The sequence below is a fragment of the Carassius auratus genome, chromosome 48 (genome assembly GCF_003368295.1).
Source record: "Carassius auratus strain Wakin chromosome 48, ASM336829v1, whole genome shotgun sequence".
Classification (NCBI taxonomy): Eukaryota; Metazoa; Chordata; class Actinopteri; order Cypriniformes; family Cyprinidae; genus Carassius; species Carassius auratus.
The window spans coordinates 6,381,608-6,453,696 of record NC_039290.1 but is presented as its reverse complement, the minus strand read 5'-3'; the positions used below and the strand labels follow the sequence as shown (position 1 = coordinate 6,453,696).

Below are 72,089 nucleotides of genomic sequence, written 5' to 3'. Positions count from 1 at the left end.
CAATTGCGAGTTATAAAATCCAAATCTGAGGCGGGGGGGAAGACTTATATTTGTGGATTTATTTCTCCCAATTCTGAGCTAACTCCCAATTGTGTTATTAAGTCAGAATTCTAAGATAAAAAGTCAATTATTTTTTATTCAGTGGTGGAAACAGCCTTCAATATTATCTGGTTCAAGCAGTCTTCAAAAAAAGAAAAAAACAACAACAACATAACACATAAAACATAACATTACATTACACATAAAATAAATAATAAAATAAAGCTGAATTACGGTCACAGTATTGAACAAATGTAGTGGCACTGCTATGCTTAGTCTGACATTACAGGCTACTTACAAAAAGCTGTAAACTAATGTAGATTGAAGCAACATTCACTGGATCTCCCCTTCACCTACACACACACACACACACACATAATGGTAGTCTACATGTCCATCTGTTTTTTCCTCATGTTCTCCTCTCAGCTGTTTGCTTCTTTGTCCATCTGTTTCTCTCTCTCCCTCTCTCTTTCTTTCTGTTTGTCCATCTGGGTAACCCTCATCTAACACCCCTCTGTCATGTTTATCCATCCATCTTCCAGTCTTATGTAGCCCGCACGTTTTCGACAGCTCATATTCCGTCTTTGTCTGCATCTGTAAGTGTGTGAGAGGAGAGTTTAACAGGAATTAAGTTATTATTTCTAAGCTGGGTCAGTGTGCGAGAGAGAAAGTGAGCTGATTATTCATCCTTCAGTCTGGTCTTCTTATCTTTGTCTTGTTCTCACAGTTTTTGGAGTAGTACTTTAGTACAGAAGGAGTGTGTGTGTGGTCAGAAGAAGACTTTGCAGTGGTTTCCCATCCTGTGATCAGACTAACGCTCGGCATGCTGGGAAACTGAAGTGGGTTGAGGGAGCCTGCGATTAAAGGAGCTCTTAGGTTCTTTCCTCCTGCGTCTAAAACCTCTTACCCCTGCTTTTAGTCTTAAACAGTGACACCTTTCAGTCTTGTTCCTTTCTTTTTCAATTCTTTGACTCTCTCCAACCCACTTCTCTGTACTTATTAGACTCTAAACTACCATGGCGTCAAACACATTCCCACATCCTCAATCCGGCACAAATATACAGCAAGTACAGACATACAGCCAGCCCTGTGGTGCACATATACTAGGAAATGATCAACTGTAATAAAAAAAAACAAAAAAAAAACAATGCTATTAAAAACAATAAAACTATAAAACAATAAATTAATTGTGCTTAAAGTGCTTTTTTGGCTTAACTATTCTAATCTGTTTGCTATTTTCTATTATTTTCTATTCTATTCTTATTATTCATTATTATTTAAGTTTTTATTAACTATTCTAATCTGTTTGCTATTTTCTATTATTTTCTATTCTATTCTTATTATTCATTATTATTTAAGTTTTTATTAGCCATTTTTTTCTTGCAGAAACACACACACATAAATATATACTGTAGAAATACATGCATTGCTGGACCCGTCTGGATTTAGCGATCTGTGCATTGATCATCCCTCATTATCATGTGCATTTTCTCTCATCACCTCATAAACACCAGCACTGTACTGCTGTGCATCTGACAGCATGTATATTTAAATCTACAAATTAGCTCTGAAAATACCATAATACACACAAACACACAGACACACACAGACAGATGCATTTGCATACGTCAGACCGGAGCTGTATATTCAGAGATGGCAGCGCTCAGCCATAGCAGAGTACGAGTGCACAAGCTGTCAGAATGTTTTAAATAAGTGAGGTAAGAACATGGATTCATAATCCCATATTAACACTCATTCTCCAGTGGAACACATAGTCGCTGAAGGAACAGCCCTGCATTAATTCACACAGGTGCTATGTTTGCAATGCTATTAAAAAATATATATATATATATATGTGTGTGTTTGTAAAAGTATAGTTCTGAATGAGCAAAGACAAAAAATTTAAACCTATATTTTAGCTCAAATTACACAATAAAATGGCTTGTTTATAATGGCTTGCAGCATAGTCTATGGAAAAGTAATTAGTTGATGTTAAAAAAAATATGACAATAACTTTTTAAATGCTATTGAGAAGACTTTTTAAATGTCCTTGAAGGATGTGTCTGATGCTCATCAAGGCTGCATTTATTTGAACAAAAAATACAGAAAATATTGTAAAATAATATTACAACTTAAAATAACTATTTTCTATCTGAACAGATTTGAAAAAGTAATTTATTCCATTGCTGTAAAGCTGAATTTTCAGCATCATTACTCCAGTCTTGCATGATTCTTCAGAAATCATTCTAATATGCTGATTTGATGCTCAAGAATCATCTTTAATTATCAATGTTGAAAACAGTTGTGCTTATGCGTATTTTTGTGAAAACTGTGATAAATTTTTTCCAAGATCCAGGTTAAAAAAAGTTTAAAAGAACAGCATTAATTCAAATTATTATAATGTAATATTATAAATGTCTTTACTGTCACTTTAGATCAATTTAATGTGTCCGTGTAGAATAAAAGTACAATTTCTTCTTATTAACCCTACAGTTTAAAATGGTATAGTGTACATTACTAACAAATCAATTAAAAAACAACAAAAAAAGTTTTTTAATGTTTAATGTGCACATGCACGCACACAGAACTCAAGTAATTCATTGCATACTGTAGGTTGACATTTAAGGGGGGGGGGGGGGGGGGGTGAAATGCTATTTCATGCATACTGAGTTTTTTACACTGTTAAAGAGTTGGATTCCCATGCTAAACATGGACAAAGTTTCAAAAATTAAGTTGTACGTTTGAAACAAAAATACTCCTTCCAGTTTGTCACAAGTTTGGGAAAGTTTTTTTTCGAGTATGGCTCTGTGTGACGTTAGATGGAGCGGAATTTCCTTATATGGCACTTCTCCCGGAAGAGCGTGCGCTCCCGTATAGCAGAGTGGAGACATTCACTGATCAGAGCGAGAGCGTCGCGAAATGTCACAAAAGAAGTGTGTTTTTGGTTGCGAGGGCAAGACAACCCTGCACAGATTACAAAAAAAAAAAAAAAAAACATTAAGGGACCAGTGGACGGAGTTTATTTTTACAGAGCATCAACGGAGTTGTGCAAGTGTTTGTATTTGTTCCCTGCATTTCGAAGATGCTTGTTTTACAAACAAGGTCCAGTTTGACGACGGATTTGCTTATCGTTTATTTCTTAAGGATAATGCAGTCCCAACGAAAAAGGGTCACGATCGTGTGTTGGAACCTCAGGCGGTGAGTAAAACTGCTTAAAATATCTCTGTATTGTTAACTTAGCTATCAGCGCGTAAGCACATCAAGTAAACCTCTTGTACACCGTTAAAGAAAAAAAAAGACGACATAAAGTGGAACTTAGTCATTTTCCAAAACCGCTAAGTGTAACGGAGGCCAGCGAGTAGTGGCTGTGCAGGTAAACCTCCCCGATCTCAAGAGACGCACTAGCAACAGACGCTAGTGGCTGTAGCCATTTAGCCTCCTTGTTAGAGGAGACCTGGGTTCGAGCCCCGCTCGGAGCGAGTGCTCGGAGCATCAGAAAGGACCCGGGAGAGAGGGGTTACATAATCAAATATATACAGTTTCAGTACATACCACATAGACGCTGTTGTAGTCGTTGCTGCTGCTGCTCTCGTTCAGTTTCAGCCTCTGGATCTGATTCTGGATCATAAATATACGCTGAATCTGACTGTTAGCCATGGTTTGTTTTGTATGATGGTTTATGATGGATAAAGTCACAACTTCCAACCACTCTCAACGTAAAAGCCTACTCGCGCTCGTGATTCTTTAGCTCCGCCCACACGTCACGCCTACAGCCGCTTGTGTTTTTTCCGAGAAAAATCGCACAGACTATTTTTCTCTTATAAATATAACAAAACTAAAGACTTTTTGGAGATATGAAGGATGCACTACTACTCTATAGGTACTCAAGATTAACAGGATATTGAGTGAAAACGAGCATTTCACCCCCCCCCCCCCCCCTTTAAAGAGTGTTGTAAACACTTTAAAAATGTAGTAATTTACATAAACGATCTGAACAACTCTGAATTTCCTAAAGTGGCTTGAAAGGGAGACTTGAGGGAGAGTGTTTCATTATTTCCTCAGCTCGCTAGACTGTAAAAGATGTGTGCACAATACAACGTGACATTAAAAACCAGCAATGTGGCATTTTGTCACACAAATTACTACTAGATGAGAAAAGTAGCATGTTTCTGGAAACAACAGTATTTTGAAAACAGCTGAACTGTTGTTATGCTATTGGATACATTAGCTGCTCTTCAGCATTGCATGCACTGTAAAAAAAATAATAATAGTAAGTCCCGTAAAAAATGGTAATTGACTACGGCTGCCAAACAAAAACTGTAAAATGCAAATAAAATATCATAATTGAAACAAGGAAAAATCTGTAAAATATATTTATTTTTTCTGTAAAACCTTTACAGAGTGATAGTATGGTATTGTGAACACTGCCTGAGACACTCGTAACATCCACTGGTTGGTTGAAAATTTGAGAGGCATGAAGGCTTTTGATCATAATAAGAGCTCTGAGGTACGCCGAGTGCTTTTCTTTAATGCACTCTGAAGCCATTTGTACTCAGAGAGAGAGCATGCATGTGTGACACTGAGAGGCAGAGGAGTCGTCGCTCTTCTGAAGAAAGAAAGAGAGAATAACACAGAACAAAGCATCTGAGTAGGTCTCAAAATCAGCTCTAATAGATATTAGCACCAGTCAGAGCGGCAAGACCAAGAAAGAAAATTACCACAGAAAAACTCTAAAATCTTCCGAAAAGCTTTCCCAGAAGAGTGGAGGCTGTCATTAACTGCAAAAGGGGGACTAAACTCATTATAATGTCTATGTATTCATGATGTCTGTTGATGTAATGGTCAGGTGTCCCAATACTTTTGCCCATATTGAGCATGCTCTGATAAATGAACAGTCCACAATTTCTCTTTCACTTCAGACATAATTTCCTTTTTGTTTTTGTTTTTGTTTTTTACAGGCAAAATATTGCTAACATTAGCCAAAATCTTGCTTGAGTTTGTGCAGCAACATTTCAATTTCACATATCAATGAGGATGTCACTACGTGACGTGACTGATAAGTATAAAATGCCGCCCATTGTGAGCTGTCTTAATATAAAAAGACATAAAATACACACTGTGATGTCACACACAGCCTACCTTGGCTTTTATTCAAAATCTCATTGGTGGTACCTTACGATCTGACAAGCAACCGCCGTGACAGACAGAAAACAATTCAATATTCCTCCTTGTTTCATTTCGGAAGATTGGAGCTTTTGTAATATATTTGCAAACCCGCTGACAGTGGTCTCAAACCCCACACACTGACAAATGTTCTCTGAACTTCAGGGAATTCATCCTTGAATTCCTAAGAGCGCGGAGCTTAAGACAAATTCAGCCCCGAGTGATGTGAAGTGGGAAAGATTTACACTTCCTGCAGTCAGAGAGACTTCCTGTCCTGAGGGGGTCGCACAGGAGGCACGCTTGGTTGATTTTGGGAGGCAGTAAAGCAAACATTGGTGTGTGTCAGACGAGGAAAAGAGCACGGCATCAAAGAGCAGCTTAGAGGAGCCTCTCTTTCTCTCTCTCTGTGGTGAGCTACATGAAGCCGCGGGCTGAGCGGTCTGCGTTCACGCGTGTGTGAGTTTCAGAACACAGCATGAGCATGATGTCAAAGCGCATTCACTGCCTATTACTCTAACCAGTCAAAACATGCACACTAACACAGACGTGCACTTATTTAAAGTCAAAATGGACCCTATTCACTGGTCTGGTCTTATTGTGCGCAACTCATCAAAAAGCTCCATCCTACAATTTTCCCTGTTGAAATAATAGATCACAATACAGAAGTGAAACGGGAAAGGTTCGCAAAAGTGTACGTGTTCTGACTTGCATTTTCAAATGAAATGCAAAAATTATGTAATTGGTAAAGTTTTTTCTTTTTTTTCTTTTTTTACCATCACTGGCACATTTGCTCTGTAAATTAATTCATAAAATAATTAAATAATAATTAAATAATAAATAATAGATAGATGCATGGATGGATGGATAAAATCAAATTATTAATTTGACAAAATAAATAATAAAGATAAAAACAATGCACAAATGAGTAATACATAAATACTTTTGTAATAGTTGCGTATGAGTCCCTCAGTTGTCCTCCGTGTGAAAAGAAGGATCTTAAAATCATACAGTCATTGCTGGAAAGGTTTCAAATAAACAAAAGATGCTTGAAAACCAATGAATTTATGGGTCCTGAAGGATTTTTCTGAAGAACAGCAGGCAGTTTGACTGTTCAGGGCAAACAAGGGACTAAGAAACAACTATCACAAAAAACAAAACAAAAAAAACAATTGCTTGACAATTGCCTGAGATTAGACTCACGCAGTGTATGATTTGGTTGAAGAGTTGTTTTTATTCCATTACATTTCACTTCGAGTCTTCTTTGGTGTCTTTCATCAGATTGCTGTTGCCGCCACTTCACGTCATGCCTAATAACACCCTGTACCCACGGTAAAATCATGGCGCTTTAGCTGCTGACAACATGTCACCGAACAACACCGAATAAGAGCTTGTGCTCATTTTGCACAGAATGGAAAAGCGAGCTGAAGAATCTGGATGAGACAGTGGTTGAGCAGACGTGGGCAGCAGTTTGTGATGTTTCTTTCTGCACACACGTTCCCCTGTCTTGGCCTTCTCTTTCATTTGCTGATTATCTGATTGCAGCTGCTAGTCTGAGATGCATCGTGTCTTGTAGAATCATTTGTTATTATATTTTTTAAATGTGTATTTTATTTAAACATTTTTTTAAACATTTTTTTAAACAGATTCTCTTATTTTTATTGATACTTTGTAATAAGATAATAACACAAAACTAAAATAAAGCAATAAAAAATACAGTATCAAGCTTCATGTGTCTTGCAGAATCATTTGAAATTTTATTTTAAAACCTTTTTTGAACAATATTGATGCATTTTTAAAATAATAATAAGAAGACCATTTATATTATACTATATGGCAATTTAATACAAATAAATAATATAAAATAATATAAATAAAATAATCTGCCGGATGATTGGATTTTTTCTTAATATTTTTTTAATAATTATTATTATATTTTTATTACGTGTTTTCTGATGTTGTTTCTGTAATGTTTCTTGATGCTGTAGAATAATCATCAGAATAAAAAATATAGCAATAGATGTAAATAAATAAAAAGAGAATTACTAAATTATTTATTGAATGGTTTTAATTAATCAATAATTTATACATTTTAAAATACATTTATTTAATTATTACTTATCACTAGAACCTTACTGAAAAAAAAAAAAAATAATATATATATATATATATATTTCCTTTTTTAGTTTCTGAGTGATTATTAATTTATCATTTTCTTAATAATTAAAACTGCATTGCAGTTGCTAGTTTGACTAGTTGCAGTTTGTCTTGAAAGTATACACACCAGAAGAAGGTCGTAAATGGTCGAGTTGAACACTTTACTTTATTGGATTTAGTGCCTTTATACTGCACATTTTGGCAAGTAATCTTTCTGTATTTAGAAAAAAAGAGTAATATATCATTATGCAATTTTGAACACATCTGAGATTAAAACTCTGAATACTAGTGCTGAAGGAGGCAGTGTGCATTCTGTCATCCTGCCATTAGTTGGCAGGTTACTGTTTAGCTTGAGCTATTACTGAGGAGGGAAAGTTAGAGATAGTTCTGGCGGCCCTGAGCTAGTAGTGCTGGGTTTATGAATGTTTTCTCAGGCCTGGCACTTTTGGAAGCTTTTGGCAGCTCTTTGCTGTGTGTGTGTGTGTGTGTGTGTGTGTGTGTGTGTGAAGCTGAGGGTCATAATTGAAGTGTAGGCAGTAAGCCTGCCCATCACTAGACCATGAGCAGAGCTGAAGCCAATCTTAGCATGTGGTCAGATTCAACACACGGTCTGTAAGCAGAGCAATACAGTTCCTGGACAACATGTGTTCTGTGTACATATCTGTTTCCTATAGTGATATAGTCACTATAGGACTATAGATTCTTATAGTCTCTGTGTATTCTTTGTAAATTTAGGAGGAAACACAATGCATTAAGAGCCAGGGGTGTAATGCATCGTGCATTAAATTCATTCATTAAAGAAAAAATCACTTGACAAAATCACTAAAACTTAAAATAAAATTAAAATCATAAAAAAGCTATAAAATATGAATTAATACTACAATAGTATACATTGCACACTAGACAAAAAGCAGCATCATGTGTTGCAGGTGGAAAAAGCACAAGTATCACACAAAAACACTTTGTTCTGCTCGCACAAGGCTAAGTTCAGTCAGCTCCAAATGAGGTGCAATCTCCACTAAGTCGCAGTAAAAATCACTGCACAGTCAAAAACAATGTAAAAAAAAGTGACATCAATGGCTTTATACGATAAAAAAGATGCAACTGTGCAAACTGAAAGATTAGATAGGGCGACGTTTGTCATGCAAATTCTCTTCATGTAGCCTAGGCTTTATCAAGGCCATACGCAATCTATCTTCATTGAAAGTTTTGTTTTGGGCCGAAATGAATGTAAAACAATTAGTGGCGTATAAAGGAATGGAAGAAGGATTTGTTTCTTACAAACAAGCAGCTTTTGACTTCTCAAGAAGTTAAAGGGATAGTTCACCCAAAAATGAAAATTGTGTCATTAATGAATCACCCTCATGTTGTTCCAAACACGTAAGACCTCCGTTCATCTTCGGGACACAGTCTAAGATATTTTAGATGTAGTCTGAGAGCTCTCAGTCCCTCCATTGAAGCTGTGTGTACGGTATACTGTCCATGTCCAGAAAGGTAAGAAAAACACCATCAAAGTAGTCCATGTGACATCAGAGGGTCAGTTAGAATATTTTGAAGCATTGAAAATACATTTTGGTCCAAAAATAGCAAAAACTATCATTCGATGTAACGAATATTTTTGAACCAGTTCACCAAATCAAACTGAATCGTTTTAAACGGTTTGCGTCTCCTATACACATTAATCCACAAATGACTTAAGCTGTAAACTTTTTTAATGTGGCTGACACTTCCTCTGAGTTCAAACAAACCAATATCCCGGAGTAATTCATTAACTCAAACAGTACACTGACTGAACTGATGTGAAGAGAGAACTGAAGATGTTGCTAAATTTCTCCAAATCTGTTCTGATGAAGAAACAAACTACAAAGAATCAAACAATCTACTGTACTGCAAATGTTTATTTTTGGGTCAATTATTCCTTGAACAAGTAGCACAATCAAAAAAGAGATTAAAAAAAAACTCAGTTTGTAGGGCAGAATTGTTTAGATGAACTACAAGTGCAGCAAAAGTACTTGATTTGAAGCACCATCTTGAACCTCAATCTGTATTTCCGCATCCCATTTTCTTTGTTTCATTCACCTCCTCTCAAATCTGTTATATAAATCTCCTAATCACCCTCTCTCAGATTTGTGCTTTAATTGCTCTACTGCAGTCATCTGTACACTACAATGTTTCACTGTGGGAATGAAATGAATCCAATATGCAAAAAGAAAAAAAGAGAGGCTGTAAAAAAAAAAAAAAAAGATTGAAATTTGGGAAACGATCTCTGATGAGTTTCCCAGTAGGAAAAGTCCCCCCTCACTCCTCATTTTCTTTCATCCACACTGTTGTACACTCTTCTCCTTGATCTAGCCATTTCTCTCTCTTTTTGATTCTCTGGTGTCCACATTTGTTCTTTCAGAAACACCACATGCATATCTCTCCTACGCTTGTTTCTTCCTCCACTAATGAGTTAAAATGAGGAAAAATGCACACATTCACACACATAGTATGTGAACACTTGATTTCTCAATGATAAAAACTGATTTTGAATAGTTGCTTCCAATATGCATGTCTACACTTGGAGGTCACTGTAGCGTCTAAATGGATCCAAATGGCTCCTTTGTGTTTGTAGAGAAAAGGCTGTGATGGGTACAAATCTCTTAAAGGTGAAGTGTGCCATTTTCTGCACCTCTAGCACTGATTGGACAACAACAACAATGATTGTGGGCAGTTTGGGGGCTTTAGGATTTTTCAAATGTTTTTGAATGAAGTCTCTTATGCTCACCAAGAATGCATTTATTTGCATTTATTTTATATTTAAAAAAGTACAGTAAAAACTGTTATTTTGTGAAATATTATTACTATTTCAAATACATTTTTGCAGGTGCTAAGACAATTGCAGGTGGTAGAGAGCATTTCTAGAAGGCATTTTATTGGGGGGAAATTTATTTTGCAGTTCTGGCTTAAAGGTGATACTGCTGTCTTTGTGATTTAATTGATTATTTTGTTTGTCTTTGGGATAATAATTATTCATATAATGTCAAATAGAACCTGTGTTAACACAACAAAACTGGAGCCACAAATAACTACTATTTGCTACTATTGCTAGTTGATTGCAAGTGGTAGAGAGAAGATTTTATGGACAAAAAACGAAACAAAACAAAACCTGCTAAATTCAGTTAATTTTGTAAACGTTTAGGATTACACTTGTTTGCAGATTGGCCCCAAAGCTAACAGACATAGACTAAACTCTTGTTTTGATTTCATGAGGTCTAAGCCTGCACTGCTGCATCTAAGCTTATTTCTCATGTTAAACAACCAACATATTCAATTGCTAGACTATAAATCCAATAGGAAAGTTCCTAGCTCATAGATCAACATCAGTGCTTGTGTCTGGCCTTGTGTTTCGCCTCGCAGCAGTGCAACGGTCAAGTTCAGCTATGTCTCAGAGACAGCTGCCCTCCATTCAGCCGTAACTGATTCACAGTGAAGTTCTCTGGATAGCACACAGGTAAACGGCACATCGTGATGAAGGAAAACAGTGACAACAGCATGTCCTGGCCCATCGAATAAACATTTACTCAGAAACAGTGTCAGCACAGTGACAGGCAGAGAAGCGGATGCAACATTTATGAGGTGCGCTCTCTGGATCTCGTGTTGGTTTAGCGCCAGACTCTTTAAAGCCTTGTGTTCTGCTGGCAAACGTACTCAGTGTAAATCGCAGCTAATGCGATCCATCCAGTGCAGCTCATTACCACAGAGCGTGTGCGAGCATCTGGGTTTTTTAGTGCATGCCTTTGTCTGTGCATGTGTCTCTAAATGTGACCAGCGAGCATGTAATTGCGTTTTGCAGTCTTTTTTTCTGGTGACATCTAATAATTACTGTCCAAGTCCCATGTTTAATAAACTCTTGAGGTAATGCAATAGACTTGATTTATTTATAAAAGAACCTTCCAAATGGACCTTGTAAGCAACCGCTAAGCAACGAGGAGAGTGTAGGCATGTTTGCAAGCTTAAAATGTTTTGAAAAATTAAATAAAACCATAAAGGGATAAAAATTCTGTGGCCAAAAGTTTCATCATTTATTTGATAGAGAGAGAGAGAGAGAGAGAGAGAGAGAGAGAGAGATTGTAAAATTTTATATAAAAAAGATTTTCTATTTGAATATATTTTAAAATCTAATTTATTTCTGTGATCAAAGCTGAATTTTCAGCATCATTCCTCCAGTCTTCAATGTCACATGATCCTTCAGAAATCATTCTAATTTGCTGCTCTAGAAAAAAATTTAAGAATTCTGAAAAAAATACACTGTTTTCAACCCTGATAATAATAATAATAAGAAACATTATTAATAATTAAGCACCAGTAATAACTGATACTAATCAAACAAATAAATCAGCATATTAGAATGATTTCTGAAGGACCATGTGACACGGGAGACTGGAGTAAAAATTCAACTTTGCATCACAATGTAATATATATATTTCTTTAAATAAAATATATTAAAATATAAAATTGTACAAATATTTCACAATATTGCAATTTTACTGCATTTTTGATCAAATAAATGCAGCCTTGGTGAGCAGAAGAAAATTCTTTCTTCTTTCAAAGTAGAACATATATGCATTTATTTCTTCTTGCATTTCTTTTTTTGCTCACAAAAATGAATGAGTCAGTAAATGACAGAATTATCTTGTTTCAATGTTCTTCTCCTTTAGTCAATGAAAAAAAAAAAAGTTTTGTCAATGCACATTTTTCCAAAGAATATGCATCACAATTCCTTTCACAATTCCTACCAAAACCTCTTCTGAAAAGACTTTCCTTTTCATCTTATGTAACCAAGTCATTTTATTTTTCATCATGTTTCAACAAATTAACTTGGTCATTATTTTAAATAAACACAGGCATGACAAAGAATTATACAAATGTTCACCTCACCCGTCCAATCAGCACTGGTTCTGGTCCACTATATTCCTCTATCACAAAAAACTGGTTCCAGATCCAGCTTCTTCGGCTGCGGGATTGTGAAGGCATCTCATCCCGTCCAGTAAAGATCCTGTGGAAATCACCACTGCTGTCTGATTCCTGATTTCCCATCATTACAGTTTTCACTTCCTGTCCGCCGCTATTTAACCCAGGTGGAGGCTTCAGAGGGTTCACACTGATATCCAATGGGCCATCCAGAGTGGATCTGTCAGTTTTAGTTTCCTCTACTGCAGGAGTTCGTTCAGTGGGAATCAAACGATCTTGGTCCTGGCTAAGAGTTAATAATGTCATCTTTGTGATTTCAGGGATACCTTTGGATTTGGGATAATAATTATTCATATTATGTGGAGTAGAATCTGTGTTCACACTCGTGCCATACAACAAAACTGGAGTCACTCTGATTTCAAATTCCAATTTTGCAGTTTCTTTCATCTGAGCATGATGCAGTCCTGATACAGACTCAATTGCATCTTTGTTTCTTTTTGGTGAAATCATCAAATGATCCTCATTTTTCTTTGCTAAACTTGGCGTTCCTGCTGTGTTGGTAAATGACATCTCACTTTGCCTTTCCTCCACGTCTAGAAGCTCTACCTGAAATTCTTTCCTTGCTGTTTCCTCACTCTTCCATCTTTTTAGATGAGCACTGCTTCCCCCGAGCTCTAAGCACATGCACAGAAAGAGCAATGCAGCCCAGATATGGCCACTCATTGTGCCTCACTTCGTTATTAGTGACAATGTTTGCCACAGGGGGAAATACAATAAGATAGACCTTCACTCATGCTATGTCTCGCAGTGTGGGAGGATGATCCATTCATCTCCTCTTCTAAATTCCTTATTCTTCGTGAGTCTCAGTGGTCATTTAGCATCTTATTTGATTTTTTGGATTAGATTTCTCAGTTTAGGTCCAGTTAAACACAGATGGTGATTCCCATGTTTTTGGTTTGATCAGGGAAACCTGTTCAAAGAGATAAGGGGAAGAATCAGTGCTGATCAAGAGTAAACGTAATTGCCATTTGTGGTTAGGATTACTGAAAAAAATAACACATTTTCAATTAGGTAACAGTTTGCAGAGAATCATGGGTACAGAAATGTGCATGAGGGTTCATAAAGCTTTCAATCACTTAAAATCTGGGCCTGTTCCAAAGAAGTCTTTCAAAGCTGAGTGGTTATTTTCCATTATTTGTCCAAAATAAGATAAATAAGTCTTTATTAAAGCCAAAGATGTGACACTCCCATTAAATTTTTTTTGTGTGATATTTACTTTCTGAAATGTATGTACAAAACTACCTTTAACAATACATTTCAAATAATTTTTAAATAGATTCTCTGAAAAATCATGAAATTATTAAATTTTTTTTTCATGCCTTACAGTCAAATTTAGCAGATTAAGAACTAGGCAATAGTATAGTTTACATCATGCAATGATACAAGCAATCAAGCAGTTGAGATATTTTATATACTGTATTACCGTATACATATGCTAATTAAATTTTGACATGCATATATATGTAACTTTATATAAAAAAAACTGGGCGATGACATTTTGCGACCTTACAAGCAATCATGCAGTTGACATTTGCTTTATAGTATATATCACTTTATGCATGTATACTGTATATGCAGATGCAGTTGAACATATATCCATCTTTATGTAAAGAGCTAGGAGACAATATATATACTTTTTGTGATGAGATAAATAAATCTGTCAGCTGGGATTTTCCACGTAGTGTGTATTGCTTTACATGAGTGTTCTTTCTATATGCAAACAATAGCTGTGCAAAAATATTATTTTACATAATGTTTTTCTGCAATGATATAAAGAATCACAACACACAACAGATATATATTACTTTATATCTAATACTTCGTTTAAGGATATGCTTTATATTTATGTGAAATGGACAAAAGCAGGTAGCTTGTCTAGTCTGAACATGTTCAAAAAACAATCTCGCACCTTTCCTGCAACATCTTTTAACAGTTTTAGAAGCAAAAACCAATATTGCAATATTCCTTAAACTGCTCTTGGCCATCTCACAACCTTTATGTTCATGAAATGTGATTACTGGCTTGCATTTTAAGTGGCTAAGCACTTTGAAACAGTCAGGGTCTTGAAAATGTGTTGATTTGTGTGTTTGAGCATTTTACAGGGATGTTTTAACTGTACGGACGAGGTTATTGCTGTCCATATTAAGGCTACAGTTTTACCATTTTACATTTTGGCAGCAAACCATATCCTGATTCACTTATTTATATATATATTACATATAATCATTCACTTATATATATATATATATATATTACATATAAGTACAGTTTTTTAAATATATACTTTTAAGATTTGAAATGCACTACAAGTGCACATTTATTACAATAAATCACCCTTCTTTTTCACACAGGTACAAATCTGAATTATTTTAATTATTTTATTTAATCTTTACCGTACTTTAGCTTTACTGCATTTATAATGTTCCATTTTTACTGGATCTAAAGTATCTTACCTGTGCTGGTAAACTTTGTATTGCTTTCTCTAAAATCTTGTTGTGTTCTAAACAGTTTTCCCTAAACAGATTAAGAGCAGGAGAGAAACCAGTCAACCCTGCAGCTCTCCTCACACTTTTAGGCAGAAGATAACAGCACACTTTTAGCAAAGTATTCTTATGGCCATGGCACTGGAGCTAAATTTAAGAGCTGTTATTTTGCCTTTTTCTTGATTATCTAATCACACACACACACACGCGCGCATATGAAAAGACATGACTAAATCAGTCTTCAAATGCCTTGCTACGAGTACTTAAGCGTTTCTCAAAAAAATAAAATAAAAAAAATAACCCAACACAGTCATGTTGAACTCGGTGCATCTCTCAAGAGACCGCAGTGCTGTAAGTAATCTCTGATCAGTGATTCAGAAGGAAACCTCAAATGTCAGCTTTCACAATCCTGACTGGCTCGGAGCTCAGGCTACATCAAAACTTTCAATTATCAAAGTTGTGGGACTCTTGGACCTCAGTGTTTGCACAGAAGTGGCATTTTGTAATTGTATTTCTTTACAACATACCCAAGATGAAAGTCAAGAAGAAAAAAAAAAAAAAAAAAGCTTTTAACGTTTTCTCAAGAAAATGTAAGTGGTGCAAAATCGTATAGCTTTTTTGTTGCTCAAGCTTTTAACACTATCATGTTTCCTTTTAATTCTGTAAAGCTCTAAATTGTAGATTATTTAGCATTACATTTGTATTCTCAGTGAATAATATTTATTTTCATTCACTACTGGTTATGTATACCCTTATGTTATGTTGAAATCAATTTTTCTGTTTAATATTTTTTTTATGGAAACTGCAATACATTTTTCAGGATTCTTTTATAAATAGAAAGGTCAAAAGAACAGTTTTTATTTGAAAACAAAAACAATTATAACACTGTATCTTTACTGTAACTTTTGGTCAGTTTAATGCATCCTTGCTGAATAAAAAGCACGTATTAATGTCTTTGTTAAAAGCAAACTAAAGATTATAATTAATCAATTGCAGTTTATCACGGTTTCCTCAAAAAAATATTAAGCATTACAACTGTTTCCAACATTGATAACATTTCTTGAGCATCAAATCATCATATTACAATAAAGCATATAAAACATCATATTATAATGATTAATGAAGGATCACATGAGTAATGAATGAGTAAGGAGTGATGCTGAAAGTTCAGCTTTGCATCACAGAAATAAATGACATTTTTGAATGTATTAGCATATAAAATGGTTCTATTAAATTGAAAAAATATTTCACAGTATAACTGTTTTTACAGTATTTGTTATTCAATAAATGCAGCCATTGTGAGTAAAAGAGTCTTATTTCGAAAACATTTTAAATTATCTTATTTATTCCAAACTTAGGGGTCTGTTCAGTTGACTAAGTATGAGTTACACAAGTGTAACTTCAGACAGACATCCCTGGAGTTCAACTCAAAGCTTTGTCACAGACCCTCTTCTCAGAAAGAATATTAAGACACAGCCTAGTGCAAGACATGCACATTAGACCTTGACTTAGATTGGTTTTCAACTGTAGTGAATTGCCATTTGGTTAAAACCAACATCAAGCCGTCGCATCTCCCCTGGAAAGTAGATTAACTTTCATTTATTCTGAACACGCCCGTCCCCGGATTGAATTAAACATATATGATATGTACACAAATCCCCATGACAGTTTTGCTTGCCCTGGGTCTGTGTTCACATCGTAAGAGCTTGTACCATCGGCCATGAAACGCATCATTAATAGAAAGCAATAAAGTCGCTGCACTGGCCGCCGCCTCCCCGGCTGTGGATCAATTTTGTTTCCACACATCAGTGGCAGTGACAGCTACTGTATCACAGGAGAAAGTAACAGAGACAGGTGGAAGTGAGTGGGCTGAACATGACTGTAATGGAACGTCGAAGTCAAACTTATGCGATTGAATCCAATCCAATCTGATTAAGCAGCTTTTGATGTGTGTGACAGTAAACAAGAGAATAAAGATCAGAACACACTGACCTGGGTGATTTTTTTCCCGTCACTCTGAGTCCAGTTTAATGCTGAGAAATAAGGGTTCAGATCAGGCCTCTGACATTTTAGCTTCATTATATCTGAAGCATTTTATCATATTCCAGTTCTACTCAATGAAGCATTTTACACCAATTCAGCTCTTAACACAGCAAGTACTTCACCATATTTCAGCTTTAATATATGTCAAGATATTTCCATTCATGTTCCCCATTACATCTCAAGCATTTTACCATTTGTCAGCTTTTTTTTATCCTTTCAGTATTTCACCATATTCCAGCTTCACCACATCTCAAGTATTCGACCAATTTACAGCTTTACCGCATCTCACGTGCAGTATTTGACTACATTTGGCTTTATTTCATTTGATGTATTTTACAATATTCCACATCATATTCAAGCTTTACAACATATAAAGTATTTTAACATATTCCAGCTTTACCACATCTGAATATTTTACCATATTCAAGTTACCACATACTAAGTATTTTACCATATAAGCTTTACCACGTCTCGAGTATTATATTTCAGCTTTATTACAATTCAAGTATTTTACCCTATCTACTATCTTAAGTATTTTATTACATTTTGGATTTACTATGTCTTAGATATTTTACTGTATTCCAGCTTTACTACATCTTTACTACAAGTCTTTCACTATATTCCAGACTTACCACATCTATTTTACCATTTCCACTTCACTACATCAATCCATTACTTTTTCAAGCATTTTACACTATTTAAGCTTTTCTATATTTTAAGTATTTTACCACATATTCACATATTAAGGATTTTACTATATTAAAGTTTTACTGCATCAAGTATTTTACCATTTTCTGTCTTTATTTAATCACGAATGCTTTTTACGGCATTTTAATATATCTAAAATATTTACAATAACAACTGAAGTATTTTACTATATTTCCCCTTTTCTAAGACTTCTGTATTTTTTTTTTTTTGCATATTTTGGCTTTACTATTTTACTGCGTTCAAGCTTGATTGCATCAAATTTTTACCATAGTTGATCTTTACCACATCTTAAATATCTATCAAAATCTCAGCTTTACTACAACAAAAGCATGTACAGTATTACTAGCCAGTTTTACTGTCTCTACAGTATTTTTCACTTGTGTGAATAAGAGGAATTAATCAACAGCCTTTGACATAAGTGACAGAGAACAAACGAATAAAGCTTGTGACAAACTCTGTTTTTCCTTGTCATCGTGTTTCCAGTTTATGCTTGCTGTGCAACAGGGAATTGTGTCAGTCTCTCTGAGCTGATAATATTGTTTCTGACTGTTAGAGGTTGTTTTGTATTCATGCATGCTGCACCAGTCATAAGGACAGCGAATTCTTTATATGAGGTAGCATTTTATGATTAACATGACACCTGATTTTGAATCACATTTCCCACCGTTCACTCCAAGTGGCCAAATCACAGAATCCACATTAAATTTAAGAAGTGTTGCCTTGCTGAGCTGAGAATTCAATACGGTCCTTCATGTGGGTCCAAATTGGATCTATACTGACTTAGGACCCCCCCAGGCCTTGCATCTTGAGGAGTGCGAACTATCTCCTTGAGCTGATAAATTGAAACTATAAACAGTATAATTAATTCCTGTGTTCTGCACCCATACATTTAATGATCTGAAGTTCGTTAGCATTAGAGTCAGGTCCCAGCCATTGATCTTTTGAGCCCCAAGGCATGATGGAGCCTGTCACCAACATAACGAGACTTAAGAACTATAATTTCCAGGCATTTCTCTTCCTCAATCCTCCATCCTATCTCCTTCATCCATCCAGCTTATTGTACTTCCAAAATAACACTCTTAAAAATAATAATAATAAAAAAATAATAATAAAAAAATTATTATATATATATATATATATATATATATATATATATATATTAATAGAAAACTAGAAAATATTCAGAATACTGCCATTCAAAAATTCTAGTCAGTAAGATTATTTTTTAAATAATTATATTCAGCAAGAACTGATTAAGCTGATCAAAAGTGACAGTAAAGACATATACAATATAATGTTACAAAATATTTGTATCACAAACAAATGTTGTTCTATTTAGCTTGTTCTATCTATCAAAGAATCCTGAAAAAACTGCATCAGCTTCCACAGAAATATGAAGCAGCACAACTATTTTCAGCACTGGTAATAATAATAGAAAAACATTTGAGCAGCAAATCAACACATAAGAATGATTCTAAAGGATCACTGAAGACTGGAGTAATGCTGAAACTAATAAATTAGATTTTAAAATACATTCAGACAGAAAACAGGCTATTTTAAACTGTAATAATACTTCACAATATTACTGTTTTACTCTATTGTCTAACAAGTAAAGGCACATTTGGGGATCATAAGAAATATATTTAGAAAATATTATTAAATTCTTATCAACATACAAAAGTCTTCAACGTTAGAGTTTTAATCAGTATGCTTGCATGCATTCCGAACATACCGTTTCATCTATACCGAGAAAGTGAGAGATTTGTTTTTACATTGGTTCTCTACAGATCAACTCTGCGTTACCAATGTGCTGACTGTCAGTAGAGTTACCAGCTCGGCTGATCAAAAACAAACTCAGCATTATTATGCCGAGCAGATATTGCAGCTCTTTTTACATAGGATATGCACAGCTTCCATGGTGCTCAAGACCTTCATGAAGATCTATTTACTGCAACTTATATAATATATATGTTAAAATACTTCCTAAAATACTATCCTATGCATAGTTTGATCATCCCGACTTCTGAATCAGCAAATGGTGGGATGGAATCATTTGTTTTGGCTGAGCAATGGCAGACAGGAAGATTTTATTGGGATCCATTCAGTGGGACCCAACAGTTCAGAGTTTGGCAGATCAGGGCCCTGTCAAATGTTGACACTACAGCTTGCAAAAAAAAAAAAAAAAAAAAAAAAAATTCACCATTGATGGCCAATAAAAATCAGTGGTTACACTGTATTTTGATAGCCCAATTCTGACATTATACTAACTATAAATAACTTTGCAACTACATGTCAGCTAACTCATTAATCTGCAACTACGTGTCATCTGCAGTGAATGGGTGCCGTCAGAATGAGAGTCCAAACAGCTGTTAAAAATGACACAATAATCTACTAGTCATCCACATCACTCCAGTCCATTAATGTCCATCATCTTGTGAAGTGAACAGCTAAGAAAGTTTCTAAATGAAAAAAAAAAAAATAATAATATTCCATCAAGTTATTTTATGCTTCCTCCAGTTAAAATAGTCCAGTTGTCTTCTCACTTCAAAATCCACCTACACTTTTGTAAAGAACTGTTTTGGCTTTTAAATGGCAGTTTATCCATGAATTTTTCTCTCCTGATTTACGGGAGACATTTTTTCACTGGAAATGAAAGCAATATTATGGATAGAGGACTTATTTTTTTAGCCGGAAGCTACAGTTTGATGTTAAAACGTCATAAAGATGGATCCGTTTCTTACAAACACACAGCTTTTCACTTCACAAGACATTAATTGATGTACTGGAGGGGTGTGGCTTGTTTATGGATTATCGTGATGTTCTGAACAGCTTTTAGATTCTCATTCTGACGGCACCCATTCAATGCAGCGGATCCAGCATGTGATGAGCATGTGATGCAATATCAAGCAACATTTAAATGACAACTACGACTAACTACAAAACACAAATTTTATTCACTATACTGACACAAGCCACTAGATATTACAGATTTCAGTTATTTTAATATGATAATAGTGCCATATACAAATACATAAATAAACAGGATAAATATATAAAAAGGTGTGCATTGCTTAAGCCATGTTTGCCTCTACTTTCTAAAATAAAACCTTCACTGTGTAGATGTCACAATATATATACAAAATATTCACACACAGCACTTTTACAAATCCTTTTTGGTATCCTACACTTTTCCAGGTCTCTACACCACAACACGATTATAACCTGCTCAATAGCTCACTAAGCCTCATTTATTAAAATGGAAAAAGCAAGTACAGCTGCCTTTTATTGATAAAAAAAATATAGTGTTTACCAAAGTGATGAAAAAAGACAAATTTTCATTTATTCTATAATTCACCACTGCTCTGTGTCATAGGGGAGCACAGTAAGTGTTCTGAGCTTCTGATCATAAAACTTTGACTTACTCTACGGCTCAATCTCTGTTTTCTCTTCTTTTCCCCTTTCTCGACCCATTTTCACAGCCCTTCTCAAAGGTAAAAAAAGGGGGGATAATGTCATCTCTGCTAGAGCTGCTTTTAGGATCACATTAACACTTGCTCATCAATATTAACAGCAAACTTTCCTCTCCAAATGCATCCTTCCTTCTCAACTCATTGCATGCCCCGTCTGATACACTTCAGTTTTGCTGAGGCCTGAACCCCTTTCCCAACCCATTAAACTCACTTTGGCTCTGGCTATATTTGGAAGAGCACCATGTTACTCGTACTATTCCTGCAGTATATAATTTTGCAGCATGCAAACAGCCTAAATGTACTGGATTCCTGGATGACCTACAACATTTGCCAAAATGTGCATTATACAACCAGAATCCACTTGCAGAATAATGTATCCTACAATGCAATGCATTAAAGCAATAGGGCACCCAAAAAAGACAATTTGCTGAAAATATACTCACCCTCAGGCCATCCAAGATGAAAGTTTGTATCTTCATCGCAACAGATTTGCATGGATTAAGCATTACATTACTTGCTCACCAATGGATACTCTGCAGTGAATGGGTGTCGTCAGAATGAGAGTGCAAACAGCTGATAAAAACATCACAATAATCCACTCCACACCACTCTATTTCATTAGTTAACATCTCATGAAGTGAAAAGCTGCATGTTTGTAAGAAAAAGATTTGTCATTAAGGCATCTATATAATTCAAAACATTGCTTATAGCCAAAATACTAGTCCATAATCCAAAATAATGCTTCCTCAATTTGAAAAGTCCATCCCCTGTTGTCCTCTCACATCAAAACCCACCAACATATTTGTTTAGAAATATTTTGGACTGTTTACCATAAAATAAACGGTGCTTGGCACATGCATTTTTATCTCCTGATTCAGATATTCACTTGAGAATGCAATACTATGAATAGAGGGCTATTTTAGTCAGAAGCAATAACCGGAAGTTTATTAATGACAGATTTGTTTCTTACAAACATGCAGCTTTTCACTGAAGAGGATCCATTGATGAGCAAGTGATGTAATGTTACATTTCTCCAAATCTGTTCTGATGAAGAAACAAACTCATCTACATCTTGGATAAGCCTGAGGGTGAGTAGGTGAATTTAATCTGGTTCTTGATAGAGCTGAGGACTTTTTTGCAAAGAAAAAAAAAATGTTTGCATACACACACACACACACAGAGATATATATAAGAGACCTAAGGGTTGGTTCTTTTGACTTCGACCAGCAAGCAATCACCTAGCAACCATCCAGAACACCCAGCGACTACATAGCAACGTGTAAATAAAATAAAAACAACTCAGAACACCACAGCAGAGAACTGCTCTTTAATATGTGAAAGTTTTAATGTTTCACATAGCACCGAACCTAGCCTCTGTCTGAGGTTGCTTAAAAATGTCTCTGATGTTTAATGCATGATTTGAAACTTTCAACGGCGAAAGTGAGAGGTTTGCTTTGTAAATGCAAAACACCACTTTTCTCTGAGAGTCAGTATGGATACCATCCTGTCTGTAGACCAAATTATCAAAAACAAACTCAGTATTGTTATGGAAAGTAGATAATGTTATTTGGAATACACACAGCTCCTCCAGTGCATAAGACCTTCTATAAAAAAAAAATATTTTACATCCGATTTAATATGCCATAAGAAAACCTTTTTTTAAGGGGTTACTACTGTTTTGGGTGATGGTTAAAAATAAACTTTATTATAAGAAAATAAGAACTTCAGAAACTGCATAATGTTAAAAAATACATAATTTTGAAGAAAATAAAAAAATCTCTCATCCTATTAATAAGCAAGTTGTTGGCTGATTTCCCGTCTAAATGATAAAGCCTGTTGAATAATAAAAAATAAAAAAGATTATATTCTTGTTTTGAAGAATATATGCATTAATTATACAATTTATCCAATAATATAAAAAAATTGAATTATAAATTCTGTCTAAAATTATAAACCTGTTTAAACAATAGCAGGAAAAAAATATCTAGAAATAGTAAATTATATTCTTGTTTTGAAGCAAAATTAAACTAAGATATTTTCTGTGATTTAAAAATGAATGCATCAATAGTTAGAAATAAAAATACAAAAATAAATAAATAAATGAAATATATTAAAACATAGTTCATAAAAAATGGATGATAATATAATATATTATTAAATTAAAAATTTAAAAAATTAAGTAATGGATGAAGCCAAATGATAGTTAGAGTGCAAGTGTGAGAGGTTTATGAATATTTGTGATCATGCAGGCTCAGTTGGGTAATGATGAATGGTCACTGAATCTCAAATGGTAAATCGCTGTTCCAGTCTCACTTCACTGGACTCAAACACAGCCGCCAGTAAAAATAACCCGCAAGCTTGTCAGATTAATGGGACACACACACATATTGCATGTGAGAGATTCAGGGAAACCAAACTCACTTCAGTATCTCATGCAGATCTGAGCTTCTGCTTGCAAACAGAGCTGAATGGCACATTCCACCCTTAACAGGCAGACTGGGACTGATAATAATGCAGAACATTTGTTGAACAAATTTGTTTTTTAATGAACAAGCTGGAGCACACGCACACACTTTCACACCCTGACAGGGCAAGAGTGTAATGACAGTGAGTTGTTGTAGTAATCTTGCTTTAATGCTCAGACTGATGCATGGAATCCATTAAGAGAGACAAACTAAAGACCAGAAATCAACGAGAAGCCAAAACACTTCCCTATGAATGCCAGTTTACCAGGTTTGAGCTGTCAGAAAGCTCATTATTTTATTGCAACAAGTACTGGAAGCCATTTCAGATTTTCTCACACATGACTATCACTAACAAAGTACGCTCATAAAACAACATGGTAAATGAATATAGTAACCCTTTGGTAAATACTTTATTGAGAAATTAAAGAAGAGATAAATATTAAAATCATACTTTTATAGTTGTAATGTAAAATAAAATTATTATTATTATATTTTTCATAAATACAATTTTCTTAGTAAAATATTAGAAAATGTATATTTTGTTTTTATTTTTATTTTGTAATTCTATATTTTTTGCATTTTATATAATAAGTATTATTATTTATTATTATTATTAATTATTTCATAATAATTATGATTAACATTTTTATATTTTATATTATTTGTATTTTAAGTTTTATAATTGTATATAATAATAATAATAATAATAATTACTCTTAATTATTTAATAATAATGGTTATTATTTATTATTATTATTACTACTACTTTACAGACATAATGATTTATAATGATACACTTTTGGCCAAATTGTGCAGCCCAACAAACAAGCAAAGCAAACCTTTTTTGATTTTTTTTTTTAATTTTATTTTATTTTTATCACATTTTAAATCGCAATCACAATTTATAGATTTTTCTTATTTTTAAAAAACAAAAAACATTCTATTTATTTATTTATTTTTAATCATGCATCCCTAACTTTACTAGGGTACTGCCACATTTTAGGATTTACAAGAAGGCTCTTTTTTACAACCTAAAGTTACCTTGCTGTCTGCTGCATCCTAAATAAAATGGAACCTCATTAGTGTCTGTTTTGGAACACTCTAAAGGTGAGATATAAATTAGATCAAAACATTTTTATCAATATCTCTCAGTACTGAAATTAATAAATGAAATTCAGCTTCAGTTGAGAGTAAATTAAATTCAACTATATTTACAATGCTAACAATTACATATATATCCATCTATACATGTATAAATGTAAAACAATATTCACTAGTATTTCCATCTGTGTTTTTAACCCCCAATGCATTTAAGGGATTGCCAAAGGAGACATGCAATGTTGGCTTAAAAATTGCTCAAAGAAGGAATTTTTTTGGAACAGACTTCATGTCTGGAACCTTCTTATGATGTGGCCCACGTATGCAGCTCGCTAGGTTTTGGAACAGAGCACTACACTTCTGATGACCTCCCATATTTTTCAGCTGTTCTTCCTTGAAACAGTTTACAATTACCGCATCCTAATCTACATTTTGAATTTTATACATGACGTGGTCAATTTATGAATCTTTCTAAAAGCCCTAACAAGTAAGTTTTACGGTGTATGGGGATATTTTCAGACATTAACTTTTAAATAAGCTCTTGTTCTTTTTTAAGTTCAATATCTATCTATCTAGACTTTATATGAGAGAATCAAAGGTGTGACAACTTGCCCCGCTGTGTCCTACAGAGTAACATGCACGCACACACAGATGTTCTCTACAATAACGGAGACAATCAGAGAGAGGTTGTGCATTCAAACCCCATAAGGCTTGATTAACTATTGTTCCTGAACCGCTCCCTGAATCAACCATGTGTCTTTGATCAAGACAGTAAACCTAAGGTCATTCTAACAGGACTCAATCTGTAAAAAGTGACCCGAAGACACTGAATACGAATGGAGCGACTAATTAGTAAATGAGCTGAGCATGCTACAGTGCGCTGCGAGTCCGTGCGCTCCGGTAACCGGTCACCAGTGCGCGCGGCGCGGCTCCATCTGTCACAGATTCAGCTGAAGCGAAAGCAAAAGATGTAGGCTATCTTATGTCCCAAATGCATCCAAACGAAACGCGTCCAACCTGCACACATCAGGGAACATCTGCTTTTTTCCCACAACACATGTTTATGGACGAACCACAAGTGCCTGTAGTTATCCATACATTCAGCCTATGTTTTTGCTTTAATAAGTTTGATTATGCTGATGATAAATAGACGGGTGTTCTACATGCAACCTGCCTCTTACAAAAAAATAATAATAATAAAAATAAGAAAACACAATATCTTACCTACGGGAGGCTGATTTGAAATGACAGGTGGAGAGTCTTGTGTCTTGTGTTGGTGGAGGTCTGGGAAACAGACACACATGCACATTGAGGAGAGCGTACTGTCCCCAGCGCGCGCTCTCGCTCTCTCTCTCTCTCTCTCTCTCTCTCATCACCACTATTCAGCGTCGAGAGTTGCGCGCGCACACTTCAAATAAAATTAAGCTTTCTCTCGCTCTCTCTCGCTCCCTCTCTCTCTTAAATTCATAAGAGTATAAAGGCATTTCAGGAACCCGGTACTTAAATATAAAATAAAATAATAGCAGGGATGTAGGAAACATTATGTGAGGGGTATTGTTGACTGTATTTAAAATGCATTAAGCGTAGGCTATGTGGCTATAGGCCTATATTCAATCGGTCATAATCGCTAAATAAATAAGTTTGCTATATTGGCCGCCTGACCATAAATCATTCCGTTTATTACACGGCTACTTGCCAAATAAATTACTGTGTATAAAATAACTTATTCCAACTAAATTTGTCTACATTTTAGATATATATATATATATATATATATATATATATATATATATATATATATATATATATATATATATATATATATATATATATATATATTTTATCCATCTCTCCGTGTGTATCTTTGCAATTGATATTACTGAAATTACTGAATGCATTTGTAATAACATTGTGTTGCCACAAGATGCCTGTATAGCCCTATGTAAAAATCCCCAGTAACTAAGACTTTGCACATAAATCACACAAATTAATTTTATTAAATTTGGATCTGGATACATGTTTAGATATGATCAGTGGTTACTTTTTGTATTTATCAGTTTTTTGTTCATTTGTTTTGTTGTTGTTGCTTGAAACATTGATTTAAAGAGTCAGTTATTGCATTATTATTTCAGTCTACACTATACAACTCTTTGTTACTCCAAACTACATATAAAAGCCAGGTCAGTGGCATAAAAGTAATCAATGCAGCTACTTAATCCTTTACTCATTAACGCATGAACTTCCTCTTTAAATAATGTGGCGCTCTGCCCTCTATGTGAATGATGTGATTCCCATTAAGTGCTGTTAGAAGTGATATAATTGTTTCAACTCAACAAAGCGGTTTAATAAAGGATGTATTGATTTGGTGAATTGGCAAATTTACTATACCAATATTTTTTATTTTGTCTGTTAAAGTTTATATGGGAATACTGCATGACACACGGATCCTTTAATAATGCATTGGCGCAAAAACGCACACCTTTTCGACAAATCTCGCAACATGATTTATCAACTGCCACAAATACTGCCTAAACAAAATACTGATTTTGTGCACATTATTTATTGTACCAATATTTTCAATTGGCCTTTGAACATGGCAAAAAAAAAAAAAACCTTGTCTTTCCAAAGTTGTATGTGTGTGTGAATTACTGTGCGTCTCTCTCTACAAACAATTTGTGAGTTTAGTTAGCCTACTTAAACAGAGATTTTACCTCCTCCTTGCTGAGGAATATAATGTAGTGATCCAGTATCTAAGCCATTTTATAAATAAAAGTCGTGGGGCAGCATTGATAAGTTTATGCTAGCCTACTCCTGAACGTTTCTGTGTGCGCAGCAGGATCTCCGATCTCTCTCTCTGTGCATGTGTGTGTGTGCGTTTGTGTGTGTCATTTAAAGTAGTGCTTTAATATTGAACGGAGATTAAACTGCCTTGGAACTACCTGTGCATTAAACAGTTTTAATACATACCGTATTTTCCGGACTATAAGTCGCACTTTTTTCATAGTTTGGCTGGTCCTGCGACTTATAGTCTGGTGCGACTTATTTATCAAAAATAATTTGACATGAACCAAGAGAAATGAACCGAGAAAACTTCACCGTCTACAGCAGCGAGAGGGCGCTCTTTGCTGCTCAATGCTCCTGTAGTCTACACTGAGCAGCACAGAGCGCCCTCTCGCGGTTGTAGACGGTAATGTTTTCTCTCGGTCCTAAATGTAAATTTTTTTTTTTTTTTTTTTTGACAAAACCAGGATTGGATATTTCCTGAAATATTATAATAACATTGTACAATGGTGATATAGGCTATATAAAATATTTTAGCTATTATTCTGTTGGTTACAGTAAAATGTCCTGATAACAGCTTAAAATGATTCTGACCCTCCAGCAACTGAGGTAAGAATGAGAAAGACAGAACAAACCACCATCACGGTAACACATGACATGAAAATAATTCACTAAACAGTAGAAAAATGAAACAAACTACAATATTTCATTGGTCATAAGGCTTTAGGATTAATTTGTTTAATATAAAGCATATAAAATAAAATAAGCATATAAAGCAAAATATTAAACATCTGGATACATATAACATAATTGCTGCTTTCACCCATACAACATTAACCTGATGGATGATAAAAACAATTCCACACTTGAATAATATACAAGGGTGGACACCAAACACCTTAGTAACCACATAACAATGCCCTGGCAACCACTCAAAAATGCGATGAGGGTTTGTAAAGCACCACTTACATTTATTTATTTGTTTTTTTATTTTAGTATATATATAAATTTAAAATCTATGAAATGCTTAGATGTACAAACACACAATCTTATTATAATTAGTGTACCACAAATTACCTGACTGTAAAGTTCACTGAATCATTTAACAGTAATTTAAGCACAAGAAGGAGGAAAAAAAAAAAACGTGAAAATATGTGTATGTAATGCAGCCATAAATGTTTAATGTTTCACCAGCATAATCTTGAGCTTAATGCTGCTCTGTTTTGTTAAAGTTTCATAGCCTTGAAGTTTAAATTCTATAAAACATTAATTCTCAGATTTACACAGGCTGTTTTATATACAGTATCACCTTAACATAACATCGCATCCTAATTATCATTATTGTTCCACAAGTAAACCACCTATAATGTTCATTGAACGATTCTCACAAGTAATTTAAACACGAGAATGTTTGTTCTATTTGGTGTTTTTATAGTGCCATAAATGTTTAATATTTTGCTTGCATATTCTTAATGTTGCTATTTTTCTGTTTAGCCAAAAATGAAGTGTAATTGGCTTTTAATTGCCTTAAATTATATAGCCTGTCAGAGGATGGGAGTTTCAGCACAGTATATCAAAGAACTTTATGCTGAAAAGGTTTCAGTATGTCACCTAATAATCTACTTGTACTACCCTATATATATATACATAATGATGAATGTGTGCCATGTAAACTGTGACCTGGGTTTGTAAATGGGTTACCACATGACCCACAATACACTGCTGTCAGCTCATTTCCCTGCGAGTGTCATTTCAGCAGGGATCCAGCTCCAATCTGTTTATTTCTAATTTTACCGTATACATAGAATAACAATGACTGGGTGAATATTTGCCTCACACGCAGCCCCAATAACTGGAGAAGATGAATGCATGGCATACTACTTTCATACCTGCGAGTCTGTGTGTGCGTTCATTGCAACATCCCAGTTTAGCTGCCTCCTCTCCTCTGCCGTTGATGGTATCTTATTGTTTTCCAGGTGGCTGCCAGTGACAGGAGCACTGAAAAACTGCTGACAATAAGCCACGGCTCAAAGGAAAACGTGAAAAGGAGGACGTTCTTCCTCGTGAAGGCGTAGGTAGTGAGGAAACCATGTTAGAAGGGAAAGGAACGAGATCCCCAGGGAAACGTTCCAGCAAGTTCCTGTGCTTTAGATGATGGTTCATAAACTACCATCACCCTCGAGGGCCTGGGGAGCCCAAGCTGAAACACTTCAGAAGTGCCAATAAATGAAAAAGTGAAAATTAAAGGAAAGCTTGGCAAGCCGAGGGTGTAATGGAGACCGATGGACCATGGGAAAGAAACCCCCCTGAGGAAGAAGTGTGGTCTCGTGTGAAAGATCTCTGTCATTCACACTGAGAGGGTTGGTGTACCGTCATACCAAGCAGCTGTGGAAAATGAGCACTCATTGATTTCATGCATATGGCACCCACGCACGTAAACACACACACACACACACACACTGAAGACTCCAACTCTACAACACAGCGTAACAAAGCCACAGGGAATAAAGCGTTCTTTTCCGTTCTAATTTAAGAATTTTTCTCATTCAATGCCGTGCATTACACACGATTGCACACATGAAATGATTATCTCTGCATCACGACACCAAGACCATTTCCCCCCAAGAAACTGAGAAGAGTTATTTCATCTGCTGTAAAACAGCATTCTCTTGAGCGCATATATGATAAAGAACATCCAGCAACAACAGAATTTCGTCTAATACAGGAAAGCTACAGATCGACAGCATTGTGTCAGTTGAACATGCTGCTACTTAAGAAATATCCTTGTGTGAAGCATGAATATCATATTTTAGCATATGCATGTCTGTTTATTACTGGACTACCTCTTATAATTGAGATTAATGCAGTTCAATGGGCATAACAGCAAAGATGCCAACATAATTATACGATCCCTGGTGCCAGGTGTCAAGTTTTCAATTGCAGTGTAATAAAAAACTACTATCTGATGTGGTCTTAACCTACATTCAACACATAAAAATAGATTCCTTTTCTACTTGAATTAGTTGGTTATGTAGACAGATTTACTGCTGATCCCCAAGGGACAAGCAGTTGTTTCTGTCCTTTATTTCTAACACAATTGTGCCCTCTAGTGACACTGTCTTGAAAATAAAGCATAACCAAAATGTACGCATATGGTCCATACAGGCTCTCAACTCTAGCTCCAAACCTAATCAAACACATCCGAACAAGCAAATCAAGGTCTTCAGGAGTACTAGAAAGTTACAATTAGTGAGTTGGATCAAAGTTGGAGCTAAACTGCAGGAATTGGACCACGAGGGCCAGAGTTGAGAAGCCCTGCATGGTCTAGCATCATGTTATATTATATGTCAAACCAGTTGCTATTACAAAAGGAACAGCTTATCCTTTTACAACTAAATGCGTTATTTATATCAATTAAAATTAATAATCTGTTTTTATAAAAACATTAATAGAGCTAAAAGGATAAGCTCACTTCCAGAATGAAAATTGTCATTTACTCACCTTCCACTTGTTCCAAACATTTATGAGTGTCATTCTTCTGTTGAACACAAAAGATGATATTCTGAAAAACGTTTGATGAAAAATTATTTTTTCTACTATGGAAGTCAATGGTGCCCATCACCTTTTCGGATCCTAAATATTTTTTAACATTCAAAGAAACTTAAACCCCAACATGTTCATTGGTTCGGAACAATTTGGGGTAAGTAAATCATGACAGAATTGTCATTCTGGAAGTGAACTTATTCTTAAATAATGTGAGTCATATATATATATATATATATATATATATATATATATATATATATATATATATATATATATATATATATATATATATATATATATATATATATATGCCTTAATTAATAATCTACACAACCTGTACAAAGATTAGAAAATAATAATAATTAATCTACTAAGAGTGTGTTGTTAGACAATTGTTAAGAATAATATAGAAATGCATAAATAGGGCGATTTCTTACTCTTGTTTGAGCTGATGAACCATGGTTGGCCAGAGTTGTTTTTTTTTTTAGTTCATTAAAAAAAAAAGTAGGCCGACTGTTTTTCTTATCCCCCGAACACTATAATGATGTGAAAATACTCGATATTTACAAAACTTACATGTTAGGTCACAAGGTGTAAGATGAACCCTTAAGCGTTGATATTAAGATAATGTTTGTCAACTTGAGCACTAAACACGACCGGAGTATCTCATTATGTCTGAGTCGGAATGTTTTAAGGTTCTGCGCAAATTTTGCGCAGAGCGGAGGTGCATGAACACATTCAGCGGTCTCATTATCTCTGCCGTGAAAACATTGTTGTGTTCATCTGTGTCGAGCGAATTCTAACGTTACCGATCGATTTTAGTCAATAAACGAACAATGAGCAATCATCCGGTGACTAGCAGATGAGCCAAATCTGATCGTCGCTGAGAGAAAGAGGCGAAATTTCCGCTATTTTGTCAGGTGAGTGAACTGAAAGACATTCGGGCAATACGCAGCAAAATCAACAAACATATTAATATTTATTCAAGAAATCCAAATGATGATGTTAATATGTCGTTTCACTTGTTCGTAGTTTATAATTCGATCATTTGGAAGGGTTTAGTGACTGTGTTTAAATGTGAAATAAGGCTGATTTTGCTGTGTTTTGGTGAGGGGTGTTGTCCTGTCTACAGGCCTCAGTCTGATCGGTCATGATCTGATCTCAACATCAACACATACAAAGCCTCAAAAAACCCTTTCATTAATTGTGTGTAATTAGATAATTTATTAATATGATACTTACAAGTGTAAAAGGTAGATTTGTGTAATTCTTGCTTGAGTTGTTGAGGAATTTGGGCCTGTAATTCAATATGAAAACACATTTATCAGTTTAACTGCTCAATGTCACCCAGTTTATTTAGTCTCAATATGTACATGTAACGTTATTAGTAATATATTGTTTTATTTTACTTTTAATTGATTTTCTTTCTTTCTGACCTTTTTTTGCTTTCGTTGATGTTACATTTTAATTAGGGCCCGAGCACCGATGGTGTGAGGACCCTCTTGGAATTGCTCCGTTTATTATTATTATTATTATTATTATTATACTTCTCCAAAATGAATCGCATTTTTGAGGGCCTAAACATACTCAAAAAGTCATGAAACTTTGCACACACCTCAGAACTGGCGAAAATTTACATCTGATATGGGTTTCAGAAGTGGGTGTGGCAAAATGGCTCGACAGCGCCACCTATACACGTTCAACGGTGTGCGCCTCGAGCTATGTTTCACGTACATGTATGAAAATCGGTACACATGTGTAACTCTCCAGTACCTACAAAAAAGTCTCTTAGAGCAAAATTCTAAACCCAACAGGAAGTCGGTTATTTTTAATATTATGAGCAAATTTTGTGTCATTTTTGCCATTTCCATGCGTTGTATTTTAACGAACTCCTCCAAGAGACTTATTCAGATCAACACCAAGTTTGGTATGCCTAATCTAAAGGCCTTTGCGATGTTAAATTGCGAAGCTTTTGAGTTTTCGTTAATGGTCGTGTCCGTGGCGGCCTGGCGAATTTCGATGATTCGCCATGAAACAGGAAGTTGCTATAACTCAGACATACAATGACCAATCTGCCCCAAACTTCACATGTTTGATGAGTCTCCTGACCTGAACAGATTGACATGCCCATATTCAGTTATAGTCATAGCGCCAACTATTGGCAACAGGAAGTGACATATTTTACACTGCGATGAAGTACTCCTAGAAATTTTATGACATCAATGTATTTTTTGTGGTCAGTCTAATCTAAAGGCCTGTGCGATGTTAAGTTTTGAAGATCTTGAGTTTTCGTTAAAAGGCGTGTCCATGGCGCCGTCACGAAGTTCGATGTCTCGCCATGGGAATAAAAGATGTTATAACTCAGGCATAAAATGTCCGATCTTCCCCAAACTTCACATGTGTGATAAGAGTCCTGGCCTGAACACATCTGAAGGCCAAAATTCCATCAGGTGTGGCAAAATGGCTCGATAGCGCCACCTATACATTTTCAACAGAGTGCGCCTCGAGCTATGTTTCACGTACATGTACAAAAATCGGTAAACACATGTAACACACCAATACCTACAAAAAAGTCTCTTGGTACGAAATCCGAATCCCAACAGGAAGTCGGTTATTTAGAATTTTCTCTGCAAAATTGGCGTTGTTTTTGCCATTTTCAGGGGTTGTACTTTAACGAACTCCTCCTAGAGATTTATTCAGATCAACACCAAACCTGGTCAGTGTAATCTTAAGCCCTTTGCGATGTTAAATTGCGAAGATCTTTAGATTTCGTTAAAGGGCGTGTCCATGGCGGCCTGACAAATTTCGATGTTTCGCCATGAAAAAGGAAGTTGCTGTAACTCAGTCATACAATGTCCAATCTGCCCCAAACTTCACATGTTAGATAAAACTTCTGCCCTCAACAGATCTACATGCCCACATTCAGTTATAGTCCTAGCGCCACCTATTGGCAACAGGAAGTGACATGTTTTATGCTGCGACAAACTACTCCTATAATTTTTTTGAGATTAACATATATTTTGTGGTCAGTCTAATCTAAAGGCCTGTGCAATGTTAACTTTTGGAGATCTTGAGTTTTTGTTAAAGGGCGTTTCCATGGCGCCATGACAAAATTTGATGTCTTGCCACAGCAAGAGAAGTTGTTGTAACTCAAGCATAAAATGTTCAATCTTCCCCAAACTTCACATGTTTGATAAGAGTCCTGGCCTGAACACATCTGAAGGCCAATATTCCATTATAATGATAGCGCCACCTGCTGGCAACGGTAAGATTGGCACATATATGGGATATACTTTGATATATTCCACTTATATTTAGGACATTAAATGCATATTTCTCAACGTTCACCTTTTTACTAAAGCCACACGATGGCGGTGAGCCCGGGTGCGAGGGCCCGTTCATCGCTGCTTGCAGCTTTAATTATTTTTATTATTTAATGTTTTAATTATTTAATTATGTTGTTGGTTTAAACCTTTACAAAACTTTAGTATAATGTTTGTTAAATGTAGCATTATTTATGGCTACTATTTATTTAAATATTTGTAAATGCATAATTTATCAAAAACAAAAATGTTTTATTTATTTATTATTTAATTTATCTTTTTTTTTCAGTCGGTATGATTTCTTTTTGTAAATACATTTAAAATTGTATTGATGGTTAAATATTAATCTTTAATACCAATCTTGTAATTTAGATGTTTCCAACCAGTCAGACAATTTAGTTTAACATTTGTTAGCAAAAATAACCGATTCTTTATGGCTGGTATTCCTATAAATGTTCGCAAATAAATTTTATATGTTATTATTGTTCTTTATTATCTTGTCTCAGTGTGTTTAACCTTAACTAATATAACATAAAAGTAATGTGATATTCTATTGTATTCTGTACCTGCATCATACAATGTCCCGTAAATATTTTGGATGTAAAGGATTTGGGTCATGATATATTTAGATCATTTCTGCGTCTGATTTGGGCCGCTTGTATTATGAGTATGCACAGGCTGTCCTATCAAGTCAGATATTTATGTAGGAGTCAGATTTATAGATATGTGATGGTACAAAGATTTTAAGTGTAAATGAAGAGATCAACCTAGTTCTTCCTCTCATTCGTTGTGCTGCTGGTCTCACTTTGAATCTGCTTTCAGATATTAACAGCAATTTTTATTTTATGTGTTGAACAAGGCTTTGGTTTTATGTTGACCGATAATACATGAATAGCTCTCTTTCTTGTTGAAGTGGAGTAATATTGTCAGATGAGAGACTGGGAAAGCAAGAGCATTAATCATACAGAGCAATAGTGAACAAAGAACTGAAGCAAGCACTGTTTACTCGTGACTTCTGTCGATTTGAGCAATTTAGTTTGGTAAACAGTGCCCCAGTTGTTACATCTGCGTATGCACCGCTGACTTTAGCTTGTGTAGGCAGCACATTTCTCCAAACTTGTTTTTCCGTTAAAATAATTGTATTTTCTTTTCTACACAGGATGGCTAACTGCGGCGAGGTTAATCTTTCTATGGACTCCCTGACCACTGGCAAGAAGGTGAGTGGGGAGTCTGTGACGGAGGGAAGTCCATCCTCTTCGTCTCCTTCGCTGCCCATTCCGGAGTGTGCAATCTGCCTGCAATCCTGCGTCCACCCTGTACGCCTGCCATGTGGCCATATTTTCTGCTTCCTGTGTGTGAAAGGAGCTTCCTGGCACAGCAAACGCTGCGCCCTATGTAGAGGGGAGGTGCCCGAGGACTTCCTGGAGCGTCCCACTTTGCTCTCGCCCGAAGAGCTGAAGGCTTCGGCGACAGGTGGACGCGGTACAGGGACTGGTGGCCACGCGTGGTACTACGAGGGGCGTAACGGATGGTGGCAGTACGACGAGCGGACTAGCCGAGAGCTAGAGGACGCCTTCAACAAGGGCAAGAAGAGCGCCGAGATGCTGATCGCTGGCTTCCTGTATGTGGCCGACTTGGAGAACATGGTGCAGTACAGGAGGAACGAACACGGCCGCAGGCGTAGGATGAAGAGGGATGTGGTGGACATCCCTAAGAAAGGTGTGGCCGGATTAAGACTCGATCCAGATCCCAACCCCAGTCCTGCAGCGGGAACAGCTCCTGCCGTTGCTGATTTAAACGCAAGCATTGACGGCGCCACAGCTGAGCGAGAGAGTTCAGCAGATGGAGCGGACACTGGAGTCAGCGGAGGACGTCCTCAAGGCATCTTTGCTTCTGCTCCCGTAAGGCCGCCAACTGTCTTGGGCGGTCACCTGACCAGCCCTGCTTCCTCCAGCGATATTCAGCTTGTACAGGCTCTCTCCCATCTCAATATGAACGCCGCTGAGCAAGAACCAGAAGAGGAAGACGCAGACGACTCGGCCGCTCCGGACCAATCGAGGTACGAATCCGAGTCTGGTACGAGCGAGGATGAAGATGAACAGGCAGGGGACGAAGGTGAAGATGAGCACACAGAAGGCTCCCAGGGTAGGCACAGACTGCATCAGTTGGACAGACCGCCCCCTGGTGGTGGCCCTGCGCATAGCAGCGATCGCTCGGGGTGCCCCGACGGTCAGTGCACTGTTACAAAGGTCTGACCGCAGCACATCTACAGAACTCCTACCCAACTCCCACAACCGCTGGGTATTTCTAACCAATCTCTGGAATGCAAAAAATGAAACAAGTAAACCATTCAAATCACTGAAATATGGTCTTGGATAAGGTTAAAGGCTAGGGACGGATGGTTTTAGTGTAAGAATAGTGCTTGTCTCTTTCAGTCTGTACCAGGGCTGTATTCTTTAATGGATATTAAAGGCAAAACTACAATAAAGATTCGTTTATGATGCCTAGGATACTGTAAATTGGTCAAGCCATTACACTTTCATTTGCATTCTTGTAATAGAAAATAAAAATTCAGAGAAAAAAACTTTTAACATTTAAAAATAAAATAAGAGGATAAAATATTAATTTGCACAAGCCTATTTTGAACTTTATGACCATTGGTATTTTTATGTTTCCATAACAGGTTTGCACATTTCATCCTAAATTCTCATTACTCGAATGCATTTGTTTTATTAGCTATTAATCTCAATGCTGATTTTCACTCATTTCTTATTACTGTGATACTGAGATTTGTGTAAAAATAGTATTTATTATATTTCATTAATGAGAATTTAGTGGGGAAGTTTGCTTAAGTGTGCACAATGCAAAGAAATCTTGATTTACAATACGGACTTTTAATACAGTATTTTTTCTTCTTCTTTGATTTTGAGGTGAAATTTGACCCAAACATGTTCTTGAACTTCCTGTTTTCCTGTCCTGAGATTTCATTACATTTAGCATGGCTCAACACCATTATGCGGTGGTTATGGAGTCATCACTAATGAAGTTACTTTTCATAAGAATATGCCATATCAGCTTTTACCCTGAGGCGTCTGCAGTGCCATTGCTAAAATAAAAAAAATTACATCTCTTGGTAGGAATTCCATATACATTGTGTCTTTACTAGTTTTATTGTTTTGATTATCACGATTATGCTGTAGATCAAAATGCCTGACTATATTTTGCAAACAGTATTTTCATGGAAATGTAAAACATTTTGTAATGCACCACCTAGTACAGAGCCTTCTAGATCTTCAACAAGTGGTAAGAACGCTTCAGGTTGTTTTTGGTGAAATGACGAGCATTAGATGCAAAACCAGCATAATTTCAAATGCAAAACCTAACAAGAAAATAATTTATTGTCGTTTTGCCAAGGAATTCCTCTTTAACACGCTCTAGTCATTAGAAAACCTTCAGGCATCTTAAATTTACTACTTCTAGTGTTTCATGGTGTGAGGTTTAAAACACTTTAATGGCGTGTGTGCGCATTTGTGTTTATTTTAAGCAACTTGTCTTTTATTCTTCGGTCTCATCTTGGTGTGCTTTATCAGTTTCGTGGCTTTGCACGTGTTTCTGTGAATAAGGATGGAGCCCTGGACTACGGCGCTGTGAACTCTGGGAAAGGCGAGTTTTATCAGATATTGCAGTTTGTAGTTTTAAAGTAGTCCTAAGACTGCAGCACACCGAGTGAGCGAGGGGTTTTCAAGCATAGCTGTCCAATTTGAAGTTAAAATTTTAAGGTTATTTTCAGTCCTGATAATTCTCATTTCAGGTTCTTTGTTGTCAACAGATTAAAATTAAAATAACTTCTTTTTGCTGTATTTTTGTTTTAAATGTGTTGTTTTGTTACCAGGTTTACCTGAGAAATAAAGTGTCGTCTGTTACCTGTCTGAGATCAAACTGTCCTGATGTATATTTCTCAATTAAAGAAGGTTTACTTTAAAGTATATTTATTATTATTTTTTTATTATTATTATTGTTCCACCTAGTATTATGTATGGTCTTAACATGCTAAAACTATAATTGGCCACTAACGCTCAGTTTTAGAAATCGGCTGCAAAACTGTCAGGATTTCAAAATTGTGTTTCATTACAGCATACAGTTAAAATAACTGATTTGCAGATGTGAAACTCACATTCTGAATAAGTTTTTTTTTTCTAATACAGTTTGAACCCAAGATGCTATTAAAACATCTATAGTTCTTATGGGAGTAGTTCTTTCTGAAAGGTTCTCACAGACTTTGATTATTTTTTGCAGTGAACCGATAAAAATATTGCGCATACTGACTTCCAGAAACTGCGTAAAGCAAGCTGATTGGATTGGAGATTTGTAAGAAAGTTCTTGCTGTTTTTGTGTGCAATATGCAGATGATACTGAAACTAGTTGGTGGCAATCTACAGTCTGGGTAAGATTTACACAAAGACCTTAGGCTCAAGTTTTATTATTCCAATACTGTGTCTTAAAGTGTAAGATAAACTTACTGATGCTGTATGTAAAAATATCTTACTTTAATAAGAAATTGCATAAGTTTACAGCTTAAATGTAATAGTTAAAGGAATAGTTAACTTAAAAATGAAAATGTACTCACCTTCAGGCCATCCAACTGTTTGTTTCTTCATCAGAACAGATTTGGACAAATGTAGCATTGTATAATTTGGTCACGAATGGATCCTGAATGAGAGTCCAAACAGCTGATAAAAGCATCACATGAATGCAAGTAATCCACACCACTCCAGTCCATCAGTTAATGTCTTGTGAAGTCAAAAGCTGTGAAATTGTTTTTAAATACGTAATTAAGAAATTTTAAAAATTCTATTCAAAATAGCAGTAAATAATCCATAATAACACTTGAAATGGGGAAATAGTCCATTGACACTGATATTTTTGTTAGATGACGACACTCTTGTCTGCAATGGATCCATTGGTGAGTAAGCAATGTAATGCTTAAATTTTTCTAAATCTGTTCCAGTGAAGAAACAGACTTATCTGCATTTTGGATAACCTGAGTGTGAGTTAATTTTAAGAAAATATAAATTTAGGGTGAACTATTCCTATAAATTATGTAATGTTTACAATTTTTGGGGTCTATATCCTTTAACTTTCACCATTCATTGGTTTGTAAATTGTGAGGACAAGTTTCAGGCCATAAAAGTCCAATTTGAATTTCATTGGGTCTTCAAACTAGTTGTGTAACTTATGTAATAGAACATCGTTTGCAAGACAAAGTATGGATACGTGGGATTGTGCGAAATATAGTGACATAGAATATATCCATGACAGTCTCAGTGAATCATATTATGGTAAGGATTTAGTTCTAGACTTCAGACATTGCGGAGTCCAAGATGCATGAACCCAGGCGTCTCCCAGGACAGACCCCTGCGGCACCCCGGGAAACTTGTTCAACTGTATGCAGTGACCCAAATGGCACAACCTTCCTCTTGTCTGCCAGACAGACATCTATCATTGCATCTCTATCCCACCACTACAGGGGGGATGGATTGATGGATCTACAGTAGCATCTTGCTCCTTGAATAGCAAATGGACAGTTTGTATAGATCGTGTTAACCTTCATAGCTTCAACCATACTTGTCAACCTGATATTTCAGGATGTGCTTTGGGCCTTTATGGGCTTACTTTAGGGATTGAAAATGTATTTATTGTGTGTGTGTGGATGTGGGTGTGTATTTGTTTCTGGCTGATGGTATTTAGCGAACATGTTGGCTCTGTGTCTGAGATGATCTCATTCAGTTATGTCTGTGTAATCATTAATAACTTTCATACGACACCTCACTATGCTGATGACATCTCAGCTCATTTTCTGCTGTGCTCTGGTCACGGCGCCGGCAAGTATGCATGGGTCATTCCCCGAGATCAGATCACAGTCTGCTTTTTAACCAGTCATCGGCTTTAAAGGCACAATATCCAGAACGTATGTACGTTTTTATTATACAGTAAAAACACTATTTCAGTTGTTTGTTGTACTTTCCATTTCTTTGTAATTATTTGTTTGACTTACCAGCAAGTTCTGAGTAAATAAATTGTTTCACCACCCAATTTTTTGTATATGTATATTAACAGTGTGCATTAGAGTGTATGCTGCTAAAGCGTGTAGCATCTCCAAACAGAATAATAATCTCTGTTTTCAAACAGGTTTCCCGACTGCCATGTTGTAGTGTCAGGGTGGTTTTACTGATTATTGATCTCAATATAAACCTCTAACTTGTTTTGCATTAGCTCATAGGTGGAAGAATCTTTTAATATTTAACCAAATTATAAATATTATTGATTGCTGCTGTAAGGATGTTCTGGTCTCCTGTGCTGATATTCCTCTGGTCTGAGGGACAGTATCAGGTGATCATTTTCTCTCTGACACCAGCGGCAGAGTTCACATTTCCAAGTCTCAGAGTGACTGAGAGTGTGATTTTCTCACCCTCTTGAGTTGCTCTATTCTTCACTGTCTCTTTACGTGTACTCAGGCAGCAGCTTTTACGCTCAGTAGATCTTTAGTCTTATATATAATATTTTGTTAAGTTTAGTGCTAATGTAAACGATTTCATAACTTATGTATATACTGTAAAGGGATAATCTACTAAAAGAAAAATTCTTCCTAACCACTAAGAGTTTCTTTCTTCTCTTGAACACAAAAGAAGATATTTTGAAGAATGTGGGTAACCAAACTATAATGAAAAAAATAAAAAAATAAATAAAAGACTGTTTAAGACAATGGAGACCATAAAGTTTATGGTCACCCACTTTCTCAAAGATATCTTATTTTGTGTTCAGAAGAAGAAATACATTATTACTGGTTTAGAACAACAAATTAATAACATTCTCCCCAAAATCACTTACACATAAAATGTGACATATGCTTAATCTGAATCGCCATAGCAACAGCTGCCAGTCTAAACCTATCAGAGGCTGTCATTCTAACAATCCAGTTGTCAGCACGGATGGCTTTCAGGATTGACTATCAGGTCTGTATTATACACAAGACTGAGCTATATCTGATGTGTGGACAGTCCTTTGGATATGACCATGCAATCAGCAACCTCTTTTAACCTGTCTGTGGTGTAGCACTATATAGAAGTGTCTAAAATGCCTGTCATTAGAGGTTGAAAGATATATATATTTTTTTTATACTGACAGCTGTCTCTCTCAACATTTAAGGACGAGCTGTATTATTATTATTATTTTTTTTTTTATGTGCAATGCCATGCTACCCAAATTTACCTTCTAAAGCTGAGTTCAAATGACTTTTTTATTGTGAAACGTGAAGCTCATTTCAGACCATCCCACAGTTTATATAAAGAACATGTATATTTTAATGTTTTTGAAAGTCTCTTTTAAATACCAAGGCTGCATTTATTTGATCAAAAAGGTATTGTCCAAGTGACCATTGTTGTACTTTTTTTCTGAGAGTGTACTGATGTGTAAATGGTGGCAGCGAATAATGAACATAAAGTGTTTCAATAACAGAATGGTGCATTGTCTAAAATGGCACCAATTTAACTGCAATTTAACAGGTTTCATGTGTGAAATTTGATATTTTTTGTGGTAATCATACGTGCATCATACGTGCAATAGATGCCAATAAAACTTGTTTGGAACCCAACTTTATTCAGTTTAAGATCCTTATTGATATGTAAAGATCACTGAACCACTTCAAATGTCATTGTGAAAGTGACTCAAGGGTGGATGTGAAAATGGGCTGATCCTAGATCTCTTGGTTCTAGTTTGGCTCAAAATGCGAGGAACAAGCAGATCATTGTCAGATGATGGAGATAATGGCCTGCAAAGTGTTGATTCATTTCCTAAGTTGTGCCAAGTCATGCACAAACTAACTGTTCGTTTCTCGTTAGTCTCCCAAATTGTCCCATTCTGACCTGTCCTCCCCCAGTATCTCACAGACGTCATGTGGAGGTCTCAATATGGACCGTCTATCCACAGCTGTCAGTCAAATACAAACTATTTCTATTAGATACCAGGACAGCCGGCCTTTAATATCTACATCTAATCTATTTTGCTCTTTGTATACTTCTTAGTACTTCCTGTTGTGTTTAACACCACAGTGTGTTCAACTTATTAACAATGGGGTCAAATGATCTGTCCTTTCCACTGTTTAAAGACTCATTACTCATGAGTATCTCCTTTCAAAGGGATGTTTTGTGACCTTTCTCTATTTTAGAAAACAGGACAGATATTCCCATGATCCCATAAGACCTGAGATCACAGTCCCAAGCAGTTGGATGGAAGTCTCGAAAGTCGTGAGGTGTCCATGATGCTTGTCTTCATAAGTCATAATCAGCATTGTCACTTGATCTTTTTCCACCCACTCTCTGACTCTTACAGTTAAATGAGTGATACTTGCTACTGTCCATGTAATGCTGTTATGTGATTTATCTTACTACAAGCCAAGAATAGCATAATATTTGAACTAATTTATTGTTAATGCATTAGTTATCAGGAACAAATGATGATCAACAATATGTTTCCCTGCATTAATGAATCTAGGTTAAAGTTACGTTATAATATTATACTAAATACACCATTAATATAATAGTATAAACTGAACAATTGAAATCTTGTGATCTTCTTGGCAAACATTCCCATTCAGTAAAAAATAGCCAACAGATTGCCAAATCTAAAATGGTGACAAATCGCCATGAGTTTGTTTTGATGAATTAATGCTTTTGTAGTACATTATATGAATGAGATCTAACACTTTATTTTTATAATCAGATTTTAATTTTATTTAATTTTACAATTAATTTTTATAATAATGATCATATTTCACAATATTTATTAATAATAATAAGAATGATTTCCTTAATTGTATCTCTATCACACAGACACACTTTCTGTTTGACTCTGTTGTGTCTCTCTCTGTTTTATTGGATGTCTATTTCAGTGCTGAGGAGGGATGTATTCCTGCTGTGTGTGTGTGTGTGAGTATACAGTGTGACCTTAAACTGCAGGTCAGAAGGGGCAGGGTGTCAGCATGAGGTACACATGTGCCCATGCCACAGTCATGCTATTCTGTCATTTAGCCCACACCCATAATGCTCTTGACATGTTATTATCAGCTATTATAGCAATTAATGACCCTCTGGAGCCTTGTGGCTCTGACTGGCATTTGCCAGCAACTGTGGCTGTCATGTGTTTTGGGATTGGGAATTGCAACCAGCAGATAATATAATATTTCTCTGCTGATAATATTATGATCTCCGAGTATTATTTATATTATATTAGAATTATAGATATACTACATGGTCAGTGCATACAGAATTTATGCATACCTAATTTCACAGCGTTTGATGCATTTTTTATTTTTATTTTTTGATTGCGTAGGTGTTTGTCTACAGTGGCTTCAACAAATATTTCAACTTTACTTTAAAATGCATACATGCCACTGCATCAAATTAAACAGTTAAACCAAATAGTATTTATTTTAACTAATTATTGTACTAGTTGTAATCATACATACGACTGCCTTTTCCCAGGTATTTTTGTCTTTCATGATCTCAAGAGATTTTCCTTTACGCTGGACTGATCAGAGTTTACTGATGACATTGCTGCTGGAAAAGTGTCAGGTCAGTAATCTGAGGAATAGATCTGGAAATGACATGCTCAGGGTGTTTTTGGTGGTCTACTGTGTGCTCTTGACATTCAATCTTGCTTATAACGTGTTGTTTTAGAGATTTTTGCTAAGATACAAACAGTCTTGATTCTAATGCTAAAGACTTTCAAAGTTGTTTAACACCAACACTTTTTGCAGGACAAAATTTATATTTTTTATTTATATTACAAGAACCTGTTGCATTATAGCTTCTAGGAGTGCTATAGTGTGCAACAGCATAAACCATTGTCAGTTTGTTTGTTCAGTTCAATTTTTGTCATGCATCAACAGTTTTCTGAGAGAGTTTATTACTGTATGTAACTGTCAACATATTCTGGATTAATCTGCAAATTTATGTAGAGTGCTTTACTGTCTTAATGTTCTCAGACTTACTGTACATAAAAGTCATTACACTTGAACTGAATGACTACAATAAGTACTGTATATGGATAATATTCATCAACTCAATTATCCAAACAGAGATCCTTATATACCTCATATACATATACCTCCATACAAGCATGTACAGTTGTGTTCCAGGATGCAACAAAACAAAATTGGGTTTCAGGATGCAACAAAACGTGAAATCAAATTTGCATAACTAGCTTGGGCTGATTATGTTCTGGTTTCTCTTATATAATGCGCTGCAGCAGGAAACACATGGCAAGACATCTGAAGGGCTCCTTACTGGTTCTATTTCCTTTCTGACATCACAGGTGTGTTACTGGGCAAGTCTTACACATTCAAGTGGTTACTCATGCACTTCTACCAACAGCAGGTGACACCAGCTGAGATGCTCTGAGATCAGCGTTTACATTGTGAGCTTTATTTAGCCAAGTTGTTGGTGTTCTGCTGTCCAGGATTAGGCTTCGGTAATTCAGCAATTCCACAGAGACATCTTGGCGACGTCATGGAGAATTCCCAGCTGCCCATTTAACCCTTTGACTTTATAATTTCTTTTAAGTCATCAAAGCTAAGGCATCGCTATTGCTATTACTTTAGCTTGCCCCAGAATATAATGAAGACTTGGGTCTTTGGTCTGCAAGTATCGGTCTAGCTCCCAGAATCACCACTCACACAAACCTCAGGTTTTAAAGGACACTAGGGTGGTGGTTAAGTGGTAAAGGCTAATAAGGATGCTGGTTTGAACCTCACAAGTAAGCAATGAGCTCTCACTTTAGGCATTAAACCCCAGGGTTACTCCAATAATAATAAATCCACGTGGCATGTTATGAAGACCTCACACGAACGTTGTGAACATCTATTATTCAAGACCTCATTAAAATGCTGTTATGGAGCAGGAAAGCCTTTATTACTTTATTACTTAATATTTACAGATTCAGAGTGAGACATAGAGAGATTCAGCGCTCCACTGACATGTCTAAGATTACTGGCACCAAAACAACGTCACACTTCCTATTTCAGGCACAGGTGCAACATTTCAGCAGTGGGTCGAGTAACTGCGAGAGCAGCATTGAAAGAGATATATTAGGACTCTGAATGAGGAATAGGATGTTAATACTGTTAATACTTCTTAACAAGGCGCTATTTAAATATAGGCACTTTACTATGTTGGCATGAAGCATCTTCTGCTTTTGCTTTTGTTTTGTTGTGTTTTTTTTTTTTTTTCATTTTTAAAGGATATTATATGTGGTGGCTAAGTTATTTCTATGTGGTTAATAAGGTTGTTAACACATTGGTTTACACATTTGGTTGCTTACTGCAACAAGTCAAAAATGCCCACTCCCAACTCTTTATGACTGTCTAGTCCTTAGATGACTCAGGTTGCTCCATAAGCCTATACAGGTTTGTTGTCTGATTTGTAGTCTGTAAGGTGAAAATAAGCTTGTCAGATTGCAATGAAAAATAATAGCACGGTGAGCAGAAAAGGAATATTAGTGCTAACATTAGCAATCACAAAAAAAAAAAAAAAAAAGCATATGAAGTCAAGAGCATAGAGTGTAACTTTTCAAAGCACTTGCATTTATTATCTGGAGAAAAAAAATCATACATTTTTTAAGGGTCATATCACAACAATAAATAAACATTCCAAAAGCATTTCTTCTTTATAATATTGTCAAAAGATATTTTACTTTTCAAAGATGTGGACATTTTTTAAACAAGGCTGGAGAATTCAGACATGTTCCCGCAAAACAATTACCATACACCAAGTAGTTACAGCCCATGTAAAGTGCAGTTAAATAAGGCTTAAAAAAATATTATGAGCCCATTATCATGTTAATATTATGAAGCACTAATGCAGTACTGAAATGGACTTTATGACAGAACATCAAAACATCTGCACACGCATTTAAAGTTTATGCATAATAGATAAGGCTCAATAACTCACTGCCATGTATGTTTAAATACATGTTATGCCTGTTGCAAAAATGCTTATATGGTTACAAAGAAAAAATGTCCAAGATGGCACGGCGACAACTGCACTGTACACAAAGCACTCTGGAAAATAAAAAAACAATAAACAATAAAAGAAAGAACATTTTATGAGAATGACAGAAAGAAATTAAGAGAACAGGCAATAAAGGGTTCATAGGCACAGAAATTCACCAGGTCAGAGAATGTCCACTGGAGTTTCTTTCCAAAGCACTTCAAACAGCGCAAAGTTAAATGAAAGCAGCATTCTTTTGAAGTTATTAAGGAAAATACCATAGGATATTCTAGTGGGCTGCAATATAAGGTACTTTGATGTGGTGGTGTTGGTTACATATACAAAAAAAAAGTAGATTGTGTTCTACAGAAGGTCAAAGTTTAGTTTATGCTATTGGGCGAAAGTGTCCTTTGAAGCTTGCTGGATCCTGTTCACATGATGACAGTTTCTGTGTGCCAGGAATATGAATTCAAGAATTGTTTGGGATTCAGGCCAGGGCTTGTTGGGCTAGATGTGTGGGTGATTTTTCTTGGGTTAACCCATCTGGATGGACGGCGTTGATTGGCTGGTCGAACAGGACGAGAAAAATGGCTACTGCTGGTCGCAGGAGATGACTCATGGTTGACCTGGAGAGAAAAAATGTTTTAATGTAAGTGTCTTTGTACATAAATTATCAATACTTGGGTGAATCTACTTCTATTTTATGTACCAAGATGTTATGACTTTAGGTAACACTTTATTTTGATAGTCCACTTTAGACATTCTACTAGCAGTAAGTAACTTTGCAACTACATGTCAACTAGCAGTTAGTAGAGTATTAGCACACTGTCTGCTTAATATCTTCTAACACTTTCTTTGTCAACTAATTGTCAACTTATACTAAGCCTAAACCTACCCCTAACACTAACCCTAAACCTACCCTAACAGTCTACTCTGAGAGTTAGTAGACATGCAGTTCCAAATTTCTGAGATTTAGTTGATATGTAGTTGACTGATTTGATTTGACAGATATGCAGAAACAGAAAGCAAAGTAGCAGAATGGAAAGATTGGGGAAGGGGATCAGGATCACAGTTCCTTTGCATTAAAAGCAACATTCCTCATTCTTGGTCTACCTGGTCTCATGGCAAAAACGTACCTGTGGGGGATTTTTTTGTGAGATGCAAAATACATACCAATTAGTATATATCACTGCAGTTTCCAAAAGGAATGAACACTAGAGGTAGTAAAACTCAGACACCTTACTGAGTTTCGATTAATAAAGCGTAATTTCGGCACAATTACTTGAAGAATATTATGTTATGACTTCAAAACCATTTTACTATTCTGGGAGATTTGAAAACAGATGCTTTTGAGTCTTAGCATCTCACATATTCAGCTTCATATCTATGGGTTTTCATAGACGGTAAGTTTGTTCGGTAGCTCACTGAGTATGGAGATGTACTTGAGAGGTGAGGAGCTCTGGTTCAAATCCTGTGTAACTATGGTTTGACAAAATTTGCATTTGTTAACATTATCGTAATGTGCAGTAGGGTACGTAAAAACGGTTTTGCGGAAAAGTACCAAAGGTAGATATTTTAATGAGACCAGGTTGTTCTTGGTCCTGGAGAACCACTTTCCTATATAATTTATATCCAATTTTAATGCAATGTGCTTGAATTAAATAATCAATGTATTTGTGTTTACCCGAAAACCAAATGTGTTAGAGCACACTTAGAAAATATACTCTTCATGAAAGTGGCTTTCCAGAATCAGGAATGAGGAACACTGGACAAGACCATGTGTACCATGACTCAAGAATATAAATACAGCATTGAAATTTAGTGTGTGTTCTGATCATATTTGTACCCTCTTCACCTGCTTGTTGTCCAGTTGCTGGGAGGATGTGGCCCTCTGACATATGTTGTTCTCTCTTTCCATCATTTCCAGAAGTTGCTCCAAGTTGTCATTTCCCAGTCTCATCATATCAACACCATGTCCTCTGTGTACCTCACTGGAGTTTTGAGATCCTACTCCCAGAAAAGTTTCTACCATCTGGCAGTCAGAGAATAAGTCCTTACTCTGGAACCCTGCTTTGTGGACTTTTGACATTGAAGCCGCCTTGTGATACTCCGAATTAAGGTGAGACTGTGACTGGCTTAAGTTATAGGCCAAGGCATGCTGTTCAGGAACACAACCACCCCTCCCACTGGGTCTGTCTCCATTGAGGAGGTGTCTAGAAGGACCAGCTGCCCAAGACTCCTGACTGTGCTCCAGATCTGCTACCAGTACATCACAGTCTGCATGGCGTTTCTGGACGTGCGCAAGTGAGGATGCCCGCCTTGCATCAAACTTGCTCTGGCAAATAGGAGTGCTGGTTTGCCTCGGAGGTTCGGTGGAGACGATGTTGGCCAAAACACCATTCTCTATCAGGGTTTTTCCCTCATTCTCCTGCAACATGGCACCAAACTTACGCAACACTGATGGGCTGCCAGATTTCCTGTCGAGCAAGAGGCACTTCCTGTCAGGTTGCTTTGATGATTCATTGTAAGTGGAACGAGGGGTTACAGGAGAAGAATCTCTCTGTCTGATTGTCAGTTTGGAAGCTGAGGGTAAGTTTTTAAGGGTAAGGTTATTTGATGAAACCGGGACTTTACAGATAACGTGGCAGGCTTGGGGGTCATCCCAACTTGATTTCTTGTTCTTTTTGTTCTCAGCCTTATCAATCTCATCCAGAGCCAAACACGAGGCAGTCCTAAAGTGAAAAGACAAATCAACCAAGCAGTCACAAGAAGGAACTGGGCAAACACTTTGCTTTGGTCTATAACCAAAAAGAAACATGCATGATAATAGGACTACAATAGGAATTAGTCTGATAGGTTGAGATCGGAAAGGCTTTACCTGTTTGTCACCAGGCTGGTCTTCATGCTGTCTTGATAACTGTGTGTAACTGGATATACCTTGGGGTTCTGAATCTAAAAAAAGAGGGAGATATGAAGGGACAATGTGAAAAAGTGTGAAGTCAAATCCTTGAGGTATAAGAGTCCAGTTTGAGGAGATATTTATCAATAATGAAAGTGGAACTCACTCTGTTTGGAGCTCCAAGATTCCCTGGGTTCCTTCTAAAATGCGGGTCCTGTTGGAGGTATCCATTGAGTATGTCTACGGTGGCATCTAGCCTTTCAAGATCATGACAGCTGGCAGGGTAATGGCTGCCGTTGCTCAGAGGATTAAGCATGTAATTGTTGGAGCAATTACAGTATTCACTGGGGTGGTGAAACCCAAAGCTTTGCGTAACTGAAGGATCTGCTTTTATTTCAATGCATTGACGAATTGGGAGGCTGTTGTTGGGGTGACCATGAGGTCCGTGATAACCATTGGCCTGGTGGCTATACTGAGAGTTTACAGGAAGCAAAGCAATGTCCAGGTTTTTATTGTTTGTGCTGCTCTCGCTGGCTTCTCTTCGTGCTTTGACCTCATTATACAACTGAAATACAATCACAATGTTAGAGACAAACTCATTTGTATGGTTTCAAGTATGATTTTTTGCCCACCTACATGAAAGCAAATGTTTTAAATCCACAAGACAGTGAAAACAACTGGCATAATGTTCTGCATAGACTAGTTATGCAACATTTGCATAAGTAAACAACATGGGTTTCTACTTTAGAATGGGTCAGTGAGAGGGAGGGCTTGCATGCTCAAAGGTTAATTAATCTACCAATATATAACCTGCTTGCTGGCAAGTTTCAGCAGGAATGCATTAACTTATTGTGTTTTGGTGTGAGAGAGATTGTTTGTGAATGTTTTGTAAGTAGCATGTAACCCCTATCCTTTTGAGTTTAATAAGCTTGTCAACATCTGTCACAGTCATGGTGTTGTTGGGCGAATCACCTTTTATTATATCCAAGAAATGCAGCCAACTTAAGCAACATGGGGTTAAGATCCCTTTAGCCAATAACAATTCTAGTTTGTGCCTACTATCACAACATCAACAAATCCATGCTGTATTGCAGTGCCAATGGAACTTTATGGAAAGTTTGTTTACATTTTTGAATAAGGATCTCTCTCTCCCTCTCTCTCTAGATATGGAGATGGTTGAATGGATATGGATTCTGTCACAATGATTGGCATCACCTCTGTTAAAAAAGTGTCTCACCTCTTCAATTTTTCTCTGCATGTCCTGTAACTGATCTTCCCATTCCTGCATCTCTGAGTCAAAACTGTCAAGCAGGTTAGCTCTGTCTCCACCCCACACACAACTCGCAGGCTCTGGCCCACAGTGCAATTCCAATGCAGCCATTCTTCTGTGAACGTGTCCCTGTGCTCAGAATCTTACGCTGCAATTCCTGAAAGGTCACTGGAGTGACCACATTGGCAAGTCCACCAATACCTCTATGAAAACAAAAGAGATATTCATCAGTGAGAAATAGCCTATTCATTATTTAGAGCACTCTTAAGTAATCAAAGTATCTGGTAGTAGTGGTTTCTCAAAGTAGATGACTGTTACGAATGTGAACATAAGTGAAGTCTTAATAATTGTATTGCCTTCAAGGAGACGAATGGAAGGAAAGAAAGTCTCAGCTATTTGCTCTGGACACCTGTTTTAAAGCTTTGACCCATTTCTATATGCATTCCCTGTCCTTTAAACCAGCACTTAACTGTCAAAACTGTCAGCACGCTCTTTAGACACCAACTTCATTAGACATGCTAAAGTTACCTAAAGGGATTTTAAAGTCAGTTTTATAACACAGAGAGTCTCCTTGGAGTAAACTGGTCGCTCTTGATCAAAGGCACAATAGTAAAATGTAACTGGTCTATCCATCCCAAACCTACACCTACAGCCAGCCTAGATCTTTAACTGCAAGGTTACACTGCTTCTTTTGGGTTAGGGATGAGGTCAAAGTTCCAAGCAAGTGCAGAGCCTTTTACCCACTTGGATGAGCTCAGAATAGAAGCATAGTAGCAGTTTTTCTGTAACGCAGATTGGATTTACGGCTGGTATTAGGGATGGAGTTTTCTTCCATCAATGAACATGACACCCAGTGTAACTAATTAAATTTCCAGAATACAACACCATAAGACATTAGTTATACCCTCTGTAATTGTGTGTTATAAAATTATATATGAAATTCACCTTTTAATAAAAAGAGATACACACTTACTCTCTGTATGTAAAAGTAGCTGATCACAATAGTAGTAGATCTCAGTGAATTTATAGTTCCATAAATTATTTACATATTAAGGACACATTGTTAGTTAGCATTCACTGAGTAAGTATATGCACTTACACATGTCAGTACATTAATTTAATTTTAACTTTATATTACATTACTTTTAGCGTAAAGTGTGACCAGTGAGGCAACAAGGTTATTAATGTTATATATTCAACATTTTCAGCCCAAAGGAAAGATCATAGACAAGTGAAACATTTAAAATTTGAATTTAAAATTGGAGTTTTTCTGTTCTGTACTTGTATAAAATCATTCTTAATCCTTACCAGTTGAATCGTATTATTGGTTCCTCCAGTAACTCCCTCTCATGAGTTTTTGATTAATTGAAACGGGTGCTCCAGAATATGCGTAGTACTTGAGTAACCTGTTCAAGTACAGGTTTGTTGCTTAAATCAAGACTGCGCTTGTTTCAGTACCGCCTCGCCTTTGACAGCTCCTGTACTCAAATGGGATGTTACTTTGCAAAGACCGCGAAGGATCGCTTCCAACGGTGTGACGTAAAAATCCTGTGCATCAGATCTTAAATGTTTCCTCTATCCGGCCCTACGATCCTGTCCGGAACTCAGGGGGTAAACAACTGCTTTATAGTGACTCGAAGTATTTACCCTTGCAACATCAGACCTGCCAGGTGTCTGGCGTCATAATGTCAGATTTATTCCGGCATTCGTGGTCTCCATGCAAGAGACTGTGGTCAAAGACATTCTAGGTTAAAATTACAAAGGCAGAAGGAGAGTGTTTACATGGCTATTTTAAAATGCCCAGTTCTACCCCACCTCTGTGAAACTGTCTTGTTGCTAGTCTGCTTTTAGGACTTGGCAGACTGCAGTCTTGTGACTCCTGTTCCAGTTGTTTCAACTTCTACTAATGCCCACAGGCAACTGGACTATTTGTGACACTTAAAACACTCTGTCCATTTTATTTTTAAGATTCCACTGGACAGAAATAGTGGATACTAAGGGTGCTATCCGCAGTTCTTAATGGGCACCTCACACTTTTATTTATCTAACACGTGTGTCTGTTTTGCAATAAACAGGCGGCCGACAGTTCAGCCCTAATATTGGCCGCTGACTCAAACATTTTCCGGGCACAATATGGAGAGCAAAGAAAACAACAGCGAAAGCCTCTGAGAATGGAAACACAGTAGAACTTGTACATTTTAGTACAGAGTTGTATGTTTGATGTTTTTAATGATAAAGAGATGACTTTCAGCTGGCAGGAAATTAAGAAGAAATGACTTGCGATCCCCAAAAAGAGACTCATACTAGAAAACAGATTAGTTGTTTTCTTGTCAATCACTTAGACCCATCTAAACCAAAACAAATGTATTTGTTCTCCAAATAAATTGTGAAACCAACCCTTCAACAGATATTGTTTTTGCAATTATTTTAGTCTATTTACAGTTTTAATTATTTAACTAAGGATCTACTGCCGACAACTTGAAGACTCAGATGCTTCAACTGGCACTAAAACTGGAGATGCCAACAAGCTAAGTAAACTCATAAAGAAAGCAAGCTCTGATTTCCAAATTGCTAATCCATAACATGCTTGCAGGAATGAGGAGAACATTCCTCAATATACTGATCCTGCTGTGGTGTGTTACGTTTATGAACTTTCAGTTCCCTTATTTGGTTACCTTCCTCGTTTTGGTTAATTGATTATTCCCCACCTGTCTCCAGTTCCCTCATTACCTCATGTGTGCTTAAATACCCTGTCTGTTTAGCTCTTTTTGGTCCGTGATTGAATGTGCATCTGAATGTGAATGTCTATGTTAATGCTGAATGTAATATAGTATATTGCCTGTTTGTCTCCTTCGTCATCCAGTAAATTCCTCATTTTGATCACTATCCTCCTCTTGCTCTTTGTCTTTCGTTTACCCCTACCTCATTTTAACATGGTGCAACAGAAAGCGCCAATCCCTGCACATTTTTTTGTGCAATTTCTTCAGATAATTGTGCAGTCGATCAATCTATGCAAAAGTTGTTCTCGTCACAGAAATTACACATGCAATCAGATGATCTCCAGTCAAATACACTATAAACCCTATTACTTATTCTCCATTCATACACATGTATGCATATTCTTTCTGACCTCTTGGAGAATACAGTTATATACCATGTTCTTACTCACCTTTGCATGGTTCTGACAGGTAATCCTTCCAGCCAGTGTACAGTATCTTTAGAGTTCAGTGGCAGGCACTCCGAGTAATGTGGTAATGTGCGCTTTAGTAGTAAACTGCAGTTGCATATTTCATTGCAAGCCTTTGGTGGCAAAGCAAGCGTCAGTGTTCCTGATAGTCATAGTCCTCAATGAAAGAAATGTCTTCTGGGTAATGTAGTTTCCAGTGGCTCAGTGTTTTCTTGTGACGTGTGATTATTTTTAGTTGCAAAAAAATAAACCTCTTGTTCTGGTGATGTACCTTCCAATGGCAGCCATACATATGCAACTTAGATAAAACAGTCTCCAGCCTTTTGGAAATTAAGGTTTTGCAGACTTCTGTGCTTTAGTCTTGCTGTCTGTGCTTGGAAAGTGACCGTCCTGTGATTCTTCAACCATGGTGACATACACAACATTGACAAACAAACAAAACAAAGGGCGAGACTATGCTTATGAGTGAACGGATAGTGATCACAGGACAAAAAAGAGGGTAAAAAGAAATGCAAGTTTAAAAATGGTGGCATAAGAGAGTGAGGAGAACAACACTAGAATGAGGATGAATAAAATGATGGGCTGAAACATCTGGGTGAATAACCAGCAGGATTAACCAACATGCATTAAAGAACAGGGGTGCGTGGGAAGACAGGATCAGAGAGAAAGAGAGAAATATTATAGCCATTAACATTTTCTGTTTGCATAGTTTAAAAAAATCTTGGCAAATAATAAAAAAAAAATAATTAAGTGCTAAATAATAAAAGCAGACAGGAGATGAACTCTGAAATATGTAGCCCTTTCTTGTTCTTCACAATCAAACTCACTCCCTTTAAAGGAATAGTTCACCCCAGAATTAAAATTGTCATAATTTCCTGTGGTTCTCTTTACTTATGTGGAATTTAAAGGGGTCATGAACTAAGAAATCTAAATTCCCTTCATCTTTTTACATTGATACTGTTCTATAAAAACATCCTGTAAGTTTCATAATTCGAAACTTTTCTCATTATTCTAAAAACAGCTTACATTGCAGCCAATCTTCCACAATGACAGGTTATAGAATGTGCCACTTTATGAGGTAACAGTGTGGCTAAAGATCCACATCTGCCTCTACATCACAGCCTGTTTAACCCCACCCACCGATTTGTGCACGTAGTGTAAATAACTAGAGAAGCAAACATGGGTCTATGCAGAAAACAAAAATAAAAATGCCCTGAACACAACAAAACGGTTTGATATGTACTTGATACGTGACCTGAATCACAGCAGAGTCCATCTATGAAGAATATGGGCTGTCAAACATACACTATTAGCCGATCGTAGCAGTGGGTGTTTATTTCCGAGTGTACAATCCACATACCTATTCAAACAGAGCGTTCTGATGAGGGGGTCAAAACAGGACAGAAAATAGCCTATTACTTCTAATTTATGATGTTTTGTCTAGGTAAAAATCTTGAGATTAATATAAGTTGACCTCAAAGAACAGTACAAAATTATAAAAAGGCAGTTCATGACCCCTTTAAATAAAGGTATGACTTTGCATTATTTGGTTTCTGTAGCAACATGATAGCTTTGTTAGATGAACAGACCAAAATATAAATTTATATTAACTGAAATTATTTCTGCTGCAGTATAGTTAAATAGTTTTTTATACTGTTATAGTGTTTAAAAATTAAAAATTTAAGATTAAAAAAAAAATTATATTTATTTTATATTTTCAGGTTTTATTTTAATTTGAGTGATTTTATGTGCTTTTGTCATGTTTATTAGTTTATTTTTAATATTATTTTTTATTTATTTTAGTTTTATTTGTAGTGATTTTACTATTTTAAATGCTAAAGTAATCCTTCTCATTTCTTGTTTCATTTTAATTAACACAATTTTTTAAAATATAGTAGTTTGTAGTTTTTGTTAACAATATCAACACTGCTCTGCTATAAGTCACATCTCATTTGTGCTTACATTCATTCAATAAAAATTTAGATCAGTAAAATCAAATATCAGTAAAATCAAACATTATATGTTCGGGTATGTTTTGTGACCAGTTGTCATTTATGTCAAACTCGACATGATGAACCTTGATGCAAATTAACCTTTTAGTGAATTAAAACCTTATTTTTTTATGTTTCTCACTTAAAAGTATAATATGAATTTAGAAGACTTAGAATAGAGTCCATTTTACAGACTACTAATATGGTGCTCTTTTTTGCCCTTTTATGAGCTTGATTGCCCCTGTTGCATAAACATAACAACTATGTTAAGACTGTGTTTTAAGATTAAGAACTAGTAAGACCAACTAACAGTTAGCCAAGAGATAATCAGTCCCACTTTTCTGATTTAAATTGGGCCAGTCTACGTTTTTGTAACTGACTTTTAACAGTTATGACCAGCAAAAAAAATTTAAATGGCTAACCTTTTAAGACTAGTCTAAGCAGTTTATGCAACCGGCCCCTTGCTGTTTCATGGAAGAAAGAGAATCAAGGGTATATAACAGAACTTTGAATTTTGGGTGAACAATTCCTTTATGGTGTGTCACACATTCTTGTTGTGCTTCACATAGACACACAGACTCTTGCCAGACTCACAGATAATGGTTCTTCTGAATCTCTTTCCTCAGGTTTTGGGACTTCAAGTCGGTCTATAAACCCCTGCAGCTCCTTCCTGAAAGCTTTCATTTGAGCATTGATGCGGTAGAGTAGCTCGTGCTCCCTGATTCGCCCACCATCTTCGTCATCTTCCATACATCCAAAAAGATTCCCATTAGCCACGAACACCCGAGCCTCTGCAATGATGGTACTGGTGTCGGCTATGAGCCGGTCAATGGTTCGCCCCAAATGCTCTGCTTCCGCACGGATGTCAATCATCTGTTGCCTGTCCCGTATGGAGCGTGAGAGGAGCCGAGCGGATTCAGGAGAATAAAAAGAACGAGTTGGTGTGAGGCACCGAGTATTGCAGACTTCCTCCGAGTCACTTTCTCCTCCAACTGGACCCTCACGTTTGCGATGGGGAGGGAGGCGAGAGGAAGATGAGTCGTCATCGCTACCTCTACGCCCTCCAATTCCAGGACCAGTGTCACTCTCTGCGTCGCTGTCCCGTGGTGTGATGGCTAGGTGAGATGCTAGATCATACCGTTGCATGTTGGAAAGCAGCACACGGTTCTCATACTGCAGCTGCATCACTTTCCCACTCAGTTCATTGATCTGCTTCCTTGCTCTCTTCAGCTCCTCCTGCAATGCCTCGGCTTTGGAGCTGTCTCCTGCTCCACTAGCGGCACCCATTGCATTGCCACCCGAGTTGTGCCTTGTACCCTCTTTAAAGCGCAGTTTGTTCAGCTCACATATCACTCTCTTATTCTGTTCCTCTACATCGGCCAAGTTCCTTCTTAGAAGTTCTGCCTCATCCTCCACCAACTGCAGTTGTTGCCTTAGCTCTGAAAGCTCCGACCCCTGCTCCCGCCCCGTCCCTCCTTCCGCTCCGGACAAGCCCCCATTAGAGGACTCTTCCCCTCGAAGATCATCCAACTCTGCCCTCAAGCCACGGTTCTCCACCTCCAATTCGACTATTTTCCGTCCCAGGATGTTGGCCTCTTCTTCCACCAATCGCAAGCGGAGTTTAAGCTCGGATTCCCTTGTAGTCGGAGGGCCACCAGCTTCACCCTTTGGATGAGGGCTGTCCAGATCCCCATAGAAAGAACGATACTTTTGTAGTTCTTGTTCCAAACGGTCCTTTTCCTTGTCAACCTTGGCCATTTTCTTTCTCATTAAGGTAGCCTCCTCTTTAATGAAGGCCAGCTGGCATTTCAGGTCCTCATTGTCCTATGGACAAAAGTGCTTTGTTAAAGAGCTGTTTTGGCAAGATTTTGTGAAAAAAAAAAAAAAGATTGATTGTTGATGGTTTTGAAACGTATCCCAAATATGTCACTTTTAAACCAAACAACTTTCTGTTGGTGAACAAAGCTTATTTGAGTGACCAGCTTGATTACAAGCAAAACCTGAATGCGCAACTTTGTCTCCTTCATGTACAAAATAACATGGATTTCTATTGAAATAACTGTATTTTGCCCACAAACTTCATAATTTCATAGAGCAAGGGTAAATGTGACAACAGCTTAACATTTTATGAATTGATATATATATATATATATATTTATATATATATATTTATTTATTTTTATTTATTTTTTTTGATTGCATGGCATCTTTTCATTCTGTATATTTAGTAATGTAGTGCACTCCATATTTCCATACCAAAAAAAAAATAATAATAATAATTACTGGTTGCATTACTGGTTGTGATTTAAATGAATTACTTAAACTAACAGCCTTCATTTGATCCTAGAGTATACTGGTTGATGTCAGTGTTTCATTTTCACCTCTGTAGGAGTCTGAGTTTTCCTCTCAGACTTTTGTGCATCTTTGCTTCCTCTTCGTTTCTGAGTCTGGAAACAACAAATGAAAGCTACGCTATGAATATGAATTTAAACCTATTCAGATATGCTGTAGTGATTTTTTGTTTGCATTCCTACCTCTTTGGCTTTGTCCAGCTCATTTTGCAAGGCTTGTTTGGTGACTTCCACCTCAATAAGTTTCTGTCTCAGTCGCTCATTTTCCTCTTCTGTCTTTGTCCGTTTCTCCTCCACATTCTCCAGCTCATTGTGGAGTCTTACAGAGACATCCTTGGCAACCTGTCAGAATGTGGGGGTGTGGCTTAGTGGTTAAAGATCTGATTTGTAAACTATCAATGTGCTCTTGAGAAAAACACTTAACCTTAGGTTGCTCCAGGGAGACTGTCTTGGTAATAATTGCAATGTTGCTTTGGATAGAAGCATCAACTAAATGACAAGTTAGTAATTAGATAAAAATGGTGCAAATAATTGCTTTTGGATGGGTAATTTTCAAAGACCTTTTCTGCTTTCATTTAAAGAGAAATACATGGGTACTTGCCTTCAAATCTTGCTCTAAGCTCCTTAGGAGTTCTTCATCAATTTCTCCAGTTTGTGCATAGCGAAGTCGTTTGCGTTCGGCCTTACGGAGTCTATACTGAAGGATACGACTATTCTTATTTGCACGCTCAAGTTCACGCCGCATTTCTTGTAACTGACAGGTGTCCTCCTCATAAAAGGTGTCACGCATCTCCTCCATTTCCATCCGCATCTCCTCAATCTCATTCTATGAAAACCAGAGTGTGCTCATTAATAATAATAATATTAATAATAATTATTATTTGAGAAATCCTTATTTTCATGCTTTCTATTCTGCAGTTATATCTACATTTACATTATTTGAATAATTGCACATTTCTATAAATTGCATGCTTAATGAATCCATGGCAAACTGTTGCTTGAACATGCAAATTAGTGTTTTGCACATACCAATGCCATTTTTATAAATGTACTATGCTTTGTTCTGAAACAGGGAATGAATTGTTACAATGTTGCATCTCTCATTGTTCCATTCACTCTCAAAAGATAACAAGTCACCTGAGAAAACTGCCCCCTCATCATCATAATGTTTATGTCCTGTTTATGTTCAAGGGTTTTGATCAGAGTGTTATTTCAAGATGATTGGACAATCATCTCTCCTCCTAGCTATTTCATTCATCCATCTTTTTTAAACATAATACATTTAATCGCCATAATTTCTCAAGCATAGCAAACAAACCCTAAGATCTTCGTTTTCATCCTCCAATCTCTGGATCTCGTCCTGAAGGGCTTCATTCTGCTGTGTCACGGGCTCGTCGACGACGCTCTTGGCCTGTGCGGCCGGTCCCGGTTGCGTCTCGCCTGATGTTTTGCGTTGCATCCTGTCGCGTTTCTTCAATCTCTCGTTGATGTGATACTGGATGAGCTCTGACTGCAGAAGCCCGAGAAGCAGCTCGTGCCCGGCGGTGGAGCGCGATCAGTCCGCTCCTCGGTTTCCCAAACCGCATCAGTTTCAGCACCATGAACAGCTGCCGCACCTCTCACCCTCACGACACGCGCTCCTCGAGCAGCCTGCTCTCCATCGCGTCCTTTAATGCCTTTCCTCCGATCTTCGACGCAGCGGATGACGAGGAGCGCCTGCCGATGGGTTTTGAGGCCGGTTTGACGGGGGTTTTGTCCGGGAGATGGTCGCCTCCTCCCTTTGGTTTTGTTCGCTGATGTTGGAAAATCCGCAGCGCCACTTGCGGCAGAACTAATCATGTCCGATATCAGACCTCCAAAAAAACAAGAGGGGATAAAGAGAGTGTTAAATTAAACTTTATTGTTATTGTGCAGAGTACAAGTATAAAAAACGAAATGCAGTTGTCTTTATATAGCAGTCATATTAATATATAATTTAATAGCCTATATTTATAAATACAATTAACATACAAACGAACATACATTTTCTGAGAGAAAGTGAATTCGTATCGTTTAAAGAATTATCTAGGTGAGTATGAAACATTCATTTCAGACTTAGAAGCTACATGTATTTGTCAGTCAGGTTTATTGTCATTAATTTCAGTAGGCGTCTTTCACAGTAGCTAGTAAAATGTTTTGAGAATCTTCTGGTTCTTTGCAAGTTTATAGCCTGTCCAAATAAACATATAATGATTACATCTTGGTGCAGTCATAATTTAAGTTATTCCTCAAGAAAATTTAATATGTTTTCTTACCTGTTTATAAACTGTAATCATGTGTGAGACAGTTCACTTCAGCTCGAGGTACCAGGCACTGCCTATGCACGCGAGACACTGACGTTTAATATTCATGAGATGACGTAACAACAGATATAAGGAAGTGTGAGTACCATGTTGTCAAAATAGTTAAGTACCATATTAACTACCATGTTCTTAAAATGCTTTATATAAACAGTTATATAAAAAATTCATTATAAATATAGGCAATAATATTAATAATTTTTTTAGAGGTCGGTTTATAGTTCCCTTTAAATCCTTATAAGGAGGAAGACTGAATTCTGCTGAAGTTTGCTGCTTCACAGATAAACTGGTGAAAATGCATTGTCATTCCCACACACTTTTATGCATGAATAGATTCGAAAGGTCAGTACTCAGATTACAACAGAAAATATTTTATGTAACTGTGCAGTCTTTTTTATTTTATTGTATTCGTTTTTTTTATTGCAAATGCAACAATTGCACTAAACTAATCATTAAACGATGATATTATTTCAGTTAAATCAACAGTCTTGGTCTTTCACTAGTCTTTGTCTGTAATTTAAATCAGTCTCTCACATATTAAAACCATCACTGATCGAATGCTCTAATCTAGACTGTACTGAATTGTAAATGTAAATGTTATAATTATGCACACAGTGAATCTCAGGTCGTGATATCAGTCTGTAACACTGCCTGTAAACACTGGAGAGCGCTGTCTGTCTGTGTACTTGAATTGGAAATCTTCTGATGAATAGAGGATATAACATTTCCTATTACATCTAAATAAGATGTGGGAGTCTGAGTTATGTGATAGGAGGCTTTTTGTGTAGACACAGAGAAGAGCTAATAATCTCAGGGAGTGTTTGTAGTGTATATTATCAGAGGAACAGTTTGGGAAAAGGTGAAACCACTTTCTGTTAATAGGGCCAGTGGAAATCTCTGGCCTGTTTGCAATCCTCTTATTGACGAACATCCTTGAACAGACACAGGAAGAGAGAGAGAGAGAGAGAGAGAGAGAGAGAGAGAGAGAGAGAGAGAGACTGTAGAATGGGTTTGGAGAATAAGAATTTGAAGATGATAGCTATATGCAAACCAAATGCATTTTCTGTAAGATATTAGATTAACTAACACAATTAATTTAGTTTTAGTAACTAAGTTTCAGTTTGGTTATACTATGTCAAAAATAATATTAATACTACTTTTTGCACTTCACATAAGTATTTTTTAAGCGTCAGAAACAGACAGATTAGACTGTCCTATTAAAGTAAAAATAATAAAGAGAGTATTATTGAAATTATTGTCATCATTATTCATTATTGAAATGCATTATTTAAAGAAACTGCTCTAGATCAAAGACTGTATGTTGTGCTAGCATATAAAAACAGCTATGACCATTCATGGTTTTCATTAATATTAATTCTGCTGGCTGATTTAAATGGTAAATTGCATAATAATAATAATAATAATAATAATAATAAATAATATTATTATTAAAGTTAAAATATATATATATGATTTTTTTGTAGCAAAGACCTTTGCACATGCAAATTAGAGATTTTAAAGAGCAAAAAGTATGGCAGTTTGTCTTTTGGGAATGTAATTGAGAGAGCTAGTTTTTGATTTTACTAGTTGTCAAATATAAAATTCCCTGAAAAATATAATACATTTTCTCTATTTAGAGCAGTATTTACTTCTCTTTTCCTGCATGATGGACATTTATTATCTTATTTGGCATACTATATATATAGAACATTTCTAACTTATTGTGAATATATGCATGTGAAATTGTCATGTGTGTCATTTATTGCATCCATCTCGTCTATTTAATAGTTTTAGTTTAGTACCAGTGTAAGTTTCCCCCACTGTGACCTGAATAATGCTACAAACTCTGACGTGGATATAAGCTCTTTTACAGCGAAAGCCAATTTACAGCCTGATTAGTCCAGATCTGTCTGCCCAACCCCTCAAAGCTCTGGCCTGGGAGCTCCATCGCGGTCGGAGGACACTTATTTAAAGGTCCAGGAAGGAGAGTGGTGGACGCAGAGGGTCTGCTAAAATAGGCAGTCAGACATCCTCTTCTCATATTAAAGTCCTATGCCATGGATGGTTTAGAAAAAAGCTAAGGTGTTTTGTGCCTTGCTAAATAATTGTTAGGGTGATCCTATGTGGTTGATAGGGGTGTTCTGGTGGTGTCTTATTGGCTAAAGTAATACCAATCACTTAGAAAGGCAACAGAACATCTCTCTTAAAAGGCTCCAAGATTTGAGATGTCATCAATGATTTACACTAGTATATATATATATATATATATTCTCAGAATTGCAAGACACAATGCAAAATTGTGAGATAAAAGTAACCTTTTTTTATTATTATTATTGATTTATTCTGTGGCAGAAACATGATTCCATTATAATAGCAATGCTTGAATTAGCAGAACAAAACAAAAGAGAGTTATTTGTAAGTAGCAAACACACGCATGAAGGAGAGTGTGGGAAGACAGAAAATAAGGTTGACATCCTGTTTATTTATACAAGAGGAACACTGACATTTGTCAAATCTGTTGTACACAATGTGCAGATCACAAACACAGCCAGTGTACTTCCTTTGTGAATTTAAGAGTATTCAAAGCTGTTTTCAAACATGTTTTGTCTCCCTTCTTTTTTCCCCCCTAATCATGGGATTCTAATAATACAGGGAACGTTTTTCATAAAAGGGAACAAAAAGCAAAATTAGTTTAACTGTAATGTGATATGACTTGCAAAAACTTAATAAAAAGCTACATGCACAAAGCAATAAAGAGGAGTACACATACCTGAACAGACATTAAGGACACAAGTATGTGTGTGTGTGTATGTGTGTGTGTGTGTATGCAGTATATGTGTCTAATTTTACATATGGAACAAAAATATATGAAACTACCTGAGTATATAGCCATAACACCATCATTACTGCACGCCAATCTCAGGAACTTGTTTTGCACAGGAAATTAAATCAAAATAATTACATTCTCTAATGCAAGAGTATAAACCCACCAAAAGTACAGTGATTTTCTTTGGTAGACTGTGTTGCCACTTAAGCAATTTAGTAATTTGTAATAACGGTCACCTGAGCCCTAGCTTAAACACCAGTTTCACTACAAATGGTGATTCAAACAGACAATAATAATAGATGTAAAAAAAAAAAAATATCCTCATGTTTTATAGAAGTGATTCAGACTTAGCATCTTGAATGATTCATTTCTAGAAATCATTTTTTTTTTATGGCCTCAGTCTTTCGGGATTCAAGAGCGTCACGAAAGCTGAGCCATTTATATAAGAATCTTTCATCCGCTGCGTATACTAAATAAAAACATTAAGAGAATCAGCTTCTGTTTATGTGAAAAAGCATATTAAATTTTAACAGTGATCCTGTGGGGGGGAAAAAAAACCCTGACTATTCTCCCCCCGATGATAACTAACCATCTCAAAGTAGTTTGCTATTCTGAATCAGTAAACCATAAGGGACATTTCAGATTATAAAACTGTCACAAGTAGCCTAAACAGCTCAAAAGAGATGACTGAGAAAGTGACGTCGCTCAGGATTGGTTGCGTTGGAAATGTCCCTAGTTTGGAATACAATCAGCAAGTTAACAAAAAAAGACCAAATTTGTTTGCACATTCACCAAACAGTCCGTAGCGGTTGAGGTTTCATGGGTAATTTTGAAGCCCATGAGACACAGTGTTTCACTTCGTTCTATGTTTCTTTTCAGTCATGCTTTCCTTTTCCTTTCTTTTGTTTCTTGCCATTTTCCACGACCTCCGGTGCCTTACTGGTGCCATTGGAGACGCCGTTAATGGCAGATTTGGCCGTCTTGAGGCGTGGCTGGCGGCGGTAGGTCTGGTAGTAGAAATTGGCAAACAGGATGATGAACGTGACGGCGTAGCCAATCAGAGCCCACTGCATCCAGGCCGGGAATGGGCAGTCCGTGTAGAGAGAATGAGCGGCATGGCCAATGGTGACGTGGAACTGGATCTAACATAAGCAAATAGATATGTAAAAAAAATTGCAACTTATCAAATTATCACTTCTGAAGACTTGTTTGATTGCTTCAAGTAGTCTAGAATCAGATCATGTCACAAAATGACAATTTCACCACCAAGAAATGTTATATCTGACTGATGTTGTTTCACCTCAATAGTTTAAACACAAGATTTCACTGCATTCAACCATAGGACTGTAAATATTATTCAGTAATTTGCTAGATGGCCAAGATATTATCTCAGAATTCAAATAAATAAATCAGAATTGCAAAATATAATTTTTTTTACATAACTCGCAATTCTGAGCAGAAAAGTTGTAAGATAAAAAGTCTCAATTATTATTATTTATTTTTTTATGGTGAAAAAAAAAAACAGATTTGTGAGAAACAAAGTCAGAATTCTGAAGAGTCATAATATGTATAACAAATAACTTAACTTTTTTTATTCCATGGTGGAAACAGGCTTCTGTAGAATTGTATATCTTGAGTTATGTGAACTTATTATAAACTAATAAGCAATCCAAATCAGTTTGGTAGATGATCGTTTTCTTGCAACAGTTTCAGAGGGATGTGGAGTGTTTACCATCTGAATAATAGTGAGGTATTTCTTCCACCACAGGTACTTCTGGATCTTTGGGCCGAACGCTGCCAAGCCATAGTAGCCGTACATCAGCACATGAATGCCTGAGTTAATCGTAGCGCCAAAGAAAGCTGTGAAGAGGGAAGGAGATTTAGTTACAAATATTGAGTTCTAGGATTACTAAAGAATGGTAAGATCATGGTGTACTTTTTGGGATAAAGGGACGGTTCCACGGAATTCATTTTCTTACATAAACAGTCACATTTGTGTGAAAATCCTTCTGCTCGAGTTTCATGAATAAAGCAAATTTCTTCATGATGCCATTCGGTTCATGCTTGATTGCTTAAGTGAACACTATTAAATATCAAGCAGTGAATATGAAATGTTCTGGAAGTGTCACCAACATTTGTTGAGACACAAGATTACAACATGCAGTCATCTCAACACATTTCAGATCATTATCCTTTGTTCACCCTTTCTTACCCTTCTGACCATCTGTACACTTGCAAACCTTTTGACCCTTTCCACATCCCCCTTAGCTCCCCTGACCTTTCCTCAAATCTCCTTATCCTTCTGTTTTCCGTTCTTTTCTTCTTCATGCCTCAAAATGCAAAACAATTTTAAAGTGGAGACGTTGTTGACAATGGTTCTGATGGAAATCAATGTTCCACCTTGCTGGTCTACAATTTAATTTCCTCCCACTGGTGTTAATGCAGAAACATCTAGCACAACAACATTTACAGTAAGCAAAATGAGAAATGCATGAACTCAGATGTACACCCTGATAGCAAATTAAAAGGATCATTCACCCAAACATGACAGTTGTCATCACTTACTCTACCTCAAGTAGTTTCAAACCTGAATGAGATTCTTTCTTCTGTTGAACACAAAAGAATGTATTTTGAAGATTGTTGGTAACCAAACAGTTGTTAGTCCCCATTGACTTCCATAGTAAAAAAAAAAACATTATAATGTCTGTCTGTTTACCCACCTTCAGAAGATGACAGTGTGAAGTGCCCCTTTAATAAAGCTCATAAAGAACTGTTTTAAAGTCTTTCTTCAACTATACAGTACTGTAGATTTTGGCCTCTTTTTATGTTTAGGCTTAATATAGGCTTAGCCTTAGGACTTTAGGCTTTGGCTTAGGCTTAAGCCTAGTCTATTATAATCACAATTGGCTTAATTTGACAACAATAGAAGTTAATTAGTTATTTAGTTAGGTCTTCTAAATCAATATATACGTGTGTGTGTGTGTGTGTGTGTGTGTGTACTCACACTGTCCACCAGGAACCCACTTGATGCCGATCCACCACAGGATGAACATTGTGCAGTGGTGATAGACGTGCAGAAAGCTGACCTGATTAAACTTCTTCCTCATGATGAAGAACACTGTGTCCAGAAACTCCACCCCCTTAGAGATGTAGTACCACCATAGTGCTGACGCTATCTGCAGAAACACCACCGGTATCAGTGACCATATGTGTTCCCAACTATCTATCTATCTGTCTATCTATCTATCTATCTATCTATCTATCTATCTATCTATCTATCTATCTATCTATCTATCTATCTGTCTGTCTGTCTGTCGGTCTGTCGGTCTGTCGGTCTGTCTGTGTATCTATCTATATCTTTCTTTCTTTCTTTCTTTCTTTCTTACTTTCTTTCACAGGTCTGCACTGGTAACTAAATGGGTGTAAGTATAAAGTCAACTGTGTGTGGTCTGTGAAATCCCATACCCATTGAAGCCTTGATCAAGACGTATCACGTAAGCTCTTAAGTCACATTAGATAAAAAGGTATAAAATTATTCATTGCAGTTAATTTGCCAATGTGTATATCTGTAGCAGGAGCCGTGAGAATGGAGGCGTGGCCTACAGGTGGGGAGACTCCTGACCTCATCTCTGTCCTCACGTCACCAGGGAAACCAATCTTGCCAGTGAGGGTGATGATGCTTGCCAAGACAACAGCATGAGGGAACTCTAGCCGATGTCAGAGAAAGCGAATTCAGGGATTTGTATCGTAGCCTCTTGATTAAAAATAAACCCCGCTCTCACAGAGACCTCCTCAACTTTCTCCCTGTTCCTTACAGCTGTAAAATACCCTCTGAGTGCTACAAGATCATGGTGTGTTTAGGGGAAAACAGTGCGTTTCTTACCCGGACTTCATTCACATCATTGGAGTAGTTCACGGGCTGGCAGAGGTAGCTGTATCTGGCCGCTCTGGAGCCCAGGAGCAGCTAGAGACAAAAACACTTTATTTATTATCATTCATTTGTGCAATAGACTGTCTGTGTAATACTGTCAGTGTAAGAAGCAATAGTCAAACATGTCACAATTCTTCTTTTTTAACCATTGATAGTGCCAAATGTCTGTGACCTGTCTGTGGTACAATATTGCACATGTTGTGCTGAAATCAATGCTATTTTCACACAGTGAGCACTTCAAGCATGAATAAATTAAAACCTGATAATGCTAAAATCATGTTGCATAATATTAACATTAGGCAGGAGTTATTATTATAATTTATTATTATTGTTAAAAAAAACATTGTTATATTTTTAACATTATATTATTGTTATATTTCAACATTGTAAATATTTGTTAATGTATGTGTGTGTGTATATATATATGTGTGTGTGTTTGTGTATTTACATGTAAATATATATATTTATTTTTATTTATTATTTTATATTGTTTTATTTTAAACAGTATTTTATAATTCTTTTTTAACAAATACATATTTTTATTTTAAATATTTGTAAATTATAAACTGTATACACACACACACACACACATGTATATATATAATTTTTTGTGCTAAATTCTTAAAACGAGACAAAACTTTTCCAACAGCAAAAGAAAAATAATGTAATACTAAAAATACTGAAGAAAATACTTTTTTGCAGTATAAATTTACGCAAGGAACACAAACACATCAGGACGCTGTGATTTTACTGTGTGAAGTTGGAAAACTATGTAATGCATAATGCAATTTTAATTACATTTTTTTATCATATATATTGCAGTACTACCATATTTAGCATCGTACCACTAAGTATTTTCTGGTACTCTGATACATCCATGCAACTAAACTTGTTGAGGCCTCTAGTCTGTAAACATGATTTGTCCTAATAGATTCAAATGGACTGACAAGCAGATCGGCAGACCTCTTTGCAGATGTAGAAGTTAAGCAGCACCATGCTGAAGTTGTACACAATGAGGGTTTTTCTGAGCAGAAAAGGCTCCCGGCTCTGCATGTAAAGGGGTCCGGCCCAGAGGAAGAGCAGGTAGAGTACGCTGATCCCCAGGGTGGGGAGCGGAGATGACATCATCGGCCATTCCTCCACACGCTTATCTGAGATTTAAACACATAAAACCCAATTCGATTCAGAATATTAAGCTATTTATATATTTCTAAAAGTATAAAACTACATATGTTAAAAGATTCTCACCTGCTATGGTAAGGCTCCATTTATAAAACTCTACAGAGTCATTCACAAAGTGAATGACTGTCTCCATGGCTCTAGCTCTAAGATGATTATCCTGTGAAGGAACAAACCAAATAGAAGCATTTTTAAACTCTTTTCCTTGCACAATAAGAAAATAATTCCTTTAGGACTGTCAGCCCGACAATACAAAAATCATTTCACAAGAACATAAATATTAGATTTTGATTGCTCATCACATTGTGCCACATAAATATGCTGTAATAATATTCTGTTACACAATTACTGAGCTAAAATATAGGATGTAGGTTACATGCTGTGTCATTTTTTGTCTTTGTTTTTTCCAGATAATGCTCCAAAGGGCGAACCCAGCAACATAGGGACAGATGTGTATTACTCAGTGTCACTATTTTAATTCAGCAAGTTGCAACTAAACCATATTCCACACCTGAGTGCCAGGTAAGCAGAATTAACAGAAGTCACAGTCCACCAGTGTCATTACATAATTAGCCCGTCTTCTGCAGCCCTGCTGACGCCTGTGCATTATTTAGGGCCCCTATCGTTTTGCACTGAAACAAACGGAAGGAAAACAGGACAGCTGTATACGGTAAAATTCACAAGCAAAGCAGGGTGAGAAGAAGCTTTGCTAAAAATACTTGGTGCTATGTAAGGTTAAACTTGACTGAAATCTTAAAGAGCTTTACCGAAGCAAACAAATGAAAGCTACATATGCTTATGCATGTACATAATGTTCCCCAAAAAATATTAGTACACTTTAAAATGTCTCATTATAGGGGAGACTGGGGCTAGTTGTCACAATATCTTTACCTCAGTAACTAAAAGTCAAGCTGCACAAATGTATGTGTGCTCAGTGGTTGTATATGTTGGTCTATAGTTTAATCAGGAAATTACATTTATATTGAGATAAGTTGTCACCTGTTTCATGTTGTGGTTTTATGCAATTTATTAATTGCAATTTCTCTGGTTGCTTTGGTATTTTTTTCCTTTTTTTGTTCTTTTACGAATTGCTTTCGTGTTTTGGAATTGTTTTACTGCTCAAAAGTCCATAATTGTTTAATGGCACTTTGTACCCCATATAGTGTGCTATTTAATGTTATTTAACATGCCCCACTACCTACAACTTTACAGTTTGTGCCTCTATGGGTTATGACAAAAATAAACCTCCACAGAAAAATATAACTAGTTTCCTTTCCTGTTGTAATGTAAGCCTGATTGTTTTGAAAAGGGTGTTTGTGTTCTTTCTTTAATCTTATAATACCTCTTAATATTTTATATCTATTTAGACAATTTTAAGTGTAGATTAAGTCTGTAAATATGTTTTGGGGCAGCTTAACATCTGCAAAGATGACATAGATGATTTTGCAGTATAAAATGGAAGAGATGTAGCTCTGTTAAAACAAACATGTCGGCACGCAGTGCAAATTTCCTGTGCATCCCCACCGAAGACAAAAGCCTCCGTGCGCGTGTGTCAGCAGGTTTCACCAGCATTTGTCAGTCAGGCTTTAATTCCTTTTGATCTAGCAGCTTAAAGTGTAAGTACAAATGCCCATCGACCCACATCTGAGGCCGCAGCACATCCCACAGAGGGATGATCGCCATGAAGGTTATCACCACCAGATGCTCCAACTACAAGCTACTGAGCTTTAAAACTTTTCCAGAAACTAAGAAAACCAACTGTCCATATGTACTAGCCAGCCAATTGATATAAACAAACAAACTGTGCATATACTATATATGAAATTAAAAAAAACATGGGCAACAATAAAAGGAATATGCACAGAATATAATCAGGGTTCTTCAATGGTTCTTTGCAGTATCTTGAATTCACCTTCCAAACACAAAAATGTGTTTCAGTTAACCTTATATGGAAAATTAACTGGTCAAAGTCAAATAAATGAGTTATCTATTTGCCTTTATGCAACACGCTTACATTTTTATCAATTCTTGTTCTTTCCCTCCTGAGAATCAAATCAATGATATTGTTGCTGCTGTCACCATGGGCTACTGTTTATTACTATATTACTAATAAATAATATGTTGTTTATTATTCTGAATGCATAAGGTTAAACCAACCATTTCTAGCTACAATGAGTCTCCATGTTTAGCCTACTACTTCTGAGATTCATGTTTCCTTACATCAGTATATTGGGTTCTGGGTTCTTTAAAGCTTTGGTTCAAGATGGTTCACTAGAGAACTAAAAAATAAAAAGCTATGCATCTCACAAAATGATCCTATTATATTAAGCTCTAAAACCTTTGTTTTAAATCTGAAGAGAAACTTGAACGCTTTCAACAAGTGCTACTGAATGATTCCGGTTGGGAACCACTAATCTCCGTTAAAGCGATTTAACTAACGACGTTTTGCAGTAAACTGTCATTTGCATTGAAATGCGTGCACATTTCCAAGCCAAGCACGTCTAGATTGCAGTCTGGTACTGATGCAGAAAAATACACTTTTGACAGTCTTACCTTGCGAGCGCGTGCCTATGCCGACATCAGGTGCGGTGCAGCCCAGGTGAAATATGCGCGTGAATAAATGTCTGGATTTAAATCTACAATGTGCGTTTAAACACATCAACAACGCAGGTTTGGCAATAATAACGCGAAGGCAAACAGGATGTAACTAACGGGACTGGAGCATATGAGGCAAAACGCATCTGATCAGAGTGTCTGACACTGACTGGACACCGGTCTGTCCGGCACTGAGCATGCGCAGTCGCGCCATGTGGGGCTCATGCCGGTGCGCTCGGGTAACTCCTTTGTTGAGGCGTTAAAGCGTAAATCTTATCCGGCTAGTATCATTAGATACATAAGTAGCATCTTAACATAAATATGATCTATTTGGGACCCAATAATAGCAACTTAACATGAATATTATCTATTTGGGACCAAATAAAATATTATTTAAACGTCATAGTAGGCTATATTGTAACGGCAACGTTTTAATAAAATACACGTGTTATCCAGGTTTGATCATATAAATATAATTTTCAACTAACCCCCAACCTTGCGCTTGCTAACGCAATGCTCTACTACTTGAGCTACACGAACACGGTCTTGATCACTATGTTGTTATTTTTGTACTTTTAGAAATATACATTTTGCATTGCATAATTTCATATCTAATAATTTGTATTTTTTAAATGAATTATTTTTATTATGGACTATAATTATTATTATCCTACATATTTAATTATTAATATTTTATTCAGTTTTGATCATTATATTATGTGGTATACTATTTCTTTAAATATAATTGTTTTCATATTTAATAATATTAAATCTATTGTTATTATAAAATATATTATTGGGGATATGTTTTTAAACTCATATTGTAACTTATTTTTAATAGGCTACATGTTTTAAACAGGTTTGATCAATATTATATTATATTATATTATGTTAATTTGTTTAATTTAAAGTAACTCAGTTTGTATTAACATAATTGTTTTCATAATTAATAATTTATTATCTAATAATTATAATATTATATTTGATAATTTAGTTCTGTATCATATGTTATACAATTGGCATACATTGATGTTATATTAAATGTAATTATTATTATTAAATGTAATGACTTTTTATTTTTCCCTCTGACAGGAATATTAGTTTGTATTCAATATTTATAAATATAATGTTCATGTTAAATACTTAATATCTAATTATTACATCATTGTATTATAGTAATATATCATGCT

General features: G+C 36.2%; 3 protein-coding genes and 1 pseudogene across 4 annotated transcripts in view; 1 reads left to right on the top strand and 3 right to left on the bottom strand.

Annotated features, from left to right (window-relative positions):
* Window positions 1–25,974, bottom strand: part of LOC113065656 (cadherin-11-like) — a 69,183-nt gene extending 43,209 nt beyond the window's left edge. Inside the window, exons 1-2 of the mRNA XM_026237099.1 lie at window positions 25,861–25,974; window positions 12,277–13,279 (exon numbers count right to left, since the gene is read on the bottom strand). Of these exons, the coding sequence (XP_026092884.1) occupies window positions 12,277–13,032 (756 nt within the window). The 5' untranslated portion in view covers window positions 13,033–13,279; window positions 25,861–25,974. The remainder of the gene's footprint in view (window positions 1–12,276; window positions 13,280–25,860) is intronic.
* A 5,696-nt stretch (window positions 25,975–31,670) lies between these two features.
* LOC113065654 (E3 ubiquitin-protein ligase rnf146-like) lies at window positions 31,671–38,218 on the top strand. Its single transcript, XM_026237098.1, has 2 exons — window positions 31,671–31,883; window positions 35,446–38,218. The coding sequence occupies exon 2, from the start codon at window positions 35,447–35,449 to the stop codon at window positions 36,539–36,541; it is 1,095 nt and encodes a 364-aa protein (XP_026092883.1). The 5' UTR covers window positions 31,671–31,883; window position 35,446; the 3' UTR covers window positions 36,542–38,218.
* An 11,355-nt stretch (window positions 38,219–49,573) lies between these two features.
* LOC113065653 (protein SOGA3-like) lies at window positions 49,574–59,867 on the bottom strand (annotated as a pseudogene).
* Window positions 59,868–62,829: 2,962 nt separating this feature from the next.
* Window positions 62,830–71,033, bottom strand: LOC113065652 (elongation of very long chain fatty acids protein 4). Of its 2 annotated transcripts, none has more exons than XM_026237096.1 (7): window positions 70,858–71,033; window positions 68,374–68,464; window positions 68,089–68,276; window positions 67,078–67,158; window positions 66,199–66,370; window positions 64,927–65,054; window positions 62,830–64,336 (listed from the first exon to the last, which is right to left on the bottom strand). In XM_026237096.1, exons 2-7 carry the CDS (start codon window positions 68,438–68,440, stop codon window positions 64,070–64,072), a joined length of 903 nt encoding a protein of 300 aa, XP_026092881.1. In that variant the 5' UTR covers window positions 68,441–68,464; window positions 70,858–71,033; the 3' UTR covers window positions 62,830–64,069. The 2 variants fall into 2 exon arrangements, with proteins under 2 accessions (XP_026092881.1, XP_026092882.1); XM_026237097.1 differs by lacking the exon at window positions 70,858–71,033 and adding an exon at window positions 68,816–68,906.
* Window positions 71,034–72,089: the final 1,056 nt, after the last annotated feature.

Coding starts and splice junctions, on each gene's coding strand:
- LOC113065652 (XM_026237096.1), bottom strand. CDS start 68,440: ATGGAGACAGTCATTCACTTTGTGAATGACTCTGTAGAGTTTTATAAA. Junction 68,277..68,373: donor ATGGAGCCTTACCATAGCAG/GTGAGAATCTTT, acceptor TTTAAATCTCAG/ATAAGCGTGTGGAGGAATGG. Junction 66,371..67,077: donor ATGATGTGAATGAAGTCCGG/GTAAGAAACGCA, acceptor GTGTTTCTGCAG/ATAGCGTCAGCACTATGGTG.
- LOC113065654 (XM_026237098.1), top strand. CDS start 35,447: ATGGCTAACTGCGGCGAGGTTAATCTTTCTATGGACTCCCTGACCACT.